This window comes from Lissotriton vulgaris, unplaced genomic scaffold (assembly GCF_964263255.1).
Source record: "Lissotriton vulgaris unplaced genomic scaffold, aLisVul1.2 SCAFFOLD_2254, whole genome shotgun sequence".
In the NCBI taxonomy this organism is placed as follows: Eukaryota; Metazoa; Chordata; class Amphibia; order Caudata; family Salamandridae; genus Lissotriton; species Lissotriton vulgaris.
This window is the reverse complement of record NW_028246081.1, coordinates 113,520-185,608: the sequence shown is the minus strand read 5'-3', so window position 1 is coordinate 185,608 and position 72,089 is coordinate 113,520.

The following is a 72,089-nucleotide window of genomic DNA, read 5'->3' as shown; positions in this document are numbered from 1 at the left end:
GCCGCGCCTAAACCTAGGGCTGGTGTTTGTGTCTTATGTGAAGTTACTGTATACCAAACTAACGGCTTCAGTTAGAGTGGCGGGGCGGTGTCATCAAAATTTGCCATTCAGAGGGGTACCAGACAGGGCTGTCTCCTCTCTCCATACTTATTTGCCCTAGCCATGGAGCCCCTTGCGGCCTGGGTCTGGATCGATGCACAGTTGCGGGGGCTTGAGTGGTCGCGGGAAGTGTCAGACCGCATCGCATTGTACGCGGATGACGTCCTATTTTTCTTGACGGATCTTAACAGATCAGGGCCCTGCATGTTGCGTATATTGCAAATCTTTGGCGAAACCTCGGGCCTCTACATGAATCCCCGCAAATCTACGCTCTGGGTACTTGGGGGTGGCCCGGCACTGGGAGGCTGGGTATCAGAATTGCAGAAAGCAACAGGAGGCCTTAAGTACCTGGGAGTGTTTTTGACAGAACTGCCGGCAGTCGCGTGGGAGCGCAATGTAGCGCCGGTCTGGGAACGGACCCAAGCGGACATTAAAGTATGGTCTCGGATGCCGCTGACCATCTATGGCAGATCAGCCATTTTTAAAATGGTGGCCCAACCCAGACTGCTATATCAGCTACAAAATCACCAGTACCCGATCCAGCCATCTTGGTTTAAACAGGTGGACTCCGCCCTTGGGCAATTCCTCTGGGTGGGAGGACCGATTAGGGTGGTGTTGCGTAAATGTTTTCGTTCAACATATTGTGGAGGGCTGGCTACCTCAGATGTGCTTTCCTACTACCAGGCGTCCCATTTATTAGTGTTGAATGATTGGTGGTATGGGGAGAGGAGCGACCCGGCATATACGCACTAGAGAGGCTACTGATGGCAATGCGTACGCTCCACACATAGCTGTATGAGATGAGGGGGCGCAAGACCCTGCCGCCAGCGACACAAATGGTCTTTGATGTCTGGAAACGGGCATTGCGGAGGATGGGGTGGTGGCAGACCCTAACTGAGGAAACCCCTCTATGGGGCAACGGCCGCTTACCAGGTTTGGCGGCCCTCTCCGGCTTTTCAGGCTGGGACGCAATAGGTATCTCCCGGTTGGGGGATGTTATGTCAGGAACAACGCTTAAGTCATTCCAGGAGCTCAGCACAGCATTTCACATGCCCCGCACGCAGTTCTTCAGATATTTACAGTTGCGCCATGCCCTAGCCCCAGATCTGGAGGGCTTGATGTCCCTTCCCGAGTTTAGCCCACTAGAGGCCCGAGTCTTTATGGGAAACATAGACACAAAGAAAATCTCACGTATTTACCAGTCGCTGATCATACACTGTTCCTCAGATCTGCAGAAGCTTAAGGAAACCTGAGAGGCTGAGGTGGGGCCGCTGGAGGAGGAGGACTGGAATGAGGCGATTGGGGGTCCCAGAGGGGCGGCCATATCGGTCCGTCTTCGTTTAATACAATTCAAATACTTTCACAGGGTGTACTATACCAGACAGAGGCTTTGGAGGGCGGGCCTGATTGGTTCCCCAGACTGTACTAGGTATGGACACGAGGAGGGCAACTTCTTTCATACAGTGTGGAGTTGCGAACGGTTGAGTAGATTCTGGAATGGCGTCTGGAATGTGTTGGACGAGGCGCTGGGTTGGGTGCTCCCGCGCACGCCGCGGTTGGGGTTGCTGCATGTGCTAGAGTGGGTGGGGGGCAACATATACAAGAGACACCTGCTCTTGCTAGGCCTCACTGTGGCCAAGAGAGACATTGCAAGGGCCTGGAAAAACCCGCAGGCCCCATCGCTCGTAGCATGGAAGAGGGGCCTAGATTTCTGTATGGGTATGGAGAAACCCATATTCCTGGCTCGGGGCTGCCCTAGCAAGCATTTCAAGATTTGGAAAAGATGGGCAGACTATAGGGGTATTTGGTTGGAGCCACCAGGGGAACCAGACCCTGATCTTGAGGCTTGAGTCCGCTCTGGTCTGGACTGTGTGTGTATATAGGACAGGACAGGTTGGGGGGAGGGATCCTGGTGGGATGGAGTCTGGGATGGTGGGGGGGGGGGGTGATGGGAGTTGGGAAGGGGAAAGTTGAGTTGTGTACATTGATCCCGATGCTTTGACTATGAACAAAATGATGGATTACGTTATGGTTTATGTATACTGGTGTCCTGCAGATACCTCTGGGGTACAGGGGTCTGCGACCTTTTTATGTGATCTATCAATAAAAATTTGTTTTCAAAAAACTTGACGGTGCCCATACTAGAATATGATTCAGAGGACGAGTCTGGCTGAGGTATTCTGGTTGGTCTGGAGGTTGTGTAGCAGGGTTTTGTTGATTCCGGCATCGAGGGCGTTGCCGTAGTCCAGTCTGCTCGTTATGAGTGCATGGGTGACGGTCTTTCTGCATTCAGTGAGGATCCACTTTAAGGTCTTGCAGAGGATGTGGAGGGAGTTGAAGCAGGTGGAGGCGACGGCGTTGATCTGGCGGGTCAAGGTTTGCTGTTTATGACGATCCTGACATTCTTGGCCTGGGTGGTGAGGGTAGATGTTCGTCCTATCTTTAGTAGCCACCAGGTGGAGTCCCACGCTGACGTGCTTTTCCCGAAGATCACGGTTTAAGTCCGTCAGTGTTTTAGACAGTTGGTCTTCACCCAGTGGGCAATTCCAGTCATACAGGAATAAAACTTCATCCAGGTACTGGGCGTCTTGGCCATGAGAGACAGTTGTGTGTCAGTGTAGGAGAGGACTTTGATGTTATGAGAGTGGATGATTCTAGCTAAAGGGAATCTGTATGCATTGAAGAGGGTCGGGCTCCAGGAAGATCTGCGTGGAACTCAGCAGACATGGTCACCGGCATGCAACGTGTACGGTGACAGGATGACTGACTTGGTTCTTCCAGTCAGGAAGAAGCAGATCCATCGGAGTGCGTCTCGTTGGATTCTGATCTGGAGGCATTGGATAAGGATGGGGTGGGAGACTGTCTCAAACTCTACAGAGAGGACCAGGAGAATGAGATCACCAAGTCTCTTGTGTCCAGAGTCATGCAGATGTCATCCATGGCGAGGATGTGGACAGTTTCCAAGCTGTGGTGGGGGCTCAAAGCAGACTGAGTGGTTTTGTGGAGCTGGTGGTCCTTGAGGTAATCAACAAAGTGTCTGTTGACCATTTTCTCCAGGACGTAAACCGAGAATGGTAGCATGGGGATCGGCCTGTGCTTGGCGAGTGTTAAAGAGTTTGAGGGGGTTTCTTCAGCAGTGGGAGGACAGTGGTGTCTTTCTCTCAATCAGTTCTTCCTCGGGGTCTGTAGTAAGATCGAGATATCCACCCCTAGGCACCACCAACTCTGAATGCTGTATTAGCGCAGAGTATTGGAGTGGCCAGGCAAGGGAAAGGGGTTTAGGAGATAAGAACTGCGAGGAGCGAGATTTCAAAAAGAGAACACACATACTATTCAGATGGAACTTGAGTTTTGAGTTCCCCATAAAACTTCCCCCGCTTTTGAAGGATTAGGTTTTTTACCCTGTTTGGTGAACTTAGAAGAACTCTCTCTCTCTTTCTCTATTCTGCTTTTTTGAGGGTTTCTGCTTCTATACCGGCTCTCTTAAACTTAGGCTGTAAGATAAAGGGGATCAGGTGAAGCCACTTGTTCAACGCTAACCTTTTAACACCTTAGCTACACCCAATTCTAGACACTGCTACAAGGATACATTCCGCAAAGAGTTTCATTAAACATTTCTCTCCCTCTCCTTCGATAGTTCAACGCCCCAGGTTAAGTCATCTGGCTGCGAAAGAAAGTTATATGAACTGAACAATAATATTCATGAATCATGTTCTTTACTCTTCAGTCAAACGGGTTTGTCTCTATGGAGCTGCCTTCCCTGGAATTGTTTCGACTAATAATGGTCTTTAGTGGTAGCACAAGAAATTAGATTACATTTAGTCTCTTACTTCGAGTTAGAACCAAAACTATGACGAGGCTTGAAACGCCAAGGAATCATCTCTCTCTGCCTCTCTCAGCCCTCACTAGGGGGGCATCCACTCTGTCCCAAGTGAAGGCTGGATCACTCACAGCGTGAGCGTACTCACCACCAAAGAGCTCAGCTGAAGAAACGTTGGCCAACAAACTCCGTCAACAAAACTGAGTAATCCAGTTTATCGCGGGAGCTCAGGAAAGAAGGGCTTACTCTGATCATTTCCTGGAGTAGTAATTGTAAGTGAGATCACTGTTCCAGTCCTTGTCAGTGAGGCTGTTCTTGTTTTTGCGGGCTGGTCTGGTGGGGGTGTGTGTGTTGGACCAGGATGCTGAACTTGATGCTGGCCTGGTCTGTCCAGCGACTTTGTTTGGTCCCTGTACTCTTTGGGTTAGACCCATGTTTGCAAAGTCTTATTTTTAGTTGGAGTTGTCGTAGCCTTCCAGATAGAACTTCTCGTCTCCGAGTTGGATGATATTGCTAGTGTCCAGGCCTAGTGGTGTGACGATGTCCGCTATGGAGCCAGTGAAGTTTGTGTGCGGTCCTGGTGGTCTGCAGATGAAAATGCCGCTTAGGGTGAAGTTGGCTGTGATGTTGTGTCTGGAATGGAGTTCTTGTGGATGATGGTGATTCTGCCTCTGAGCTTGTGAAGTCTGTCTTGCCTGGTGATCTTACACCTGGGGGGGGGAGGTGGCTGTGGTGATGTCAGGTGCTGATGCAGGGTTCAGCCAGGTTTCCATGAGGAAAAAAAGGTCAGTGTTTTGATGTGTTTTGTTGTGCAGTAGGTCCCAGATCTCTGTGGCTTGGTGAGTGAGTGAGTGGATGTTGATGAACTTGCATTTGAGTGCGGAGTGTTGTGTGACTAGTTGCAAGACTGTGTGTGCAAGAGAGTGGGGTGTTGGTTGCTGCTGGTGCGGATGCGGTGAGTGTTGGGTGTGGGTAAGTGCATGAAAACTTGCAGGAAGCACAAGACAACGCTCCCTCGATGTTGTGTGGGGCAGTGAGGCACCAGCATGTGGAAGGGTGGCTGGGATTGAGGTTGCGGAGGGTCGCATTAGGTAGTAGCAGGAGTGGAGAGGACCAGGGTTCCTGTCACTGGGCATCGTCCATGCATGGATGGGCGCAGACTGGCTTGCCTTTGGCATGCCTTCAGGGCATATGGCCATGTCTGAACTGGGGTGGCGGAGTGAGCTAAAGAATGATGTTGGATTAAACCCAGATCAGTTGACTGGGGGTGAGTACTTGCAATGTTCAACACTCCGTCCATCATCCCCTTTGGTATCGCTTTGTTGGCCCTAAGTTTGCAGGGTATGCCCAGACGTGGGTCCAGTACCACTGAATTCAAGCTAGCCTGGCTGATGACGACTGATTAACCAGAAACCGGTCCTAGGATGCTTGCTTCCGGTCCAGGGAAGACATGGCTAGGTAGTTCGGGCTGGACTGTTCCCATGAGGCACAGGGTCAGACTGATTTGCATATGGCCATGTCTGCACTGGGGTGGCGGAGTGAGCTAAAGAATGATGATGGACAATGGGCAGATGGATAAGATCCCCTCCCCCTTTAAACTTATATTAAGGAAAGAAACCAGTGGCTGTCGGTGGCATCAGTTGCATGACAGCTACTGCAAGACAGTCCGGCTCAAGACCATCTTTAGTGTTTTTAAAGAATGCAGTGCCATGCGGAGAGCATGTGGCGTTGGTAGATTATCATTCCACACACCCGTAAATAATAATTTTACTCTCCCAGAAGTATTTAGAGACACTTGTATGGGAAAATGCAAGAGAGTGGGAGTAAATAGAATTGTCTGTTCCTTTTCCCCCACTGATCTTCGATCCTTCGAAGAACTGAAAGAAGATTTGACTTTGAATTGGCGGGATTTTTTAAAATTCTTCAAATTAGAGATCTTCTTGAACGGAAAGGAGGGGGACAGGCTAAATTTGGGAATGTTTAAATTATTGAAAGGATAATCTAAAATAAAGTAAGCAGCCATCCCAGATGATATGGACAAACCTCCAAAAAATGAAAGGTGAAGGTAGGAGTGTCCGACGAGACATTTTTTATGCTCATGAGCTATTGCATTCGGTTTTGATATCTGCTAGGTTACAGGCACAGTTTTATAAAACGTGTTTCTTTTTGTATGATACACCTGACAAAATCTCGAAATGGGGTTAAGGGAAGGGAACATGTTGTCCTGCTGTGCAGTCTGTAACGCAGAGAGTGTTCATATTTTTGCATCATGTCAGGTTTTGCAGAAATGTTATAAAGATATCACAAAGTTTTTATCAGAAGTGTTAAAAACTGAAATAACACATAGAGGCTGATTCTGATGCGGTTTGGAAAGCATTCCCACCCAGGGGCTGATTCTGATGCAGGTTGGAAAGCATTCCCACCCAGGGCCTGATTCTGATGCGGGTTGGAAAGCATTCCCACCCAGGGCCTGATTCTGATGCGGTTAGGAAAGCATTCCCACCCAGGGCCTGATTCTGATGCGGGTTGGAAAGCATTCCCACCCAGGGCCTGATTCTGATGCGGGTTGGAAGGCATTCCCACCCAGGGCCTGATTCTGATGCGGGTTGGAAGGCATTCCCACCCAGGGCCTGATTCTGATGCGGGTTGGAAGGCATTCCCACCCAGGGCCTGATTCTGATGCAGTTAGGAACATGTGCTCCCATTGATGTCAATGGGAGTCCAACCAAATCGTATCTGGAGGCATCCGGATGCATTGTACTTGGTCGGTCGGACTCTACAGATCCAAGTGGGTCGGAAATCACCCGCATCAGAATCAGTCCTGCTCGGGACTTTTGAGACTAATCGGCGTAGGGCAGGGCATGAACTGATTTTTATTTATATGGCGGTTTTACGAATGTGTATTGCGGCTACCTGGGTGGATGCTAATGCACCGACTTTTCAACAAAGGCTTGGTAGGTCGTTAGCAATGTCTAGAAGCAGCCATATATGGGCGAAAAGGGAGGAATCAGCGTAATAAAGGTATGAAATCTGGGACCCTCCACGTGTCTGGGTTCAAACTCAAAGTGAAGATTGAAGATGGAGTAAGAATTTGAACTTTATTGAAGCTGCACAAATCACATTAGGATAAATCTTTTTTTCCGGGATTATTTTAGTCTTTTGTAGTAAATTCTATTGTCATTCGAAATTTGAGATGGAAGCAGTTTATTGCCTTACATGAAATAATGTAGAGAACTTTGGGAAGTAGGTGATGTATGAACTCTTACTCCTGTCTGTGTGGTGGAGGGGAGGGGTGAAAAATGCAAAATGATTATAGATTATAGATTCACCTGGTCAAGTGACGCTATTCCATACATTAAAGGGGCTGAAAGATGGAAATGGATCAGGACATTCCCCTCATTCCCTCATTCTGAGGATGAACACGTGCCTCGTGTGTAGCGCCTCGATTCTGGGGAGTGGGATTAAAGCGCCTCGGTCCGAGTCACAGTCCTGCCCCCGGGGGGGCGCCTCTGGGCAGGTCCAGGGGAACAGTGTCTCTCTTCGGGGCCTGTGCACAGCGCCCCAAGGCTCAGGGCGGAGTCAAAGGCGCTGGATGGGGTGGAATGAACTCAGGGCTCCTCTGTCCTTAATGAGAATCCTTCACTGAGAGGCCTGTCCAGAGGAGGGGCAGAGGAGGTGAGGCCTGTCCAGAGGAGGTGAGGCCTGCCCATGGGTGCAGAGGGGGAGAGGCCTGTCCAGGGGAGCAGCGTCTCTCTTCGGGGCCTGTGCATAGCGCCCCGAGGCTCAGGGCGAAGTCAGAGGTGCTGGATGGGGTGGAAGGAACTCTGGGCTCCTCTGTCCTTAATGAGAATCCTTCACCGAGAGGCCTGTCCGGAGGAGGGGCAGAGGAGGAGAGGCCTGTCCAGGGGTGCAGAGGAGGAGAGGCCTGTCCAGGGGAGGTGAGGCCTGTCCAGGGGAGGGGCAGAGGAGGAGAGGCCTGTCCAGGGGGCAGAGGAGGTGAGGCCTGTCCAGAGGAGGGGCAGAGGAGGTGAGGCCTGTCCAGAGGTGCAGAGGAGAGAGGTCTGTCCAGGGGAGCAGAGGAGGAGAGGCTTGTCCAGGGGTGCAGAGGAAGGGATGCCTGTCCAGGGGTGCACAGGAGGAGAGGCCTGTCCAGGAGTGCAGTGTTGGTGAGGCCTGTCCAGGGGTGCAGAGGAGAGAGACCTGTCCAGGGGAGCAGAGGAGGAGAGGCCTGTCCAGAGGAGGGGCAGAGGAGGAGAGACCTGTCCAGGGGGGAGAGGAGGAGAGGCCTGTCCAGGGGGAGAGGAGGTGAGGCCTGGCCAGAGAAGGGACAGAGGAGGAGAGGCCTGTCCATGGGTGCAGAGGAGGTGAGGCCTGTCCGGGGTTGCAGAGGAGGAGAGGCCTGTCCAGGGGTGCAGAGGAGGAGAGTCCTGTCCAGGGGTGCAGAGGAGGTGAGTTCTGTCCAGGGGTGCAGAGGAGGTGAGGCCTGTCCAGGGGAGCAGTGTCTCTCTTCGGGCCTGTGCATAGCGCCAGAGGCCCAGGGCGGAGTCAGAGGCGCTGGATGGGGTGATATGAACTCTGAGCTCCTCTGTCCTTAATGAGAATTCTTCACTGAGAGGCCTGTCCAGAGGAGGGGCAGAGGAGGAGAGGCCTGTCTAGGGGTGCAGAGAAGGTGAGACCTGTCCAGAGGAGGGGCAGAGGAGGAGAGGCCTGTCCAGAGGAGGGGCAGAGGAGGAGAGGCTTGTCCAGGGGTGCCGAAAGGGAAAGGCCTGCCCAGAGGTGGGGCAGAGGAGGAGAGGCCTGTCCAGGGGTGCAGAGATGGGGAGCCCTGTCCAGGGGGGCAGAGGAGGCGAGGCCTGTCCAGGGGGTCAGAGGATGCGAGGCCTGTCCAGGGGAGCAGTGTCTCTCTTCGGGGCCTGTGCATACGCCCGAGGCCCAGTGCAGAGTCAGAGGCGCTGTATGGGGTGGAAAGAACTCTGGGCTCCTCTGTCCTTCATGAGAATCCTTCACCGAGAGGCCTGTCCAGAGGAGGAGAGGCCTGTACAGGGGTGCAGAGGAGGAGAGGCATGTCCAGGGGTGCAGAGGTGGTGAGGCCTGTTCAGAGGAGGAGAGGCCTGTCCAGGGGTGCAGAGGAGGTGAGGCCTACCGAGAGGAGGGGCAGAGGAGGAGAGGCCTGTCCAGAGGAGGAGAGGAGGAAAGGCCTGTCCAGGGGTGCAGAGGAGATGAGGCCTGCCCAGAGGAGGTGTAGAGGCGGTGAGGCCTGTCCAGGGGTGCAGAGGAGGTGAGGCCTGTCCAGAGGAGGAGAGGACTGTCCAGGGGTGCAGAGGAGGTGAGTCCTGTCCAGGGGTGCAGAGGAGGATAGGCCTGTCCAGGAACAGAGGAGGTGAGGTCTGTCGAGGGGTGCAGAAGCGGAAAGGCCTGTCCAGAGGAGTAGAGGAGGAGAGGCCTGTCCAGGGGAGCAGCGGAGGTGAGGCCTGTCCAGGGGTGCAGAGGAGGTGAGGTTTGTCCAGGGGTGCAGAGGAGGTGAGGTTTGTCCAGGGGTGCAGAAGAGGTGAGGCCTGTCCAGGGTTGCAGAGGAGGTGAGGCCTGTCCAGGGGCGCAGAGGAGATGAGGTTTGTCCAGGGGTGCATAGGAGGTGAGGTTTATCCAGGGGTGCAAAGGAGGTGAGGCCTGTCCACGGATGCAGAGGAGGTGATGCCTGTCCAGGGGTGCAGAGGAGGCGAGGCTTGTCCAGGGGTGCAGAGGAGGTTAGGCCTGTCCAGGGGTACAGAAGAGGTGAGGCCTGTCCGGGGGTCAGAGGAGGAGAGGCCTGTCTAGGGGTCAGAGGAGGAGAGGAGGTGAGGCCTGTCCAGGGGTGCAGAGGAGGCGAGGCCTGTACAGGGGTGCAGAGGAGGTGAGGCCTGTCCACTGGGCAGAGAAGGTGAGGACTGTCCAGGGGTGCAGAGGAGGAGAGGCCTGTCCAGAGGAGGAGAGGAGAAGAGGCCTTGCTTTGTCTCTAATCGAATATTTGTAATCACCTAAGTACTCATAAACAACACCAAATTTATAGCACAAATTTGGTTTAATATTGATAGTATTACACATATGTATCTATCTAATATGTGTCTTTTACACTATGGCGCGATACCATCTTTGTAGTACTATCCTAGAACTAATATCGTGAGCCTATAGGTTCATTTAGCCAATATACATGACACCATTATGTGTGGAATCACCACGCGCCCGATGCGCCGCCTCGTCTGTGTAGTTTTAGATTCTGAACTAATAGCGCATGCGTGTTGCCCTATAAATATCTCCCCGTAGCATAGCAACGCGTCTGATATGACTACTCGCCAGTCACCACGTCACCATTCCATCAGATACTATGGTTCTGATAGTAAGGTGCGACATCATTTACGTAGTTCGTCTATAGAACCTACACTCTGTGCCCACCGGCTCATTTAATTATTATACACGATACCATATCATCACCATGCACCCGATGCGCCGCCTCGTTCGTGTAGTTCTACATATTGAACTACCAGCGCATGCGTGTTGCCCCACGAATTCTCCCCGTACCATAGCAACGCGTCTGCTATCTCTACCCGGCTGCCACCACGCCCCGATCCCATTCGACACACCGGCTCATAATTGAAAGTTAAGGGTGAGAGACAGAGATATATATAGCGTTAAACAACTAGGCTTCAGTTCCTTTGGTTCGATCGACGACGCAGGACACCCGGAACCCCATAACATCACGATGCACCATTCTGCTTCGGTATGTAGCGGTTTTTAGCTTAGGAAGCGTATCACTATAAGCGCAATTTAAACTAGCTTTCAACGACACTGACACTCTTTTATCTTCTGGTGTTGTTGTACCAACCCGGGTTCCTTTTTGTTCAATTAGATTTGCGATTGCTCCGAGGCCCCACGCTACTAAAGAAGGATACATGGCATCATAAGAACCCCAATTATACTCGGACGCTCGACATCTAGAAGGTATGCGGCGCTATTTAACCTTAGAACTTCAATAATAGCACTTTATAGAAAGCCACTTGTCAACATATAATTGCATAGGCTTTCCTTTAAATAAACCCCTTTTAATAACCATTCCCCTCTTTATCTGTGCAACATCTTTAGACTACCAGCGAATGGGGCTCCGTTTTCCGCTTACCCTCAAGTAAAGAGTCGACAGATACCAAGGCAACATTGGATTGTCCTCAAATGCTTCTTTTATCTCTTTACTGGGTAACAACCACCTATTAAGAAGGTAAATATCCTATACTGCTACGTAGGATATTATCCTACCATATGCTCTATCTCTCCCCTTTAACGGCAAGCATTACACATATATTCTTCTTTATTACAGTGTTGTATATTCACGGATATATATTCGATACCTCTGATAGCAATCCGAGAACAGTACAAATGCTGGATAATATGGACCACAGCAAGGTACATATATTGGGATCCTCTCTAACATGTTGGCATATATTGACCTAAATAAAAACCTTGCCCTAGAATAGCTATCCTTCCCCTACTTGTGTTTAGCCTAAGAAAAATTAGGTCAACATAGACTCCAATTTGCAATAGAGAGTCGGCTATTAAAACAATTGTTTTATATTAAACTGCCTATCAACCTCTACATATCTGCCTGCATAATGGCTGTATTTTTTTCATTCAGTGATGTGTTGAACATGATTCCATCCAGCTGATATTACTATCATACGACAGGCATCAAAATAGGTGTACTCCTTTCTATCTGTGTAAGTCATTACTATCAATCCATGTGTCAGTATAACATAGCTATAATAATAGGCTTACTTTTATCTGGGGCAATAAGACCACAATCAATATTACATCCAAATTGTATATACCAGTGTAACAACTATCCATGTCTTTCTCTTTCATCCCCTTATGCTTCTAGTTCTTTTCTTCTTTTTCTCTGGCTATAAGTTCTTTCTATATCGCTCTTTCAGGACGTGCCTTTTGTAAATTTCTGGCATTATGAGGACACAGAGATGTTCGATGTAATATGGAATAAAAATCATGGTTGAAACTATGTCAGGCTACAAATGTGCAGGGATATTTGGCATTATATGGAATACAAACTTAGCTTTCAACTACCTCGAGCTTAAAATGTCCAGCAAAATGGTCATCAGTTCTAGATAAAGGATAAAGGAAATAAAATGTTTTTCTGAAAATAAGCAACTGCTCTGTGAAATAACACTAGTAAACACTAAATGACCTTGAGTTGAGGCAATTTCTGTCTAGTATATATGTATATAAATCAGACCTAGGCCCAAGATTCCTTTTATGTATATACAATTATAGTGAGATATCATTTTTGTATTACTTTATGTGACACGCTTCTATATATGTTTTTCAGTGTTATATGTTTTTGTCCTATTGCAAATGACGGACTCCTGAAGAAGGCAAATGCCGAAACGCGCCTAGAGTCTCCATCCACCGCTTTGCTTACTCCACTAGCCCGAATTATCACCATAGTCATTTGTGTTGTTTTTCTATTCCTCCCCCCTCTTCTTCTGTGTTTGATTATGTTTAGATATTTCTCTGGAATCACAAAATGTATGTTATTGATTTTTTAATGGTTAATAGGTATTTTTATAAAAGAAAATCTTAACAAAAATGAAGAAAATATTTAAATACATTACAAATACTATTTTGAATATAAACAGTATCACTGGTTTTTATTAATTTTGCTTACATGCCACAATACTCATTCTATGTATTTATAGTTGTCCTTGGGATTCTTGGCTTAATGACCATGTTCACTACTGTTCGTTCTTTCATAAAAGAGGAGAAGAGGCCTGTCCAGGGGTCAGAGGAGGTGAGGCCTGTACAGGGGTCAGAGGAGGTGAGGTCTGTCCTGAGGAAGTGAAGCCTGTCCAGGGGTGCAGGGGAGGTGAGACCTGTCCAGGGGTGCAGTTCAAGTTCAAGTTCAGAAATTTGTATAGCGCACTACTTACCCAGAGGGTCTGAAGGCGCTTGAGGGAGGGGGGTACTTTACTTATCAAATATCCAAGTTTTTAGTTGTTTTCTGAAGGAGAGGTGGTTCTGTGTAAGGCGGAGATCGATGGGGAGATAATTCCAGGTCTTGGCCGCTAAGTAGGAGAAGGATCTTCCCCCCATGGTGGATCCTTGGATGCGTGGAATAGCGGCGAGGGCTTGATTGGACGATCGTAGTTGGCGGGTGGGGGTGTAAAAGGACAGGCGCGTGTTGAGGCATTCGGGTCCTAGGTTGTAGAGGGCTTTGTGTGCATGGGTGAGGAGACGGAACGTTATTCTTTTGTTGACAGGGAGCCAGTGGAGGTTTTTTAGGTGACCGGAAATGTGAGCATGGCAGGGGATGTCTAGGATGCGTCTGGCTCAGGCGTTCTGCATGCGTTGGAGTTTTTTCTGTAGTTTGGCTGTCGTTCCGGCGTAAAGGGTGTTTCTGTAGTCCAGTCGGCTTGTGACCAGTGCATGGGTGATCGTCTTTCTTGTTTCGGTGGGGATCCAACTGAAGATTTTTTTGAGCATACGTAGAATGTTGAAGCATGATGATGAGAGGGCTTTCACTTGTCTGGTCATCGAGAGGGAGGAGTCCAGGATGAAGCCCAGGTTACGTGCATGGTCCGTTGGATGGGTGCGTTTCCGAGGGCCGGTGGCCACCATGAGTCGTCCCAGGCGGAGGGGGATGATCCTAAGATGAGAACTTCCGTTTTGTCCGAGTTCAGTTTTAAACAGCTGTTCTTCATCCACTCGGCTACTTCTTTCATCCCTTCGTGTAGGTTGGTTTTAGCGGTGTTTGGGTCTTTGGTGAGGGAGAGGATCAGCTGGGTGTCGTCTGCGTAGGAGATGATGTTGAGGTTGTGTTGGCGTGCTGTGGATGCGAGGGGACTCATGTATACGTTGAAGAGGGTTGGACTGAGTGATTATCCTTGTGGTACGCCGCAGATGACTTCGGTGGCCTCTGATCTAAAAGGGTTGAGGCAGACTCTCTGGGTTCTTCCGGCGAGGAACGAGATGATCCAGTCCAATGCTTTTCCTTGTATTCCGACGTTGTTGAGGCGTTGTATAAGGGTGCTATGACAGACTGTGTCGAAGGCTGCGGAGAGGTCAAGTAGGATGAGGGCAGCTGTTTCTCCGTTGTCCAGTAGAGTTTGAATGTCGTCTGTTGCTGCGATGAGGGCGGTCTCTATGCTATGTTTGGCTCAGAAGCTGGACTGTAAAGGGTCGAGGGATTTGTTGGATTCGAGGAAGGTGGCGAGCTGACTGTTGACGGCTTTCTCAATGACTTTGGCAGGGAATGGGAGGAGCAAAATGGGGCGGTAGTTCTTAAGTTCAGTGGGGTCTGCTGTGGGTTTCTTCAGGAGGGCGCTGAGTTCTGCATGTTTCCAGCTTTCCGGGAAGGTAGCGGAGTTGAGGGAGCAGTTGATGACGTCTCGGAGATGGGGAGCGATAATGGAGTCTGCTTTGTTGAAAATGTGGTGGGGACATGGGTCGGTTGGCGATCCTGAGTGGATGGAGTTCATCAGGCGGATGGTGTCTTCAGTGGTGATTGGGCCCCAGGCGCAAAGGTTGTTGGAGGGGGGTTTTAGTTCGGAGGTGGGTGGGGTGGACTGATCTCCAAAGCTGTTATGTATGTCAGCGATTTTGTTGTGGAAGAACGAGGCTAGAGAGTCGCAGAGGTTTTGGGAGGGAGTGATGTCGTTGGTGCCGGCGGTGGGGTTGGTAAACTCTTTGACTATGTTGAATAGTTCCTTGCTGTTGTGGGCGTTGTTGTGGAGTCGATCCTTGAGTGCTGATTTCTTGGTGGATCGGATCAGTTGGTGGTGTTTGCGGGTGGCGTTCTTGAAGTTGGTCAGGTTGTCAGTGGTTGGGTTTTTTCGCCAGGCTTTTTCGAGGGTGCGACAGATCTTCTTGGATTTCTTAAGGTCATCATTGAACCAGGGGGCTTTTTTGCTACCTTGCTTGATTTGATGGTTTTTCAAGGGTGCTAATTCGTTAGCGCTGGGGTGATCCATTGTGTGAGGTTGGTGGCTGCTTGGTTTGGGTCCGATGATTTGGCAGGAGGGTTATGGTGAAGTGATGTGAAGAGCTGGTCGGTGGTAATTTTGTTCCAGTTTCTGCGGGGAATTGGTTGAGGGTGGTTGTGGGTCGTGGTCTTAATGTAGTTGAAGTGAACGCAGCTATGGTCCGTCCAGTGGAGAGCTGTGGTGTGATTGAAGGAGATGTGCTTGCTGGAGGTGAAGATTGGGTCGAGCGTGTGCCCGGCATAGTGGGTGGGGGAGTCAACGAGTTGTTTGAGTCCGAGATTGGCGAGGTTGTCCCGAAGGGTGGTGGTGTTGCTGTCTTTGTTCTTTTCCAGGTGGAAGTTGAGGTCCCCTAGTAGAATGTAGTCCTCGGAGGGGAGGGTGTGTGGGCTGATGATGTCAGTGATGTCTTCGCTGCATTGTGTTCGGGGTCCTGGTGGCCTGTAGATGAGGGTGCCTCTGAGTGTGATCTTGGGGTCGGTGTGGACCTGGAAGTGAAGGTGTTCGGCAGATGCGAGGTTATCGTCGGAACTGGTCGTGATGCGGATGGTGTTCTTATGGACGATGGCGATGCCTCCTCCTATTTGGTTGATGCGGTCCTTTCGGATGATCTTGTAGCCGTCCGGGATGGCTATGGCGATGTCGGGTGCTGATGAGGCGTTCATCCAGGTTTCTGTAAGAAAGGCGACGTCCTGCGATGTGGTGTCGAGTAGGTTCCAGAGTTCAATGGCGTGTCTGTGGACCGAGCGGGTGTTGAGCAGGATGCACTTCAGGTGGTTAGTGTCGGAGCTTTGTGTGGAGTTTGTGGATTTGGTGTGGGTCCTGATGCAGTCGAGCTTGCATGAGTGGCAGGTGAAGGGTCCGTGGGTCGGTCCTGGGACGGCTTGGTTGCAGTCTGGGAGACAGCCGGGGTTAAGTGCTGAGAGGGTGGCGGCGTCGTACGTTATGCGGGTGGATTGGATTTTGCGGGGGCCAGGGCATCTGGCGCTGGGCGCGGTCCAGGCACGTACGGGCGTAGACGGGCTAACCTTTGGCGCACCTTCGGCGCGCATGGGGCGCGCTCGCTGCGCGTGAACGCTGTGCGTCAGCTGTTCTGACATAAGTGGATAGTGGGGGGGGCAGAGCTAGGGAGGGTCAGCTTGGAGGCGGGAGCGGGGTGGAAAGGTGGGCTGGGAGGCACAACAACAAGATGGCAGCAAAACGAAAGCAAACAGGAAGAGATTGGGGTGGGCAGAGGCGCAGGCACAATCAGGCACAGATTAAATGAGTAAACAATGCGAACCTGTAAAAGCGCTACGATGACCAATATGCACGCAATCCAATATACGCGATGTGGTCTATGCAAAATAGCGTTACGCTATAATCAGGCAATGCGGCAAGTTTAAATAATCAAAACGGAGCGCAATCAGTAATGGGAGCAATAGCAAAGCAGAGCACAATAGCGTATGTAATGGGAGCAATTGCGGTGAAGCGTTACGATACCAGCTGGAGCCAGGGAGCGTGGGGAGCGACCCCTTCTGAAGGAGTCAGGACGGTCACAGCGCTGTGGTCTGCGAGACCGTCCTTAACTTTTCTGTGGGAGGGAGGGTCAGCTGTAAGGCGGTAGCGGGGTGGAGAGGCGGGCTGGGAGGCACAACAACAAGATGGCAGCAAAACGAAAGCAAACAGGACGAGACTGGGGTGGGCAGAGGCGCAGGCATAATCAGGCACAGATTAAATGAGTAAACAATGCGAACCTGCAAAAGCGCTACGATGACCAATATGCACACAATCCAATATACGCGATGTCGGCTATGCAAAATAGCGTTACGCTATAATCAGGCAATGCGGCAAGTTTAAATAATCAAAACGGAGTGCAATTTATTTATTTATTTATTTATTTTAGATTCTTATATCGCGCAGGAATCAATCCCGTAAGGGTATCTCCGCGCTTTGCTCTTCCAAGGCTAAGCATACATTTACAGCTACAATGTAGGTGATTATTGTGGTGGGAATGCTTCTCGGAACAGTAGAGTTTTTAAGGATTTCCTGAAAGACAGGTGGTTAGTGGACAGTCTTAAATCAGAGGGAAGTTTGTTCCATAGAGCGGGGCCAATTGAAGAGAATGCTCGATCTCCCTGTCTAGATTTTTTTGTGACAGGTGGTTTCAGGAGGGCTTGGTTGCAAGAGCGAAGTGACCGACAGGGTTTATATAGCTCCAGTGATTGGGAGAGATATTTGGGACTATCTCCATATAGGATTTTGTGAACCGTGCAACATATTTTAAAACTGATTCGCTGCCGTACAGGGAGCCAATGCAGCTCTTCCAACAGAGGCTTGGATGGAGTCCTGGGTGGTGCACTCATGACCAGTCTAGCCGCCGTATTCTGGACTACCTGCAAACGTCCCACCGCATCTGCATTGGCAAGTGTCAACAGGGCGTTGCAGTAGTCTAGGCGGCTAGTAACCAGGGCCTGTACGAGGGTCTTCCTGTAGGTATCAGGAAGGTACGGGAAGACTCGTCTTAAGAGGCCGATGGTGTGAAAGCACAATCCTACGATATGGTTAGTGTGTTCCTTGAGGGTTAGGTTTTGATCAATTTTTACCCCTAGGTTTTTAACATGTGGCTTTGATGTTGGGACTGGACCTAGGTCCAGCGGCCACCAATCAGGAGACCACAGAAGATTTGCTTTGCCGAAGAGCATGATCTCTGTTTTTGTGACGTTGCATTGGAGGTAATTAGCGGCCATCCAATGTGACACTGCCCTCATACCCTCAGCAAAGTTTTCCTTGACTTTATGGTCAAGGGAGCTGAAAGGGTAGAGGAGCTGAGTGTCGTCAGCGTAGGAGACAGGTGTGAACCCATATTTTCGTACAATCTCAGCAAGGGGGGCCACATAAACATTAAACAATGTGGGGCTAAGGCAAGAGCCCTGTGGCACCCCTTTCGTGAGCACCCTCGAGATGGAACTATAGGGGCCAAGGCTGATAGATTGAGATCTCCCGGAAAGGAAACTCTCCAGCCAGGATAGTACTAGGCCTCCTATCCCCACTCCCTGCAGACGGCTGAGAAGGATGTCATGGGACACGGTATCGAAGGCCGCAGACAGGTCCAACAGCACTAGAATCATGGAACCCCCTCTATCCTGCGACATTTTGATCTTATCAGTCACCGAGAGGAGGGCTGATTCAGTGCTGTGGTTGGGCCTGAACCCAGATTGTGATTGGTCCAGGCCCCCTGTCGCCTCGATAAAGCTGGAAATGATGGCATTAGCGTGTTTCTCAGCCAGTTTGCTAATGAAAGGGAGGAGGGAAATGGGGCGAAGGTTGGAGAGCTCTGACCAGGGTAGAGTGGTGTTTTTACGAATAGGGTTCACAACCGCTTCTTTCCAGTGTTGTGGGAGTTTTCCTTCGGCAAAGGAAAGGTTTATTATCTTGTGGATGGATGGGCCTAAAGATTCTGTCAAGGAAGGGATCAATTTAGCAGGGATCAGATCGTTAGGTGAACCAGTCTTCATCTTGTTAATGAGTGTTTCCAGTTGCTGCAAGGTTATTTCTGGGATTACATTGAGAGTATTCCCAGGAGTCGTCATAAGGGGGGTTTCAGAGGCATCATTCTTTAGTGGGCCTGCGACTTGCATGATTTTCTTATATATCCCCTCAATTTTGTCTTCAAAAAACTGGGAGATATTATTGCAGAGGTCTTGGGAGAAGGTGTCAGGGCTCTCACACATTGCTGGACTAGTAAAGGCCTTTATGACCCTAAATAGCTCTCGAGTGGAGTTGCCTGCTTCAGTGATTTGGGAGGTGAGGCTGGTTTTCCTCGCCTTTTTGATATTTTTATAGTAGGAGTTCATAGCTATCAAATATTGTTCCTTATCTTCCTCCTTACGTGTCCGTCTCCAGCACTTCTCTAGTTTCCTACATCTTTGTTTTTCTATTTTGAGGGCCTCGGTGTACCATATTTCTCTTTTAGCCAAAGTTGGCTGTTTAACAGTTTTCTGGGGGGCCAGTGTATTAATGGCTGACGCCAGGGAGAAGTTGAATTTGGAGAGAGATGTTTCTATGTCATCCGAGTTTAAAAGCCCTGGTTCTTTCCAGATTTGAGTAAATCTGGCAGGAGTGACTTTGTGCCATGGTCTCCGTTTAATGGACTGAGTGGTAGGGTAAGTAGTGGGTTCGGTGGGGTGTAAAAAAGAAAAGTCTAGCATTTTATGGTCAGACCAATGGATATACTTAGGAGGATGACAATAAACTTTAGGAAGGGAGGTGAAAATCAGATCCAAGGTGTGTCCACCAGAGTGGGTGGAACCATGGTTGCGGAGATGAAGACCAAGTAAAGCAAGATCAGTTACGAGAGCTATTGTATCAGAGCGGTCTGTAATGTCAATGTGAAAATTAAAATCACCGAGTAAAATAAAATTTTCATTGGCTTTGATGTGCGGGGCTAGGAGTTCAGTCAGGGCTAGGGAGAACCCAGCATTGGGTCCAGGCGGACGGTATACTAATGCGCCTTTCCAGTAAACTGTGGGGCTAATTTTGAGGTGGAAGATGACCACTTCCATAGTGGGTAGCAGTACTTGCTCTATAATTCTGATGTTCAAAGTATCTTTGTAAATAATAGCGATCCCGCCTCCTACCTTTTCAATTCGATCCTGGCGAAGGATTTTATATCCCATGGGTAGCCCTAAGGTAATAGTGGGGATAGTGTGGGGTTTGAGCCATGTTTCGGTAATAAAACAAATCTCGGGATTAGTGCTGTGTAAGGTATCCCAGAGTTGTACATGATGTTTAGGGAGGGACCTTACATTCAAAAGAAAGCTTTTCCAGCCTTTAGGAATGGTAGGATTATCACAGGTAAGTCCAGTTATGATATGACTATGGGTAGCTTGACATCCACAAGAAATGCAAGAAAAAGGTCCTTCGGGACATATGGGTAGTCTGTTAGTACATGTTTCATTGTCTTGGGGCTGTAAGGAGAGTAGGTCATGAGCTGAGTACCTTATGATAGGAGCAGATGGTAGCAAGGCCATTATACCAGAGAAAAAAGGCAGAGTAGAGGGCCCCTAGCCCCGTCCAGTCGCGCGGCGTAGCTTCGGCTCCACTGCGCGCGAACGCTGCGCGCTCAGGGCGAGGCGAGGGCTAAATAGCCCCGCGAGACCCAGCTGCTAGAGCGCTAACCGCCAAGCAGTTGGTAACAGGAAGTGGTGTCCTCCCCCTTGCAGTCAGAGGGGAAGACGGATCAGAGATCTGTAATGCGTCTCCTATATCAGCGTTACACCCAACCAAAGGTAGTGTGTTAGAGTGCGTGTGAGCAATGCGATTTTAGCAAATTTTAAAAATTCTAAAAGTCCGTTTTTCCACAGAGTTTAAAATATCATAAGTAATCACATTCACAATACAAGAGGAGCGCAAGCTTTGTGCTAGAGCCTGTGGCGAGCAGCGGGTCAAAGGTACTGCCACTACCCCTTACCGCATCCCAATCAGTAATGGGAGCAATAGCAAAGCAGAGCACAATAGCGTATGTAATGGGAGCAATTGCGGTGAAGCGCTAGGAGGTGAGGCCTGTCCAGACGAGCAGTGTCTCTCTTCAGGGCCTGTGCATAGCGCCCCTGGGCTCGGGGCAGAGTCAGAGGTGCTGTATGGGGTAGAATGAACTCTGGGCTCCTCTGTCCTTCAAGAGAATCCTTCACCGAGAGGCCTGTCAAGAGGAGGGGCAAAGGAGGTAAGGCCTGTCCAGGGGTGCAGAGGGGGAGAGGCCTGTCCAGGGGTGCAGCAGAAGCGAGGCCTGTCCAGAGGTGCAGAGCAGGTGAGGCCTGTCTAGGAGTGCAGAGGAGGTGAGTCCTGTCCAAGGGGGTGCAGAGGAGATGAGTCCTGTCCAAAGGGGTGCATAGGAGGTGAGGCCTGTCCAGGGGGTGCAGAGGAGGTGAGGCCTGTTGTCAAGGGTTGTGTTTACTGACAGTGCCGACACTCCCAGGAGCAGAATGATGAGATTTTTCAAATTCCACCACTGGTTTTCCCACAGCCACCAACTGAAGAGTTAACTAGTGGCCGTGCGAACCCAGCCGGGGGAAAGGGGAATGTTACAGAGAAGAGACTGCCTGACCTTCTGGCGCTTCCACTCTACTCTTCCTTTCTGCCTTACTCCGTTTTATTCCTTTCTTACTCCCTCTCTATCTTCAAGTATGAGTGGAAATCGCTGTAAAAGAAAAACACACCATTACTAATTTCCTTCAATTCCATCTGCACTTTTTTACTCTCTCTCTCTCTCTCTCTCTCTCTCTCTCTCTCTCTCTCTCTTTCTCTCTATTTTCTTACCCAGAGTGCTTATGGCTTTTGCTCCTCATCTATTCTTCAATATAAGTATTTTATTCTTTGGTAACCTGCATTATAAACAACATTTTAGCACCCTTTAACTCTGTGAGTTCATTTATTCTTTTTCACTCATTCGTTCATTCACTCTCTGCCTTTTTCTTACTCCTCCCTTAGAAACCTTCTGGAGCCTCCGGCGTCAACCAAGCAACGAAGAAATCAGGAACTGAAGTATTCAATGGGTAAGTATTAATTCTTCTCTTTATATTTCTTTTTTCCTATTTACTTTAAATTAGTATTTCTCTCTAGTTCTAAATTACCGAACTAACTAACCGACGCACCGAAGCGCTCTAACCTGCGCCTAAGCCTGGCACAAAATTGCACTATTTCTATCTAACTAGACTACAAAAAGAAAGTGACTAATCTCTGAAAATCGTTGGTGAAGTGACTTGGTTCTAAAATCAACTGGCGCACTTCACAACAGGTCTAGACCTCACGCCCATGTCCAGGAACTCAGGACTAGACCGGCAACTTCCACTGTGGTCCTTCCTGTTGGTAGTACAGGGGAGAATGCCCGGTTCCGAGCTATAATGACCGCAACCTTTTGCGAGCGGGTGATCTTTGCAATGCCGGTTCAATGGCAGATACTGCGAGACAAAGAAGAGCTTGGATTCCTTTTTCCTGCACCCTGACACCTGTCCAGGGATTGCAGAAGAGGTGAGGCCTGTACTGTGCTGAGGAGGTGAGACCTGTTCAGGGGGTGCAGAGGAGTTGAGGCCTATCCTGGGCCGGGGGTGCAGTGGAGGTGCGGCCTATCCAGGAGGTCTATGCCGAGGAATTGAAGGGCAGTGTGTCGCTGGCGCCTATAAGTGATGCCGTCATATCAGTGCCCCCTAAGCCTGGAAGAAACCCTGTAAGTGTACATCTTATTGCCCTCTGCCACTGCGTAACAATGATAATAAATTCCTGCCTGAGGTGATGCGACTCGGCTATCCCTCCTACTAGAGAAAATAGTCTCCCCTGTACAGTTGGGATTTGTCCCACATAAATCCACAGCGGTTCATCTACGGACGGCATTCACAGTATTTGCAGTGCTGCATCAGGTAAACCCAATCATGGGAGATTGAGATCATGTATGAAGCTGCTGGACACACTGCTTATGGCCTGCGTTGACGTAAATGGGCTCAACTCAGACGCTATTCAGATCGCCTGGGGCACTGGGCTTAGTGTTATAATTTCTGATGTCTGCGTCTCAAACTGGAGGGTCGCTAATTTGAATCCTGGTTGGTGCACCAGGGAATAGTGACTTGTATATTTTTACAGTGCTGTGACGTCTGCCCGTGAGAGACAGCACTTTGAATAGGAAAGCCAATAGTTTGAATAAAAAATTCACCAAAATATAAAATAGGCTACACAAATTATAGGATGGGCTGTTCAGAGTATAAGATCAGGCAAGCATAATTTGCAAAAAAGTGAAAACGTGTAAATTCTTACTGTGCTATCAGGTGTTACATTTTTAGTAACCGCAATCATACTGTAGCTAGTGTTAACCTTTTTTTAAGGTTTCCATGAAAATACTGCATTAAAGAAGTACTGATAACACCATCACAGTAATCTTAAAAAGAATTATATCAGCATATGTAAGGATTGGCGTTGCTAGGATATGGAGTAATGAGGCAAAGTCACAAATGACAGGTGCAGGATTACTGGGGTTAAATTGTGTACAAAGAGGTATCAAAGTCTGTAAGTCTGCGTGTAGCTCCTTCTTCTTTCCTAACAGGACTTCCAAGGTAGGTGTCACGTGGGAGGTCTTCACACTCGTAGGGGCGTTTCACGGAAATAGAAAGAGAGAAAGAATACGCCAAATTACTGGACTGAACTACATATCTGATATCCGTGAGGGGCGGGGAAAAGGACGTGAGGGGGATCACCAGGGACCATCCCCGTTTGCCGTGCTTCCCTAAATGTGAGGCATTCTAGGCGCTCCCGTCCCGTGTCCACCCAGCCGCCCCCTACCCGTTCCCTCCCTCTGAATGAAAGAGCCCCTGTATGCGCGCCCGTACCTTGCGGTGCCACACTTCTCCAGGTGAAGTGTGGCTGGGCGAAGCGTGGTCCCGTTGGCCTCCCGGCTGTAGTGCTGGCGATCTATCCTCGGGTCCTGCTCCGGTCTCCCACAGCAATTCGGCTCTGGTTTCCTTCCGTCCAGCGGCGAAGACGTCTGATGCTTCCTGCTCTGCTCCGGCGTTCGTGTCCTTCCGCTCGAGATCTCGCGCTATCAGCGCCGTCGAAAGCGAGGATTGGACATCTGGGGATGACGTCACTGTCAAAGGTCCCGCCTCCGGGAAAACCCAGGCGGCCGTAGAGGGGTTGCGGACATCCTGTGCGTGCCGAGGTGGAAAGGAAGAGGGACAAGCATCAGCGTCAGAGTCGTGGCAGGTAGGGACCCCCTGACAGCATACTATGATTCTTTGCCACCACCAAACAAGCAAACTGACCCAGAAGTTACAAGTTAGCCATGGCCGCTCCGGCCCATTGCTTACATTGATGGCCCCACCCAGGTCTCTGGCCCTCTGGACAGCTATTTAAAAAGAGGACATGCCCTTTTGAGAAGCTGGTAACCCCAGTGCTTCTTCGAACAGTTCATTTACTGTGGAGCTCCATTTTAAGCGACCAACTCTCACCCCAATGGCCTCCTCAACATGGTGCGATGTTTGGGTGACATTCGTTCCGCAAATTTCTGAAGCGTGCATAAAGCACAAGCCCGAAATCCATCAGCCTACATCTTCCGGGATCAACACCTAACGAGAAAAACAAACGCAGAATTCAAATGTTTTGATAGACCAATGTCATAGTCACAGTTTGAGGCGCTGTAGTCGTTCACCGTATGAGCAGGTCTTTTATAATTAGGCGATCCTACCTGGAGACGGTTGTTATGTGGTCTGTATTAATAAGGGTTTATTGTCCGCCATTGCGGATACACTGTCTACCTTGATACTTCTGCTTTTCCTTAACCTATGTGTTCTAAAAGTACCAGTAACCTTTATAAGGCAAGTTGGTAAGCTTTATAATGTTGTCTATCAGTTATCGCGTTATCCCCTTCTTGTAAAATATGCAAACCAAACTTGAAATAAGTGCACTTTGTTGTGAGAATAGCTATTGTTGCCTCTGATTTCTTTTATTGCAGCACAACAATGCCTCTTTTATAAATCGAACATTGATTATTCGAATAGTATTGATTTTATTCCAGAGTGACTTTTGCACCATTAAGGCGATAAATAATACGTTGACCTCATATTTGAGTTGGATCAGTTTATCCTGTTAGAGTCCTGTCCTTCGTCGCCATTTTCTAGTGAGTGGCCTAGTCTCTAGAGAATCATAGGGCTCTCCCCCTCCCTTTGCTTCAACAGTGTTTGCCTTTAGAGATGCTGATATGCAGTGCGGAGACCTGCAGTTAGGCAGCTCTGAACGAGTGAATGAAATCCATGCTGGTGGTTTGAGCTGGGAACGTGCCTTTCATGTTTATTTCTTCCCTCCAGACTCCTTGGAGGTACATACATTGTCAGATAAGGGGACAGAGGCACAGCAAGAGTAGGATTTGCCTAGTATTAAACAGTTTAAGTCTGATGAACACAGGACTACTTTTTCCAAAGGTTAGGTCATGAGAGTGGGCGCTGTGTAACCCTCCCCCCCACCAAAGGCAATGTCTATGTGGTAATCAAACTCTCATGTCATCGGTAGGCTAAGGGTAAGATTTATTCACCACTCATTTATTCAACACTCCTGGCAACGCATCAACAACATTCCAGGAGCCGCTGGAAGGAATCTTTAGTTAAAGGAGCATCACCACAGTCTAGGCCCATTTTTCAAAGCACAGTTTTACTTACAACTTTAGGATGGCTGTAAATACCCCCGATCTTGGACATAAATGGGGGGAGAGGCATAAATTTACTTAGTGATTCCTGAAGCTTACTATTTCACAAATTGTAGGTCAGGGTTAAACACAGAGTCTCCTGGTTGCACAGTTTCCTGTGGTGGAGATTGTGAGGGAGAGGCCGAGGGACTACAATCCCAGAATAATGACCTGTATAGTGGCCCTGTCGACAAATAACATTTGGTGTCTATTTCCAGAATCTTTAGGTATAGTGGTAAATCCGGGATTAGATGTTATGTTTCTCCTTGGCCCCTCCTAGGATGTTTGGTCTGTGTGTAAAGGCGCTTTCTTGATCTGGATTCATGTGAGGTGCAGAGCCCATTTCAGGTGTCTCCCTTGTATCTACGCAGCCTCTAAAGTGTGTGCTGTTCCATAACGTTAGTGATACTCTGCATTCTCTCCTCTCACTGCATGCCCCGCCGCTGCTATTTAGAGTCACTCCTTGTATTGAAATTCTTTGTAAAGCAGATGACCCTTGTAGGGAAGATTATATACTCTCTGACACCCCTTGGTACGTAATATCCCATACCTGGCCCAAAAAAAAATAATTACTCTGCATGATTTACTATATGGCAATACTTCCTTAAAATATTTCTCATTTTGCCCATGCTTCAGTCCATATGAAACTAGTCTTTGCCCTCCCACCCTCTTGTCAACACAGTACACTAGATATCTCCAGGTATTACATGCTCACCTGCATCAGATTCTCCTAGCGCCTGGCCTGTGTTCTTGCATTGTTTGCATCAAATTCTCCTAGTGTCTGGCCTGTGTTATTGCACTGTTTGCATCAGATTCTCATAGTGGTTGGCCATTGTTATTGCATTGTTTGCATCAGATTCTCTTGGTTCCTGGCCCGTGTTATTGCATTGTTTGCATCAGATTCTCTTGGTGCCTGGCCTGTGTTATTGCATTGTTTTTGTCAGATTCTCCTAGTCCCAGGCTCGTGTTATTGCATTGTTTATGTCTGATTCTTCTAGTGCCTGGCCTGTGTTACTGCATTGTTTGTTTCAGATTCTCCTAGCGCCTGGTCCGTGTTATTGCATTGTTTGCGGCAGATTCTTCCAGTGCCTGGACTGTGTTATTGCATTGTTTTCATCAATCCTAGTGCCTGACCTGTGTTATTGCATTGTTTGTGCCAGATTCTCCTAGTGCCTTGCCTGTGTTATTGCATTATTTGCGTCAATCCAAGTGCCTGGCCCGTGTTATTGCATTGTTTGCATCAGATTCTCCTTGTGCCTGGCCTGTGTTATTGCATTGTTTGCATCAGATTCTCATAGTGCCTCGCCTGTGTTATTGCATTATTTGCGTCAATCTAAGTGACTGGTCCGTGTTATTGCATTGTTTGCATCAGATTCTCCTAGTACCTGGCCTGTGTTATTGCATTGTTTGAATCAGATTCTCTTTGAGTCTGGCCTGTGTTATCGCATTGTTTGCATCAGATTCTCATAGTGCCTTGCCCGTGTTATTGCATTATTTGCTTCAATCCAAGTGCCTGGCCCCTGTTATTGCATTGTTTGTGTCAGATTCTCCTACTGATTGGCCCGTGTTATTGCATTATTTGCTTCAACCCTAGTGCCTGGCCTGTGTTATTGCATTGTTTGTGTCAGATTCTCCTACTGCTTGGCCTGTGTTATTGCATTATTTGCGTCAATCCAAGTGCCTGGCCAGTGTTATTGCATTGTTTGCATCATATTCTTCTAGTGCTTGGCCCGTGTTATTGCATTGTTTGCATCAGATTCTCCTCGTGCCTGGCCTGTGTTATTGCATTGTTTGCATCATATTCTTCTAGTTCTTGGCCCGTGTTATTGCATTATTTTCATCAATCCTAGTGCCTGGCCCGTGTTATTGCATTATTTGCTTCAATCCAAGAGCCTGTTCCGTGCTATTGCATTGTTTGTGTCAGATTCTCCTAGTACCTGATCTGTGTTATTGCATTGTTTGCATCAGATTCTCATTGTGCCTGGACTGTGTTATTGCATTGTTTGCATCAGATTCTTCTAGTGCCTGGCTCGTGTTATTGCATTGTTTGCATCAGATTCTCTTGGTGCCTGGCCTGTGTTATTGCATTATTTGCATCAGATTCTTCTGGTGCCTCGCAGGTGTTATTGCATTGTTTACATCAGATTCTCTTGGAGCCTGGCCCGTGTTATTGCATTGTTTGCATCAGATTCTTCTAGTGCCTTGCCAGTGTTATTGCATTGTGTCCACCAGATTCTTCTAGTCCCTTTCCCATGTTATTGCATTGTTTGCGTCAGATTCTCCTAGTGCCTCACCCATGTTATTGCCTTATTTGCTTCAACCCTACTGCCTGGCCCATGTTATTGCATTGTTTGCATCAGATTCCCCTAGTACCTGGTCTGTTTTATTGCACTGTTTGTATCGGATTCTCATAGTGCCTGTTCTGTGTTATTGCATTGTTTGCCCAGTCCGGGCATTACGTGGAAACCTGAATTCGGAATTCCAAATTTATGTTCTGGCTGTGCGAGATCTCGTTACTTTCCGAGTCAGGTGAAAACCGGGAGGAGAAACAGGTTCGTGGATGGGCGGGTGCGCCGTTTAGTCCACATAGGAAGTTCACCTTATCTGTGTAGATCTCCCTCTCTAATTTCCCGGCGCGGTGTATCGAGAACGGACCAATTGGCTATTGAAATGGTACCTTTTATCCCAATCAAGTTCATCTGACTGCAAGGACACTGCCCTCTTCCTGCAGTATCGTGTGGCGTTTTAGGCTCCGAGTGAATTTTCCCGATTCATGCCCTTATATAGGTACGATTCACATTGCCCTTAGATAGGCATAGAAATCAAGTCCTTATTTAGACATATCCCATGCAGACCAAATACAGGCATGGCTACTTCCACCCGTACCAAACATCACAACGATTTCTTGGAAAATCGGCTTAAGCTGTTAGGGAACTTCCCCTTGCTCGAATATTGATTTGTCCAAGAACTCATGTACTCTGCAAAGAACAACTATTCCCTAGGGGTTCTTTCCTGATGTTATTATGCCCAACTTTAGGTCAAACTATGGCATTCCTAGACACCTTCAAGGTATAAATATACCTCCACTTGCTCTAGCAAGACACAGTGGTTGGGAGCAGTTTGACTATCTACTTGCCCGACCGAGCTTGCAACAGCAAGTGCCGACGAAGCCAACCCTCCAGCTGACGCACTGATCAGGAAGCTGCCTCTTCTCCTGCCGAGAATCCAGCTCCAGTGTTTCCAAGCTCCCCTTGCGGGGTTGGGAAATCGAGTCCCGAGACAGAAATACCAGGCCTCGTTCATTCTAACTAAGGTATGGAGCTGATTAGAACCTAGAGAAATCTTGGATAGATTCTTGGCAAAAAAATCTAAACCTAGTTTACACAATACTTACGTCTTCCCTTGTACTAGACTTAGGTTAGGTACATCTGGGTAGGCTTATTTTAGAAGCACCAGTTGAATATTTTAGCCTGTGTAGTTATGTATTTCTTTTTATATGGCTTAGAAACCATACAATGCTCTTACAGTATTATTTTATAATACTATTATTAAAAAAAATTATTATTTAAAATTTTATATAGCGCGCAGTTACCCTAGGGCATCCCAGCGCTGTACGCATTATACTTTGCAGTCTGCTTAACGATTGTAGCAGTTCACTTTTCTTGTATGAGAAAGAAGACTTTTCAATAAACCTTTTTATTGAAACTTTTCAATAAACCTTTTTATTGAAAACGCCTGTATCTCTTTTTCTCCACAAACTCTGTTGAAACGAAGCATTCACGATTGACTGAGTGAAATACTAATCTATTGTTTCCGCGACTCTAAAGATATATTTCTTATTCTTGGGAAACAAAGTTGTCATGTTTATGCGGTTGTCACAAACTAATCCCTTCTTGTGAATTCGAGAAAGTTTCTAGTAACCTCTGAGCTAGCTGGCACTCACTATTACGTTTAGTATATTCAATAGAGACTTAGTCGAACTAGTCCTACGTCTAATCTATAGGATATATTATTCCAAAGCGCAGAGCCTATTGGGAATATAGGAACTACACTACATGGCACCCAACATTTGGTAAGGCACTCATTTAACGCTAGATACTAAAGTAACTCAGTTGTGCTTTTTTTCAGAGACCCCTTTTTTCTGTAAAATACTCCAATAGACGTCTGGAGTGGGTAAAAGGATAAAATATCCGCCACAACTGAGTAGTACGAAAAAATCCTATGTATTAGTTTTTGGTTTGTTCAACATTGAAGGATACAGTATTCCAAAATATTGTGCACTTTATCTTTGTTTCCTTGAAACTTGCTCAGCAAACTTTCAGTCAACAAAAATGTCAGTTAACGGCGACAACACCGCAACTGGTGGAGCTGCAGTAAATCCAGCAGCTTTTGATGTAACAGGCTTTAATGAGCCGACGATGATGGTATAATCATCCCAGAAACTTTAAGGAAAGCCATCACTATAAAACTTATAACAAATGGCCTATCATCAAGAGGTGGTAGGTTCTTTTTTTGTAATTGAGGCACACGAATATCGTCAGACAGAGGTATTCTATTCATGGAATATCCTTCCTGAAGCAAATCCAGTATCACATGTGTTTCACTTCTACAAAGAAGAGGAACCTCCGACGGAATACGTTCCTTTCGAGGATATTGAAATTCAACTAACTTACCAAGAGCATGCACTCTGGTTTAAAGGCGCCCTAAAACATATAAATCACATTACCAGGCTCGGTCCACTAGGTAGACCAGGAGCAATACGGCCGGTATTATCCAGCTATACACCACATTCTGCCATTGAGGAAATGTCAGGTGCACAACTATTAGTTCAACTAAAAGAACTAATCAAAATCCATAGACAATTGGTTCAATATGTCATGCGGACTCTAACAATCCAACCTCTTATAAGGATTCCACAACACACCCCTCACTAGGGTAACAAAAATAAAATTACACCACAGACTATACAACCAGTCATTGGTGAATTACCTGTAAAAAGGGAACACATTCCATTCTGGATAGCTCAAAAGATTACTCAAATAGAGGCAGTATTTCCTGGTAGTACACCTCATGAGAAACACAGAATTCTAACAATCTGTTTACCAATGGGGACCGCACCACACCTGGAGGACTGTGACACTTGGGGTACAGTCTTTGCTGCAATCTGCACTAAAACACATGGTGTTCCGTCTATGGCGGTAATACCAGACGTCCTGAAACAGAATCAAAATGAATACGGGGCAGAGCCTGCTTTAAATTTAGGTATGAAATTACCCAAAGATTTCAAACAGGTCTCAACAATAATATTAGCTAATATTAAAGCTGAAGCAGCATCCGTGGCGATCTGCCAAAAGTTATGGGAATTTGATGTAACAGAGCAACTTAAAGAACTGGCCAGAATAATTGAAAAATCCTATGAAGAACTAGGTAGTGACAGTTTGGGTGGTAAACCAGTGAAACCTCAACTGACTGAAAGTCCTGAAAAGGCCCTTATTAAAAACACTCTTATTATTCCAAAAAAGAAGTAGGAGAACACTAAACATGTAGCGTAGTTCCTATTTTCCCAATAGGCCCTGCGCATTGGAATAACATAAACAGTAGTATCGACGTAGAAGTGCGGATCTTCCAGGCCTCTACTGACTATGCTAAACTTAATTGGGTTTGTTACCAACTAGCTCAGAGGTCACTGGAAACTTTCTTGACTGAAATAGGAAGTGATCAGCTTCCCTGGCACAGACAAGAAGGGATTCAGTTTTCCAACAACCGTGCAACATGACAACATTGCTCCTCAGATCAAGAGTCAATCTCTAGGGTCGTGTGAAACAATAGACAGTTATTTTACTCAGTCAGGTTGGTGCAGATTACTTTCACAATATGTAGAGAATAGAGAGACGGGCGTTTGTCAATAAAGGGTTAACATTTATTGAACAGTCTTTCTTCTCGTACAAGAGAAATGAATTGGCACAATTGCAAGACTTGTTATTATAAAAAGTACGTACAGTAAGATAAGTATTACACAATAATACTGTAAAAGCATTGATATGGTTTCTTAGCCATACAATGGTTTAAAAGGAATAAAACATATATACATTCATATATACATTAGGCTAAAATACTCAACTGGTGCTTCTAACTACGCCTACCCCAGTGTACCTGACCTAAGCCTAATACTTGGGAGGGGAGTAAGTAAGTAGCTTTAAGTTACGTTGGTTTTGCCAAGGTTTGCTTCAAGAATTCTCTCTCAAGGGTTTAGTCAACACCATACCTCTGGAATAGAATGATGGAGGTCTGGTATCTCCATCAGGGCTCGATATCCCAGTCACCCGCAAGGGTAGACTAGAAACGCCGGAGCTGGATTTCTCGGCAGGAGAAAGGCAGCGTCTCTTCTTCAGCGCGTCGAGGAGGAGGAGGAGGGGCAGCGTCTGCGGGCAGCTTGCATCTGCTGGGCTCTTGCAGAGGACGGCTGTTCAGCTCCTAAGTTCACCACACCATCGTTCGCTTGTTAGCAGCGATAGCAGTAGCGATAGCAGCTATGGTATCATCAGCATGACAGCTTCTTCAGCAGCAGCGAAGATAGCAGCGATGGCATTGAGGTAGCTAGCTTCACCAACAGCAACGAGACAGCGTTTGCTTAAAGCAACGTTGGTAATATTTATACCTGAAAGGTGCCTTGTTTGACGTAAGTTTGCTGGACATAAGACGTCAATAAAGATGTCACTAGGAAGTGATCGTCTATCAGTGCTCATTAGAGTTCTATTACTAATCAAAACACAGCAAGCGGGGATTTCCAGGTTTGCTGAGTTTTTATCTTGTTGAAGAACTCGGAGTGTTAATCTAGGAATCTCAGATAGTAACTTCTGCTCTGTCATTGCACTAATTGGTTGCAAAGGAAGTGGCAGAGAAAGCTATTCTGGAATGTGTCTCTGTTCGTGTGAGGCCAGAGATGACTTTCTGAATATTGCACTTGAACGGTTATGCCAATATAGGGAATAAATGGATTTATAGCCGAATAGGGGCATAAGGTCACAGTATCGATCAGGATCCTAGATTAGAACGCCACACCCACTCCACGAATTCATGTCCATCAAATTACTAAAACTAGAGCAATAAGATGCATGTGTAACATTGCCCACCCCAAAATACATATATGCATTTGAAATAGGTGTATATTGTAATACGTGAAAATTTAGGTACTGTACGTTTTTGAAGCATAGAAATCATTCAAAAATTATAGCATATGAAATCAATGAACGATTATGCAAAAAGAATTACACATGAAATATCTCTGAAACAGAAGAAGGGTGAGATAATTTCATCACATATAAATGCGTTGCAATAAAATGTGCTAGAGGCTGGTGTAAAGTTATTATGTCTCTAGATGTATGTAGAAATAGAAGTTGAAGCTTCTGTTCTCTATGAATAGTTTTTACTTTAAGCAAAGAATTTTTCGTGCCAGAGAAAGGGTGAATATTAAAAAGTGTTCAATTCAAAAGAATTATTGCTTGAACGGGGAAAATAGAGTTCCAACGCTTTTAGCAGTTTTTGTTGTTCAAAACTGAAGGCCGAATTCAGAGTTCATGGGAACGCTGTGTGTCGGAATGCTTCTCTAAAGTTATTGTTTCTGTTCGGGTGAGAACATCATATCAGACAGGCTCTCAAAGAATTGGTCTACAAAATCAGGTGACAGTTCGACCAAATTCGATAGTTCTGTAACTTGGCAGGTGTGAGAATGATTGCTGTCATCATAGTCGGGATCAGCAATGCTCACAGAAGGTCGTACCTGGGTGATGCTGCTTTTGTCACTCGCTCCACTGTTACCACCTAGTCGTAGCACAGGAGTCTCAACGAATACCGTCATCAGGATTGGTAGCCGCTGGGGACAACACAATGCGTGAGCCGTTATCGGACTTAGTAAAGTATCGATATCCATTGGTACTGCTGATGGAAGTGAAAGACAGATGTCCAACACGCACTCATCTCCGCATAGCATACATCGAAGTACCGGTAAGATACAGTTCTGCCATATAGGTCTAAATGAAAGGAACCAGGTCATGTTTAGATCTCTCAGCCTGGCCAATCCAAGGACTCTAGTTATTCTGTCCCGGTAGCGAATTGCTAGGATTGTTTCTTCCATTCCCATAAGAGTCATGTCTGAGCTTTGGCTTGCCATAACGAAGCAGGAGGGTCAAAAATAAAATCCCTGCTACAAGTCCCAAAAATAGGGGTATGCCGCCAAAAACAGAGTGGACAAAATTTGGAATGATTCCCAGAATTTCTTGAAATGGTGTTAGCAGTCCCGTAAAAATCGTCTTAAATATGCCTGGGATGCCTGTGGCACTAGACATGTTAAGGAGTTGGCTCAACATTTCTATGAAATGCACGGGGCAATTTGTTGATAAAAGGTCATGAACCTCCGTAGCTGTCCTTGCAACTAGAAGATCATACGTCTCTTTTGATGACGTTATGGGCACTGTTGTCTGTAAAAGCACAGACTTCATTTTGCTTAAAGTATCAATTCGTATAGAATAGAGATTCAGACAAGGCCAGATGGGAGTCTCTGTGTCTACAGGCCCGCTCGGGAACAATGCTTGCATACAGCATTTGACCATGGATGTTACGCTTACAAGATAACTTTTCCCTGGAACAAGGCCACAACATCTGTGATCCGTTCTAAGAATGTAACTCCCATTCGCGAGTTGCATAAAGAAGGGCTCTATCTGAGTTGCAGGTGTGACAAGCTGGTGGCATGAAAGGTTGTTAGAATTACCTTCACAGGCTCCGTGTAAATTAATACCCTGGCACAAAAGTATACCGCTTAGTGAATGTTTACAGTTTTCACCACTAAGAAATACATTTTAGTCGCTGTCACTGTAGCATGAATGTGTGTATGGTAATTTCCATTCTGATTTTACATATCCTTTACCCAATCGTTCATACTAGCCAGTAGGTATGCATTCAAGGCGCTTTTTAAATCGGAAAGTTGTTATCGGAACAGTGATAATTCCGTGTATTATCCATTCAATGACAGGACTCTCTGACATTGTCAATGGTAATCTCTCAAGTTTTTCGATGCTCAGGATTGTATAGTCTGCTCCTTTCTGTGCCAAACTGATTTGGTTATCGGTAAGGTTAAAAATGGAAAATAATGACGTTGTGTTGATAAAACGCCAAGGCACATAGCCTGAACGAAGATTTTGCAGCGTCCAGCCTAATTGTACAATAGAACGTAATTGAGATTGGCCATGCTGTAACATTAGCAAGTCTCTGTCTATTATGTCAAAGGCAGAAGATACAATATTGTCCAACGAATATATTCTGGAGGACTGAGTCATTAACCCATTGTCCACTACAGAAAGTGATTTTTCTAAATTAATACGATCAATTTCTCGTATTTTTTCTGCTGTTTCAATTTGTGTGACTTTCCAAGCCTCGTTGTACGCAGCATAGATGCTGGCCGCTATGAAACGTTTTTTGACGCTGTTTGCGTGGACCAAGAATGAAATCGCGCAAATCAGCACCATCTTTTAGTAAAGATAAGTGTTGCTTAATTTCAGCCAGTGTGGATGATCCTAGCCATTCGAGGCAGAGTTTCCCTACACTGTATGTTGTTACTATCCCTGGATGTTGTCTCTGGGAGTATCTAGGGTCTAGTCTGGTCATTTGTAACCCCTGTGTTTTGTTCAGGAATCTATCTTGACAGTTGTTTGTGTCAGTAGGCCAGATTAACCACTTTTTCCAATCAGGATGTGTTCTGTTAAAATGTAAAATTTTAGATACGTCTATATCAATATCTGTTGTTGTATTTTCAGGTATTGGCTTCGGAATAGACGGTTTGTTTAGGTCTTTGATCCTAGCTAGTCCAAGACAGGATGTTTGGTGAATTTTGTCATTTAAAAACATCATTTGTTCTGGTATCATGCAGGTTCTGAATAGTGCTTCAAGGCCTTGTACCTGCCAATCTTTTGTACCCCAAATGGTTTTTATTTCAATGTTATTTTTCCAATAATCAAAACCAAATGTCATCATTTTGTCATAAAATGCTTCTGAATATATTAATTTAGTGTTTGTCAGCATTGTTTTCATTCCTGTTTTATCTAACAGTTTGTAATAAAACGTTTCTGCATCACTGGTGTTAAACCCTGAGAAGTACTTGAATTTCTCAAAGAATGCTTTAGAACTGCTTTTAGGTGGTGTAGCACAATGTTCCCATTGATTATACCTAAAAACATTTCTAGGCTGTGCAGATTTATGCAAATAATGATCGCCATAATGTGTAAAACAGAATAACTGTTCATAACTAGACGAACCTTGTAAATAATCATGTTCTGTGAATCTAGCTGACATTACTAAATCAGACATCATGTCATTAATACTGTTAAAGTCCCAATCATCAGAGAATGTATTAGGTTTTACAAAGTCACTTAAGGAAACCTTCAGTTGATGAGGATACTTCAGGATCTCGACCGGACCATAGATCTCATAGTCAGTTTTCTCCCATACTACCCCACCAGGTATTGGAATTGCTGTGACATTTACTGTTGGCAGTTCTCTTTTCTTCACGTGTGATGATCTGTGTGGTTTGAGGACTAGGTTGATGTTCTGACTTGCTGTGTCCATTGTACTATATTTTCCCTCAATGAATTTTCCCAAACAAAGTACCATGATGAGCCAAAGCAGGAGGAAAAATACACCTAGACCGAACCAGAACTCTAACCAAGGGGAAATAAGGTAGATTTCCTTCAGTTGATGAAAGAGCTCCGTTGCTTTTTCTTTAAAAGTCTTTTTTGTTTCTGGCATCACTTCAGGGTCGTTTTGATCTTCAGAGAAGTTGTCGAAGTTGATGAAGTAACCAGAGGCAGTTCTGTCAATTGTTGGGATTGTTCTTTCAATCTGTCTCTCGGTAGCATTTTCTGATGCCGCATTATTGTAGACTGGTGTTTCTTGACGAACTGTTTCAATCTGTGTCTCAAGAGGCATGAGTTCCATGGCATTATTGCATAGTCCTTCTCTGTGCACTGCAGGCTGATCGAATGTGATTAGTCTTTCAGTTTGAACCTCTTGGATTGTTGCAAGTTTGGGTATTCTATTGTTTCTTGGGAGTCCACTGGGCCTACTGTTGATTATAGGCCACATGGTTGTGGTTTTATCAGGTCGATAGACACAACTCTGTTCTCCTTTTTACCAGCAAGGGGCGGTAGTACTACTGATCTTGTTCCGGTGACTGCCAAGACAGGTACTGCTTTTCTGTAAGAAGGCCCAAATTCCTTCTTCACCGCGATTTTTTTCTCTGACTAGATCCCCAATCTTTGGAATCCAGACAGGCCTTGCTGGGGCTGTTGCTTATTGTGCCTCGTCAGTGGTATCTGGCTGTTGTTTTAACTTTATGTTGCTTAAGGATTTTCTTGTTTCATTCAGTTCCTATAAAACAGCCAAACGATCTTTGATGTCAAAGTCTGTTTTCTTATCTTGTACCACTGATACCTGACTATCTAAGTCCTGAATTCTCATTCTAATTCCGAACAATAGTTCGTATGGGCTGAAACCTTTTAGAGATTTTCTTGGAAAATTGTTAAGACTGGTCTGGACACTTATTAAATGTTTGACCCACCCAGCGCCTCAACCTAATACCTTCGCTGTTATAGATCGCTTTATGTCTCGGTTTTTTCTTTCTACCACACTATTCCCTTCGGGGTGCGACGGACAAGAATACTGCAACCCAATTCCCATGCTGGCTATGGCCTCCTTATAAGCTCGAGAGCTGAAAGCAGGACCCTTCTCAGAATGGAAAGTGGTAATTGCGTATGTGCCGATAAAGACTCGCAGATCTTTTATAACCGTTCTAGCGTCAGCCGAGCGCTGGGGCCACATCCATATGAACCTCGTACAGGAATCCACTGCTACCATGAAATATCTATAGTTGCCGTCCCTTTGTAGGGGACCACAGTGGTCCAGGTAAACACATGCAAATGGTTTATCCGAGATGAGAAGGGGTGTCTGCGCTGGTCGTTTTACTGTTAATACTTTTATCCTTTGGCATATATCGCATTCTAATACATACTTTTTAGTTTGTATTCTCAAGCGAGGCCACCAATATCTCTGTTTTAATAGTGATATTGTTGCGGAAACGCCAGCGTGTGCAGAAGCAAGCCCTTTGTGTGCAGCTTTGATTAGTCCTAATCTGTGTTCCATGTTTGGAATTACCCTATCCCCCACTCCAGGGATTCGAGCAAAAGGAACATTATTCGTATCTGTTAAGTATAAGTACTTTTCTGGAAAGCCTTTTGGGAGTGTTTTCTTATCATTCTTTACTGACGCACTGACAGCTTGTAGAATATCGCTGTCTATTTTTGTTTGTGACCGAGTTATCGCAGCTACGGAAGCCGTTTGCACAGCTGCCTTCGCGGCTTCATCAGCCAATGAATTCCCTGCAACGTGAACGCCATCACGTTGATGACTCAGAGTGTGTATCACGTGAGTCTTTTGTAGTTCTTTCTGTAAAAGAACTACCTGTTCCCAAAGCATTTTATGCTTTATTGTGCCACCTTTTGCATCTTTGAAACTATTTTCCACCCAATTCAACAAGTATTCATTATAAGATTGTACGCAATAATAAGAATCGCACACTATTAGTGTGGGGAATTCGCGATCGGTATTTTCTAGCGCCATCTTAAATGCAATTAATTCTGCTCGTTGAGCTGAGCAATCTCCTAGAGATTGTGTTTTAGTGACCATAGGTCTAAATTTTCCTTTGTGCCAACGACCTTTGACAATCGCGCACGCAGCACAGTAAGCTTGCTTACCCCCAACTGCGGGTTGTGCTGATCCATCAGTATATATAATACTTCCGTATTCTTCGAGAGGCAGGATTTCAATTGGCAGATGACATTCATATTCATATTGTAAAAATTCTTGTGTCTTTAAATTAGGATCAAATTCGTAAACTACGTCTGTTGCAGCAAGAGAATTAACCCACTGGATCCATCTCGGATGCAAAGCTTTAGCATTAGGAATGCTTGCTTTAGTTACCGCTTCTAAAGCCGGTATAGGTGTTACGATTACTATTCGTTTACCTTGTGCTAGGGGCCTTTCTTTTGCTACAGCAGTCTGAACCGCAGTTAGAATTTTCTCAGTTGAACTGAATTTTATTTCAGCCTTTGTTTACAAATGTGATTTGTATGCTATTGGTACCTTTTCTCCCTCATTAGAGGTTAGGTACGTGAATCCGCATCTTCCTGGGATGACTCGGATTACAAGATCGCGTGTGTTGTCACGTGTATCTAATTTTGTTTTAGCTAACATGTCTGTTTGTAGTGATCTCAAAATTTCTGTGTGTTTTTGAGTCCAATTGATTTGTTTAAAATCAGGTTTAGTTAGTTCGTAGAGAGGTTTAACCCTCTCTGCGTAATTTAGAATGTAAGTTCTTCCGAAATTCAGAAAACCTAGTATGGATTGTAAATTCTTCAGCATTTATGGAGCTTGGAGTACAGCGCACTTCTCTAAGAAGTTGTCCGCTAGGCTTTTTCCTTCACTTGATAACTCGTACCCTAAAAATAGTACTGTCAGATGGGCAATTCGAGACTTTTTAAATTTGAATTTGTAACCCTCTGCTGCGAACCCAAGTATAATGGTGTTCACTCTTTTCAAGTGAGTATCCAAGTCGTCGTCTGTGAGATAAATATCATCTACGTAAGATAATGCCTCATCATCATATATTTGTAGTAACTCTGTTACCCTAGCTGAGAATAGTCCTGGGCTGTTCTTGAACCCCTGTGGGAGTCAACAGAATTTTTTCTGCGACCCAAATGCTGAGAAAGCGGTCAAATATCTGCTTTCTGGTGCAATGTTTTGACAAAAGAAACCATTAGATATGTCTAATGTCATTTTATATTTTTTCCTAACTATGTTATTCATTAGGGCTGCACTATGCGAGTTTTGTACTGCAAATTTTTTGCAACATGCATTAAGATGTCTGTAGTCCAAAACTAGACGATATGAATTGTCTGGCGTGGAGACAGGAAACAAAGGATTGTTGATTTGAGAGGTGCATGTTTCAATCACCCCCTGGTATTCAAGTTGATCTAAGATCTCCCTGACTTGTTTTTTAGCTTCTTGCTTAATTTTTTTTTTTTTTTTTTTTTTTTTTTTTTTGAAGACGTTTATTATTGTGAGAAAAAAAAAGGTGCAGTACATATAGCTGAGCCTACAACCCTGCGGGCCGGCTGCAAGAAATCTGTGTATGGTAGGGACATAGTGTTACAGGGGAGGGCATTATGCATCTTCTCGCTCGTGGTCCGGCGTGCCTCTTCACTGGTGGAATATGTATACTCTTCACATTACGCACACAGTCAGTTCTAAAATTGACGTCTCATTTTTACATTTTTCTATAATTCAACCAGTAACTTTTTCAACATAAAACAGGGATGACCATATCAGTATTTCCCAGCGTGTCTGTGATGCCAGTGCCGCGCCACGTACCATCGGTGCGCACGGCACCAACGTCCCATCGACGTGTTAGGTATGCGCTGGTGGCGCATCAATGAAATGTGGGGTCAGTGGCTCGCTTATGTATGTAGCTGCAGAGCTGGTGCAGAACGGGTTCGGTGAGCGGTGGTGACCCCCCATCTGTCAAGTCAGTGTGCGGCGCGTGTGGCAGACGTATGCGTCGCCCCTGTTGTACCGTCGGTGGGTGTCACCCGCTCCCGTGTTCCCTGCCGAGTGTCCAGGCAGTGGTACTTGACCGCCGCTGTGTGGTGGTGGGTATTCACGCGGCTGGCATGGACAGGAGTGTGAAACTCTTAACTTGGGGTTGCCGGGGGGGGGTCGGACATGGGGGGGGAAGGGGGGGAAAGTGTACTCTAGGGGACTGGGTCAAGGCAGAGTTGCTAAGAGCAGTGTTCGATCTATTATGTGGTGGAGGGCCCTCGTGTGCGCGGCCGGTTGTTGGTCGTGGCATGTGTGTTGGGGGGGGTCAGTGCCGCGCACTCAGTTGGGGTGGCGGGGGTCATCGCGGCGTGTAGCCCCGTCTATGGTGTCGCCGCTCGCGGGGCTCCTGCCCTTCCCAGCTGTCTCTGCGTGAGTCCTCTGGCCTCGCCCTCCCCCCGCAGGGACCCCAGGATATCATCCCAGACGTGTGCGATCGGGAATTGCCTCAACCCCGCAATCTCCTCACCTCGCAGTGCCGTGCCCTCTGCTCTGGCCCAGTTGAGAAAGGATGTGTACCAGTGTGCGGGAGTCGGTGGATCTCTGCTTTTCCAGTGCCTGGTGAGTAGGCGCTTGGCCGTGATGAGGCCTAGGTCCCAGAACCGAGCCAGTGTTCTATTTTGTTTAGTCCTCTTGTATAGCCCAAGAACGCATGCCTCCCACGTGTTAGGTAGCCCCGGGCCTGTGCTGTGCGTCAGGAGCGATGTCACCTCCCCCCAGTATGTGGACAGAGTCGGGCAGCTCCAAAGCATATGCAGTACGTCGGCGTCTAGCAGGTCGCACCTGGGGCAGGCCGCTGTGTCTGCCGTGAAGTACTTATTTATTCTGTCTGGCGACAGGTATGCCTGATGCAGTATATACAGTTGTATAGTGCGGAATCGGGAGTTACGTGGGATGTTCACAGGGCTGGCTAGGACTAGCTTCCATTCTTTGTCTGTCCAATCCCTCCCCCGGTGGGCCGCCCACTTGTCCCTAATTGGTTGTGTGGACCGCTGAGTGTGTATGAGGAGCGCCTGCGCCAGCCAGTGTGTAATGTGTGATCCTCTGCCCATAACGTGTAGGTACTGGATCAAGTGATGGAGCGGTGGCTCCTCCTGGATGTCCCCCCAGGACTCCGTGTAGGCCCTCACCACTGACGCGTGGAGCAGGAATTGGCCTGGCGGCAGGCCAGTGCCCTCCGATAGTTCCGTAAAAGGAAGTAGGCCCCCATCCGTGTAGAGGTCTCCCATAGTCTCCACTCCGGCTGCGACCCAGGGTTCCATGCTGCGTGGCGACACCATCCCATTCCTCCGGGGGGTGCCCAGCAGGGGGAGGGCTGGAGCATACGGTTTGACGTTCCTTGTCAGCTTTAGGCAGCGAAGGAAACATTTGCGGGCTACGGCCATGTGCAGGGGCAGGGGTCGGGGACCTTTGGTCAGTGGGTGAAACAGGGCACACACCTGCGGGTGTGTCCATTGGTAGTCTGCGTTGGCGGTGTCGTCGAGGTGGGAGTCGCTAAGCCAGTATGTGACCCATTGCAGCTGTGCTGCCAGGTAATACAACTCCATATTGGGGACTGCTAGCCCCCCCTCTGCCGTCGGTGAGTACAGCTTCGCCAGGGCTACTCGCGGGCGCCCCGTGTTCCAGATCAGGCCTCGGAGCATCACCTCCAGGTCGCGGAAGATCCTTGTGGGGACATACAGTGGGATGTTTGCAAAGTGGTAGAGTAATCTCGGTAGCGCGATCATTTTGGACAGAGCGATCCGGCTAGGTACATTCAATGGCAAGGTCTTCCAGAAGTTCATCTGGGCCCTCAGCGAGGACACGGCACGCATCAGGTTGCCTTCCAGTATATTCTGCGGGTCTCGGTAAATGTGCAACCCGAGGTACTTGAACGTAGTTGGGTACCAGGTAAGCCGGGCGCCTCCAAGGTGCACCTCGCATTCCTCCAGGTCCGGGCTGAAGGCGTATACTCCGGACTTGGTCCAATTGACTCTGAGGCCTGACACCTCTGCAAAGGTCTGGAATATGTCCGACAGTGTCGCTGGCACCGACGTGAGGTCACGCACATATAGTAATAGGTCATCCGCGTATAGCGAGACCGTGTGCACCCCGTCAGCCAGCGGGATCCCCCATTCCACTCCCTTGTCCCTCAGTAGAGCCGCCAGGGGTTCCATTGCCAGGGAGAAGAGAAGGGGCGACAGAGGACAGCCTTGTCTGGTGCCTCTGCGCACCCGCACCGTCTCCGACAGCAGCCTGCCCGTCCGTACTCGGACGCTAGGTCGTTGGTATAGCAGCCCGACCATGTCCATGAAGGCATCCCCGACTTCTAGTTTGTCTAGCACCGCTCCCAAGTACGGCCACTCCACCGAGTCGAAGGCCTTCTCCAGGTCCAGGACGAGGCAGCCCGACCTCGGCCAGTGTATTGCGGCCGCCTCCTGGACTCGGAAAAGACGTCTCAGGTTACGGGAAGTGCTCCTCGTCGGCATGAACCCGTTCTGGTCTGTATGTACCAGTGCCGGGACCTCCAGGGTCAGGCGGCGGGCCAGCAGGGAGGTGAACACTTTGTAGTCTGTATTCAACATGGCTAGAGGCCTGTAGGACCCCATGCACGTGCCATCCTTATCTGGCTTCAACAGCGAAACCAGGTTCGCCTCGTTTAGGGAGTGCGGGAGCGCCGAGTCCTCAATCGCATGTGTATATAGTTTGAGCATCTCCGGGACCAGTACGTCCGAGCAGGCCTTGAAGAACTCGGCAGGCAGGCCATCCGGGCCGGGAGACTTGCCGTTGGACATTGCGAAGATGGCTTCTCGCAATTCCTCTTGGGTGAATGGACCCCCCAAGTCTTCCTGCTGCGCGTTCGCCAGGGAGGGCAGTTGGATGTCCGCAAGGAAACCTTCAATGGTGGCCGTTGAGACCCTCAGCTGTGACTTGTATAGGGCCTGGTAGTGCCCCACGAATGCCTGGTGTATCTTACTTTGTGTGTATACGATCTCCCCTCCAGTTGTCCGAATAGCGGATACTGGTTCCGTGCGGGATTCCTGTTTGACCAGCCAAGCCAGCAATCTCCCCGGCTTGTCGCCATGTTGGTGGACCCGCGCCGAGTGGGCCGCGAAGTTGACGTGTTTCAGTCTCTCTAGTAGCGCAGTGTGTTCCTCTCGGGCCTCCCTCAGCCGGTCATCCGCGCCGATCACCGCCCCCCTTTCCCAGCGGAGCAGGTCCGCCTCCACCCTGCGTAGGTCCGCCTCTAACTGTTTTTGTATGCTCCCTTGTGTGCCCAGGCAGTGGCCCCTTATCACCACTTTGAATGCGTCCCACTCCACGCTTGGGGAGGACGCCGTGCCCGAGTTGTCGGTGAAGTACTGTGCCACTCGGGCCTGCAGGGCGTCTCTGAAGGGTGCGTCGAGCAGCAGGGCAGGCTGTAGCCGCCACGTGGGTATGGGCGGGTGTGGGCGCTCCCATGCTATTGCCATCGTGTGTGGGTTGTGATCTGAATGTGTCCGGCCGAGGTATTGCGACTCAGTAATGTGCGGCAGCATTTCCGTTGTCACCATGAATCTGTCCAGGCGGACATGTAGCGTGTGTGCCCCCGAGTAATATGAGTATATCCTGGTGTCTGGGTTGTGCGCGCGCCATGCATCCCTGAGGTCCCACTGTGTCGCCCACCTTGTGAACGCCTTTGCAGCCCCTAAAGATGCAGCATCTGGCCTGGGTGGGGTCGAGCGGTCCAGTACAGGGTCTAGCACTGTGTTGTAGTCACCTCCCAGTACCCAGGGGACTCCGTGCCAGGGTGCCAATCTTTCCGAAAGATGTGTCAGGAAGCTTCCCTGGTCTGTGTTTGGAGAGTAAATGGACGCCAGGACTACTGGCTGCCCGTCCATCCGGCCCTTCACCAGTACGTACCTCCCCCCCTGGTCCGTGATCACTTCAGACATTGTGAAGGGAGTGCCCGGCCTGACCCACAGTAGTGCCCCTCGGGCAAACGAGGAGTATTCTGTGGCGTACAGCTGACCCCTCCACCTGCGCCGCAGTGCAGCCACCTCCGCCCCACATAGGTGCGTCTCCTGCAGGAGCGCGATTTGCACCTGCTGTCTTTTCAGATAGGAAAATATCTGGTATCTGCGCGCGGGTGTGTGCATTCCCCTAATATTCCAGGTGCATATCTTAACCGAGGTCATACTAGCGGTGTGTACTCCTCCCCTTCTCTCGCACAAACAGCCGCTCCACCAGGGGCCCTCCCATCTCCACACTCAGCACCTCCATCCCCACTCCCCGTAGTACACTTTGCATTGTTCAGGTAAACATTAGGCGGGGAATAAACAATAACCAACATTAACCAACTGTGGGTGAGACCCACTGAAATACCAAAGGGGCAGTGGCGGAACGAGCCACCGTCCATAATCTCAAGTGAGAGGGACAACAGTTCCAGTCTAAGGGGTAGTGCGCATAAGCACGATCGAGGCTAAGAGGAAGTTAAGTCAGTTAAAGGGGTTCCAGTTCCAACCCCGAGCCTCAGGGTGCAGGCCATTCGCTGGCCACCGGTTGTTCACTGACACGCTACGTAGCTCTGGTCCCATGGGGGCCCGCCTGTGTGGACCCCGTCCTTTTGGGGCGAAGGGTCGCAGTCCTGCTCGAGCTCTCGGCCCCAGTCAGGGAGGGTACCCCCCCCCCAGGCCGCATCTGCAGGTGGTCAAGGATGAGCATGGGTCAAGGGGCAACCCCACCATCACCAGTCCCCTCAGCCTCCAACGCCACTTGGGCAGTACTCACTGTGTCCGTGGTCTGCTGTCCATCCGGCAGGCAGGGGGGGGGGGCGGAGCTCACTCCCGGCTGCACCTGGCGCTGGCCGCGCCTCAGCATCCCGTCGGTCATTGTCGCATCCCCCTCGCCTGGACGGTCACGTTCCAGACCGTTCTGTGGAGTTAGTGGACCAGGTCTGAGGTTTGCGGTGTGACCACCGGCAGTTCCACGGAGATCTGAGAGTTCGGGATCCCGTAGATGGCTTCGTCGTCGTCGCTGGGCGCCGTCTGTTGGCCGTCCTCGGGTTGCGATTCCTGGGAGGGTGGGTTGCTGAGTTGGGAAACTTTCCGCAGCGCGTCGCGTTGTTCCTGGAGCATCTGATCCAACGGGGGAGAGTGTCGCGACCCTCCCTCTGCCCGCTGGGACTGTTGCGTGCCGTGCCTCCGGCGGTGTCGTGGGCCGCGTCGTCTGGGCCTTGTCTCGCCCCCACGATGGTTCTTGGGCGCCGCGTCCGTGCCTCCGTCAAGCCACTCGCTGACTTCCCCGGGGGTCCCGAAGAAGTACGTGTTGTCCCCTGCCACCACTCTCAGCTTCGCGGGGAAGAGCAGGGAGTATTTGAGGCCTGCAGTGCGCAACCTCCTCTTAACTTCCAGGAAGTCATGTCTCTGGCGTTGCACCTGGATGGTGTAGTCGGGGAAAAACATGATCGTCGCATTGTCGATGCGGATTTCACCCATCTTCCTGGCTTCCCGTAGCACTGTGTCGCGGTCCCTGTAATTCAGTATCCTGAAGAGCAGTGGCCTTGGGTTGGCGCCGGTCGTGTAGGGTCTGGTCGGCACCCGGTGTGCTCGTTCCACGACAAAGTGGGGCGAGAGCGTGCCTTCAGGCAACAGGGTCCGCAGCCAGTCTTCCACATGTTGTGCCGGGTGGTTCCCTTCCCATTTTTCCGGGACACCCACTAGCCTGATGTTGTTGCGTCTCGCCCTCCCTTCCGCATCTTCGGCCCTGTCTTCCAGGAACTCTACTCTGTTCAGGAGGTCCTGCACGTGCCTGTCCGTTTGGGTGACTTTGGGCTCTATCTCCTTCACTGCGCCTTCCAGGACCTTGGTTCGGTCGGACAGCTTCCTGTGGTCGTCTCTCAGGAGGGTTAGGTCCACGGCCACGCCGTCTATCTTGGTCTCTAGGGAGGTCCTGGTCTGCTGGAGCGATTGTTCCATCCGTTCGACGGCCGCCAGCACGCTGTCTAGCCTCGTGGCCAGCTGCTCGGCAGCCATTTTGGTGAGCTGTTTGTTCGTTTTCCCCTTCTGCAGGGCCCCACCAGTCCCGGTGCGGGTCCGCACCCCTCCTGACATGTGCCGTGGTGGACGACCAGTAGATTGATTGTCCCCGCTTCTCTGGTGGCACCTCTGGGGTCACCCCGGCCCGAGGTGGTGGTACGTTGGTCTGGGGTCCACTCCCGACTGCGGCAGGTCTTCGCTCCTCCGTGGCCCCGCTCCGCCACGCAGGCCCCGGTGTAGCGGGTGTCTCAAGGGTCCGGGCGTCTCGCGTGAGGCCGGTCCCTCCTTCCTCCCCGCACGTGTGCCTGTGCAGAGGGGGGGGGGGGGGGGGAGTCTGCAAATGTCCCTGCGTGTGCCTCCGCTGCGGGGGGGGGGGGGGTGTCCACTGTGCCGCCCGCCACCGATCCGTGGCGGCGTGATGAGTGTGGCTTCTCCGCCCCAGCCCCTCCGCGTGACTCACAATACGCGCTGCACAGCCCTCTCCGGCGCGTTACCGGGCTCGTGGCTGGGGTGTTGGGTGTTGGGGCTTCGTCTGGGCGGTGGTGGGTTGCTGGCGGCCCCCAGGGTGTACGGGCCGGGTGCGGTGGCAGATTGTGGGCGGCCTCTCCGCCCCGGTCCCTCCGTGGCAGTCCGTGAGCCTGTGTCTCTCCGGGCAGCGCCTGGCGGCGTGCGGCGTCCCGGGGGCCTCCCGACTCCCCCCTCCTCACCGGGTCAAGCTGCTGGGCTGCCGTGGTTTGCCGGCCGGGGCAGTGGTGACGAGGGTAGTCGCTGCCGGTGTGCCGGGGGTCCGCCGGCGGCCCTCGAGGAGTGCAGGCCGGGGCCTTCACGCTGGGCCGAGGCCGGGGTCTCTCCTGGCTGCACTGCTGGCAAGGTGGCCTCCAAGTCCGCTGGAGAGCCGTAGGGCAGGCCGGGGTCCGGCCCGGCGGAGCCTCGGGACAAAAGTCGGCCAGTCCGTCGTGATGATCTCCGCGGGTGTCCGCCTGCAATTTCTGGCGGCCTCGATGCAAATCGGCGGATAATTGGCTCGGGGAAGGGGAGCTTTTCACAGAGCTCTACCCGAGCACGTCCTCCGCCATTGCGTGCTTAGCCACGCCCCTTTAGCTTCTTGCTTAATGGGATACTGCCGTTGGGCAGTTGGTTCACTTTTTAACTGGATTTTGTGAGGAGGTGAGTCCTCATCCCATCCTACATGATTTTTATATAATGCCGGTGCCTGGGCTACTGCCCATTTCCTTGCATAAGTATATTTTTTTGTGAATCGGAATGTGATTCGAGAAGGCAGGCATAATCATTTCTTCGCCACGAAGGCACTCCCTGACAAACCCTGGAGGCCAATCTTTTTCAGCTAACAGAATATCATAGCCTTTTGAGAGTTTATCCCAAAAGAGACCCCTTATTTTCCTAGGCTTATCACCCTCTATACGCAATGTTATTTCGTATATTTTATGGGGCTCGCTAAGTCTGGTGTCGGCAGTTTCAACCTGAATGAATTCATTCGTGTCCACTGTCTCCAGATGACTCATCAAGATCTTGCGGGCTATACTGATTTCTGCTGCACTGTCCAACATTGTCAATGCCCACTCCCCGTTTTTCAACTGTGTCCTCAGTATTCTCGGCATGGTTGATTACTCTAATACTGGCTACCTTCTTTTTTGGAAATTGAGATTTTTTACTCTGAGCAGGTTCCTTGTCTTTGGACTTGGTGTGCTCTCCTGGGTCTGACCGTCCTCTTCTTTCCGATTTCTGTGGAAAAGATCGAGAGGGACGTGTATCAATACTTTGATATCTATCAGGTTTTTTCAGATTATCCCTATTTCTATTATATCTTTTCTCAGAGGGCTCCCTCTGGGGAGACTGGTGTTCTCGAGTCGGAGTTCTTTCCCTCCGTCGAGGAGACCTTCCTCTGGACTGGAAAACTTTTTCTTTGGGAGTGGATTGTTTATTTCCATCCCAGCTCTTTTTAGGAGTGTTTAAATTATTTTTATTAAATAATTTTTCAGGATTTTCGAGCTGTTGGGGCTTTACTGGTTTTCCACCCAAGCTGTCTCTACCTAATTCTTCATAGCATTTTTCTATGATTCTGGCAAGCTCAACTGGCTGATCTGTTATATCTGTTTCCTTCAACTTCTGGCGGATCGCCACAGATGCTGCTTCTCCCTTTATATTGGCTAATAATATAGCCGAGACCTGCTTGAAGTCTTTCAGTAATTTCATACCAAGATTTCAAGCGGGCTCTGGACCGTATTCATTTTGAATCTGTTTTAGCACTTCCGCTATTACCGCCATAGACGGAACACCGTGTGTTTTTGTGTAAATGGAAGCAAAGACTGTACCCCAAGTGTCACAGTCCTCCACGTGTGGTGCGATTCCCATAGGAAGGCAGATGGTCAAGATTCTGTGTTTCTCAATAGGGGTAGTATCCGGAAATACTGCCTCTATTTGAATGATTTTCTGTGCTAACCAGAAAGGAATTTGTTCCCGTTTTACGGGTGTTTTACCAAGACATGACTGTATGTTCTGTGGTGTAATTTTATTAATGTTCTCCTGATGAGGGGTAAGCTGTGGTACATTAACAGCTGGTTGGACTGTTGAAGTCCGCATTACATATTGGACTAATTGCCTATGTATTTTTATTAATGTTTTTAGCTGTACTAACAGCTCTTCCTTTGACATTTTTGCAATGTCCGGATGTGGTGTGTAGCTGGCTAGAACCGGCCACGTTGCTCCTGGTCTACCTAGTGGACCGAGCCTGGTAATATGATCATTATGTTTTAGGGCGCCATTAAACCAGAGCAGGTGCTCTTGGAATTTTAGTGGGATTTCAGTCTCCTCGAAAGGAGCGTACTCATCCGGAGGTTTCTCTATTTTGTAATAGTGAAACTCTTTTGTTCTAGCGTTTGCCGCTGGAAAGTTTATATATGAATAGAATACCTCTGTCTGCCGATATTCGTGTGCCTCTATCACTAAAATTACTGTACCACTTTGTGGTGCCAGTCCGTTTTCTATAAGTTTTAAAGTTATAGACTTTCTTAAATGTACCGGGATGATAACTGCATCTGGGTCAATCTGTAGGAGACTCGTGTCTTCCTCTATTAGTAGGGTCGCTAGTCTAACTGCTTCCCTTTCTTCTTCACTATCTGACATTTTATAAATGCAGGCTTTGCAGAGTAGGTCTCCAAGGAGACAAAGATTAGGTGCACAATATTTTGGAACACTGTATCCTTCAACGTTAAATAAACCAGAGCTTTACATAGGAATCTCTTCCTACTGAGTTCGGGCAGATTTTAACCTTTCACCCACTCCAGACGTCTATTGGAGTATTTACGGGAGAAAGGGGTCTGTGTGAAATATGCACGACTGAGTTACTCTAACGTCTTGCGTTCGTTTATCGCCTTACCAAACGTTGGGCGCCATGTAGCGTAACCCTGCGCATTGGAATAACATAAACAGTAGTATCGACGTAGAAGTGCGGATCTTCCAGGCCTCTACTGACTATGCTAAACTTAATTGGTTTTGTTACCAACTAGCTCAGAGGTCACTGGAAACTTTCTTGACTGAAATAGGAAGTGATCAGCTTCCCTGGCACAGACAAGAAGGGATTCAGTTTTCCAACAACCGTGCAACATGACAATTTTGCTCCTCAGATCAAGAGTCAATCTCTAGGGTTGTGTGAAACAATAGACAGTTATTTTACTCAGTCAGGTTGGTGCAGATTACTTTCACAATATGTAGAGAATAGAGAGACAGGCGTTTGTCAATAAAGGGTTAACATTTATTGAACATTCTTTCTTCTCGTACAAGAGAAATGAATTGCCACAATTGCAAGACTTGTTATTATAAAAAGTATGTACAGTAAGATAAGTATTACGAAATAATACTGTAAAAGCATTGATATGGTTTCTTAGCCATACAATGGTTTAAAAGGAATAAAACATATATACATTCATATATACATTAGGCTTAAATACTCAACTGGTGCTTCTAACTACGCCTACCCCAGTGTACCTGACCTAAGCCTAATACTTGGGAGGGGAGTAAGTAAGTAGCTTTAAGTTAAGTTGGTTTTGCCAAGGTTTGCTTCAAGAATTCTCTCTCAAGGGTTTAGTCAACACCATACCTCTGGAATAGAATGATGGAGGTCTGGTATCTCCCTCATGGCTCGATATCCCAGTCACCCGCAAGGGTAGACTAGAAACGCCGGAGCTGGATTTCTCGGCAGGAGAAAGGCAGCGTCTCTTCTTCAGCGCGTCGAGGAGGAGGAGGGGCAGCGTCCGCGGGCAGCTTGCATCTGCTGGGCTCTTGCAGAGGACGGCTGTTCAGCTCCTAAGTTCACCACACCATCGTTCGCTTGTTAGCAGCGATTGCAGTAGCGATAACAGCTATGGTATCATCAGCATGACAGCTTCTTCAGCAGCAGCGAAGATAGCAGCGATGGCATTGAGGCAGCTAGCTTCACCAACAGCAACGAGACAGCGTTTGCTTAAGGCAACGTTGGTAATATTTATACCTGAAAGGTGCCTTGTTTGACGTAAGTTTGCTGGACATAAGACGTCAATAAAGATGTCACTAGGAAGTGATTGACTATCAGTGCTCATTAGAGTTCTATTACTAATCAAAACACAGCAAGCGGGGATTTCCAGGTTTGCTGAGTTTTTATCTTGTTGAAGAACTCGGAGTGTTAATCTAGGAATCTCAGATAGTAACTTCTGCTCTGTCATTGCACTAATTGGTTGCAAAGGAAGTGGCAGAGAAAGCTATTCTGGAATGTGGCTCTGTTCGTGTGAGGCCAGAGATGAGTTTCTGAATATTGCACTTGAACGGTTATGCCAATATAGGGAATAAATGGATTTATAGCCGAATAGGGGCATAAGGTCACAGTATCGATCAGGATCCTAGATTAGAACGCCACAAACAAACTCCTAAAGAGAAGCGTTCTTGATCCAGAGGTAGGTCTCCTCAAAAGGAGCCCTCTGAAAGGAGGTTCAACCTCAGGAATAGGGATAATTTGAGAAAACCTGATCGATATCAAGATACTGATACACTTTCCTCTCGTACCTTTCAGACTTCATCACAGAAATTCAAAAGAAGAGTTCTGTCAGAACAAAAGGAAGAACACGTGAAGTCCAAAGACGATCAACATGTTCAGAAAAATAAGAAAACTCAATTCACCAAAAAGAAGGTAGCAGGTCTAAAAATCAGACATGCCGAGGATCTTGAGGACACAACTCAAGAACGAGGAATGGACTCAAACGATGTTGGACAGTGGGGCAGAAGTCACCATAGCTCGCAAGATCTTGAAGGATCATCTGGAGATAGTGGACTTGATTGAGTACATCCAAGTTGAAACGGCCGATACCAGGGCTAGTGTCCCACACAAGTTATATGAAGTAACACTCCGGATGGAGGGGGACATAACTAGAAAAATACGAGCACTCTTTTGGGAGAAGCTCTCTCAGGGTTATGACATTCTTCTAGCTGAAGACTGGCCACCTGAATTTGTCAGGGAGTGTCCACATGGCGAAGAAATAATTATGCCAGCCTTCTCCAACCATATTCCAATTCATAAAAAATATATATACGCCATAAAATGGGCAGTGGCCCAGGCTCCAGCATTATAGAAAAATAACGCAGGATGGGATGAGGATTCTCCTCACCATAAAATCCAATTGAAAAATCAACCAACTGCACAAAGGCAGTATCCAGTTAACCCCTTCCATGCTGGGCCGATTCTGCTCCTGTGCTGCAGATTTCAGCGCGGGTGCGGTCATTACGGCCCCCAGCCGTCATCAGCACACGAGCACTGTAGTGCATGACGGCTGGTGGCCATCATCAGCATGGAAGGGGTTAAGCAAGAAGCTAAAAAACAGGTCAGGGAGATCTTAGATCAACTTGAATACCAAGGGGTGATTGAAACATGCACCTCGTCAATGAACAATCTTTTGCTTCCTGTCTCCAAACCAGTCAATACAATTTGTCTAGTTTTGGATTACAGACATTTCAACTCTTGCTGTAAAACTTTTACAGTATAAAATGCACACAGTGGAGCACTAATGAATAACATTGTGCGTAAAAAATATAAAACCACATTAGATATTTTAAACGGTTTCTTCTGTCAAAACATTGCACCAGAAAGTAGGTACTTGACCGCTTTCTCAATTATGGGTACACAGCGTCACTTCTGTCGTCTTCCACAGGGATTCAAGAATAGTCCAGGGTTACTTTCAGTCAGAGTAACAGATTTACTACAAACATATGATGACGAAGCTCTATCATATGTCAATGGCATCTATCTTACAGACGACGACTTGGACAGGCACTTGAACAGGGTGAACACCATAATATTGGGCTTCGCCTCTGAAGGGTACAAATTAAATTTCAAGACATCGAGAATTGCCCCCTTAAACATCCTTTTTCTAGGATATGCGTTATCAAGTGAAGGCAAAAGCCTGACAGAGAAATGTGTGCTGCCCCAACCTCCAAAAACGCTGAAAAACTTACAGTCGATTCTAGGTTTCCTAAATTTCGGAAGAACTTACATTCTAAATAACACAGAAAGGGTTAAACCTCTCTACGAATTAATCAAACCTGATTTTAAAACAATTTATTGGACTCAAAAACACACAGAAATGTTGCATTCAGTCCAAACGGACATGTTGGCAATAACACACGTACAAACTCGCGTAAACGCACGCAACTTTGAAGGAGAAAAAGTACCAATAGCTTATAAATCACATCTGTTCTGCATGCGGTTCAAACTGTAGTAGCAAAAGAGAGAGCCCTCGCACAGGGTAAGCGCATAATGGTCGTTACTCCTGTACCTGTCTTAGAGGCAGTAACAAAGGCGAGCATTCCAAATGCTAAAGCCTTATATCCAAGATGGACACAATGGTTTAATTCTCTTGCTTCAACAGACATTGAATAAGTTTTTGACCCCTATTTAAAAACACAAGAATTTCTACAATATGAACAAGAATGCCCTCTGCCTACTGATATTCTGCCTCTAGAACAGTATGAATGTATCATTTATACTGATGGATCAGCACAGCCCGTTATTGGGGGTAAACAAGCTCATAGTGCTGCATGCACGATCGTTAAAGGTCGCTGGCGAGATGGCAAATTCCGACCTATGGACAATAAAACTCAATCTCTTGGAGATTGTACAGCTCAGCGAGCTGATCTACAAGCATTCAAGATGTTGCTTGAAAATACTGATCGCGAATTCCCCACACTCATAGTGTGCGATTTCTATTACTGCGTCCAATCTTACAATGAATACTTGCAGACTGGGTTCAAAACGGTTTCAAAGATGCAAAAGGTGGCACAATTAAGCATAAGTTAGTTTGGGAACAGGTAGTTCAGTTACCACAAGAACTACAAAAGACTCACATGATACATGCATTGAGTCATCAACGTGATGGTGTTCACGTTGCAGGGAATTCATTAGCTGTTGAAGCTGCGAAGGCAGCTGTGCAAACGGCTTCCGTAGCTGCAATCACTCGTTCAAAAACTAAAATAGACGCAAAATAATGCTAGCTGTCAATGTCACAAGCAAAGGCAACGGTGCATTGTTACCTCAAAACTATCCACTCAAATACTCATACATAATTGATGCAAACTCCGTTCCTTTTGCTTGAATTCCTGGAGTGGGGGATAAAGTAATTCCAAACAGGAAACGTAGAGTAGCTTTTATTTATTTATTTTATTTTTAAGGTTTTATATAGCGCGAACAAGACTCTTGCGAGTATCAGAGTGCTTTACATGACAAGTAAAAAGATATACAGCATATATTACGATATAGTGAACCACGAAATAAGTAAGTAATATATACATCTAGATCAAGAGAAGGCAGTGCAAGGTTAGTGCAAAACAGCAAAGATAAACAGAACGAATATAAGCGAAGAGAAGCAAGTAATATAGTATAGTGAATAGAACATAGAGTTCACGTGGATTGAGCCATGAGGATAGCTTTCACTTCTCTTTTGAAGGAAGCAGAGGAAGGGTTCATTCTATTTTCACTGGGCCGAGCGTTCTATATCCTTGAAGCCATACTGGATAAGGACCGGTTATACGTTTTTTTCTTGGCAAATTGTTGAGGTTGTACGAGAAGAGTCTTGGCACTCCTGTAAGCTCTGCTGCCCGCTGAAAGCACCAGTTTCTGAGCTATTGTGGGGCATTGTGGTTGAGAGCCTTGTGTGTCATACAAGCGATTTTTAAATGAATTCTGTCTTCAAACGGTAGCCAGTTGAGGACTCTCAGGTCCGGGGATATGTGGGCATTTCTCTCTGAACCTGTGATGAGTCTCGCAGCAGAGTTGATCGTGGCTCTTAGCGGGGCTGTCGATGACCTTGGGACTCCTCATAAGGTTACTGCTCCGTATTCCAAGTGGGGGATAACTAAGGCTTGAACTCCTGTTTTGAAATCGAAGGCGGGCAGATAGGGTTTTAGTTTTCACTGGGTGGAAGTTGGCTCCCTTTGTTGAGGCACTGATGTGTTTCAGCATCTTGAGGTTATTGACCAGCGTTACCCCTAGAGATTTTGCTGAGACGAGTATGAGCGGTTGTCCATTGAGAGCTGTTAGGTGCTCCATCCAGTCTGTGATAGTTTGAGTTTTTGGGGGGGAGCGATTACAAGAAATTACGTTTTGAGGGAGTTAAGTTTCAAGTGGTTTTCGGCCAGCCAGAATTGGGTTTTTTGTAGTGTGGAGTTGAGTGATTTGATGTCTTCCAGAGAGGGAATTTTGATGTAAATGTGGGTTTGTCAGCATACATGTGGAAGTGTATTTTGGAGAAGGTTGAGAAGATCAGTGAGGGGGTCCATGAAACGGTTGAATAGGGTGGGAAAGAGGGAGGAGCCTTGAGGAGCTCCCAGAGTGACAGATGAGGGGAAGGACAGGGATTGGTTGACCTTGAATCTTTGGGATCTGTTTTGGAGGAAAGAGGCGAACTAGTTAATACACTTCCAGACAAACCCATTCAAGAGATTCAGCAGGTTGCCGTGTTACACAAACCACATTTGGGAGAGGGTCTGATACATCAGGGGATCTTTGAATCTATACTAGACTTAAAAGAGACGTACTGGTGGCCAGGGATGAATGGTCACATTCACACGTTTGTAATTAACTGCCAAAACTGCAACAGAGATCGCAGCAGAGATCGCCGCCAGATACCAGACTACAGTGTAGACAGCTCAGTACAGACACCATTGTTAGCATTAGACCATCTACATGCAGACTTCCCAATGGACGAATGCGGTCCCACAACTATTAGGACAGATTCATTTGGATGTGGTCTCAGCGCTCGGCTGACGCTCAAACTGTTATGAAAGATTTGCGAGTCTTTATCGGCACATACGCAGTCGGCACGCTACATTCTGACCAGGGTTCTGCGTTTAGCTCAAAAGCTTACAAGGAGGCCATGGCCAATCTGGGCGTTGCATTGCTGTATTCTAGTCCATTCCACCCTGAAGAAATTTCGGTAGTGGAAAGAAAAAAACGGGACATAAAGCAATCTATAACAGCTAGGGTATTAGGCTAGGGTGACGGGTGGTTCAAACATCTAATAGGTGTCCAAAGTAGTCTTAACAATCTGTCAAGAAGTTCTCTAGGGGGAATCACTCCATATGAAATTATTTTTGGAACTAGAATGATTGTTGAGGTCCTCGATTGTCACACTCCAGTGGTAGAACAAAAACCCTTTAATATCAAAGATCGTTTTGCGGTTTTGCAGGACTTCCATGAAATAAGGAAAAGCCAAAGCAACGTGTTACTGAAGCCAACGACCACTGAAGAAAAACCACCCGTCCCAGCAAGGCCTGCCTGGATTCCAAAGATTGAGGATCTAGTCAGAGGAAAGATCACGGACAAGATGGAATTTGGGCTTTCTTACAGACAACCAGTACCTGTCCTAGCAGTCCACGGATCAAAAACAGTTTTACTAACGCCCCTTGCTGTTAAAAAGGAGAACAGGTTTGTGTCCATTGACCTGGTCAAACCACATCATGTGGCCGATCATAAGTAGTAGGCCAAGTGGACTCCAGATGCCCGAATCTGGCTACTATCCAAGAGGTTCAAACTGAAAGACACATCACCTTTGAGAAATCTGCAGAGCGAAAAAAAGGACTATGCAATAAAGCAATGGAACTTGTACCTCTTGAGACCCAAAAAGCAGTTCGTCAAGAAACGCCTGTCTACAATGAAATAGCATCTGACTATACAAATATGACAAGTGATCAAGGGGTTCCAGCGATTTCCACGAATCCTGATGCAATTCCTACAATTGACAGAACTGCCTCTGGCTATTTCATTAACTTTGATACGTTTTCCGAGGATCCCAGTGAACCTGAAACAACGCCAGTAAAGAGAACTTTTAAAGAACTAGCAACAGACCTTTTGCATCAATTGGAAAAGACTTATCTGTTTTCACCATGGATTGAACTTTGGATTGTGTTGGGTGTACTGTTTCTTCTACTTTGTTTGACTCTTGTATTTACCTTGGGAATAGTAATAACTGGAAGATATGTTAAAAAGGACACAGTAAGTAAGAACATCAACTTACTCCTCAAACCACACAAATCATCTCATCGTGAACAAAGAGACTTGTCATTAGTGAACATCACAGCCATTCCTATACCAGGTGGTATACCTGGGACAGAACTGATTATGACATCCTTAGTCCTGCAGAGCTGTTGAAGATTCCACACCAATTCAAGGTTTCCTTGAGTGACTGTGTTTCATCTAGTACCTTTTCTGATGATTGGGACTTTGAGACTGTTAATAATATGATGTCAGACTTTGAAATGTCTGCAAAATGTACGAATCATGAATACTTAGAAGGTTCATCGGATTACAAACAAATGTATTGTTATATTCACTCAGGTCATCATTTCTTGCATAAATCTGCAAAACCTAGAAATGTATTAACTTATAACCAATGGGAACATTGTCCTAAGCCACCAAAGAGTAGCTCAAATACATTTTATAACTAATTTCCGTACTTTTCAGGTTTTAATGTTTCAAACCCAGAAAAATTTTACTTTAAAAATGTTAATAAGACAGGAATGAAAAGTATGCTGACTAATACTCAGCAAATAAAGTGTTTGAATGACACTGTTCAACAGACATCTTGTCTTGGGTTAGCCAAGATAAAAGATTTAAACAATCCGTCCATACCTACACCGACACCTGATAGTAAAAACACTACAGAAGGGGTGGTCGACGTACAAACTATTTTTCTTAAAAACAGAACAGATCCTACTTGGAAAAAAATGGTGAATCTGGCCCACAGACACAAACAACTATCAAGATAGATTCCTGAAAAAGACACAAGGGCTCACATTCACTAGGCCAGATCCAAGATATATCCAGAGATAACATCCAGGGATAGTAACATCATACAGTGTGGGGAAACTGCGCCTTGAGTGGCTACACAAATCTACCCTAAAGGAAGTAAAACAACACTTATCTTTACTTAAAGATGGCATTGATATAAGGGACTTCTTACAAGGACCTACTAAACCGCGTCATAAACATTTCATATACGCCGGTATTTTTATTTTATTTTATTTATTTATTTCGATTTATATAGCGCGTTATAACCCAGGGGTCTCTAAGCGCTTTATCAGGGTCCAAACATCGAGTACTGTGGAGGATAACTGTTCATAAAAAGGTTACAGATTACCCCATGCTTGCTGGAAAAGCACTGTTTTTAGTTTCTTTCGGAAGGCCAACAAATTAGTCTCCTTCCGTAGTTCAATTGGCAGCTTGTTCCAGGCTGTAGGGAGCAGATATGAAAAGGCACGTCCACCTACTGTGGCCAGTCTACACCGTGGTTGAACAAGAAGAGAGGCGTCAGCAGAGCGAAGTGTCCGTGCTGGCCTATATGGGATGAGGCGAGATTTCATGTACATTGGAGCCTTTCCGTACAGGGCCTTGTGAACAATGCACAATCCTTTAAACATCACCCTTTGCTTAACCGGCAACCAGTGCAGTTCTTGCATAAGGGGAGATGCATGCGTATTCCTAGGTTTTTTAAAGATAAGCCTGGCAGCATCGTTCATGACAACCTGCAGCTTACGCAAAAGTTTATGTGGCAGTCCTATATATAGCGAATTGCCATAGTCAAGCCTGGCCAAGATCGTGGCAGAGACCGCTCGCCTCAGAGTGGAAAAGGACAACAAAGGTGAAACTTTCCTCAGTTGTCGAAGGAGGCCGACGCAGGTCCCTACCACCGTCCTCACTTGTTTTTGCATAGACAGCCTGCCGTCCACCTGGATGCCCAAACTCTTGACCACAGTAGCTGGTTCTGGAGGTGACCCTAATTCTCTAGGCCAGAAATCCTCAATCCATGGGTTCCCTGCGATGGTGATTGGCAGTACCTCGGTCTTATCCGGATTGATTTTTAATGAATTCCTGGACATCCAGTTGGCTGTGTGCTTCAGGATGTTCTGCAGTCTTACGAGGCCACCCGGACCCTGATCGAGTTGGATCACTAATTGGGTGTCATCCGCATAGTTGTATACATAGCAGTCCATCTGGTTAAGCAGTCTAATCAGGGGTTGTAAATAGATGTTGAAGAGTAGGGGCGACAGGGCAGACCCTTGTGGCACTCCGCAGGCGATCGATGTATTGGTGGAAAGGAGATCACCGAGCTGTACTCTCTGGAACCTCCCTTCAAGAAACGAAGAGATCCATGCGTGTGCTGTGCCCTCGATGCCGAAATCCATCATCCGCGACAGTAGTTGTTTATGACAGACGGTATCAAATGCTGCGGAGAGGTCTAACAGCACCAGGGCGCTTGGAATTTTCTTATCTGCCCTGTCCCTCAAATCATCCAGAATAGACAGCATAACGAGTTCCGTGCTGTGATTCGCACGGAACCCAGCTTGATTTGGCTCAAATAAGTTGTTATTTTCCAGATGTTCTGACAGGATAGTGAGTACGTGTTGCTCTACCACCTTCGTCAGGAACGGTAGCTGAGATATGGGCCTGAAATCTTTTAGGCATTTCACATCCGCCCCAGCTTTTTTCAGCAGGGGAATCAGCCGGGCTTCCTTAAAAAAAAGACGGGACTTGGCCTGTTTGTAGCGAAGTATTTAGTAAATTCAACATTTCGTCCTCTATACCTGGCAGTGCTAGTTTAAACACCTCTGGTGGACACGGGTCTGCCGAGGAGCCCGATTTAACCCGACTCAGAAGAGCTGGCAGCCTTTCCTTCGTAATCAAGGGAAAGGCTGTTAACAGACTAGTCACCGATGTCCTGTCAGGTATGTCCAGCAAGGGACAGTCAAACTCAGGGGTTGTGCCAATTTCAGCTACTAAGTCAGAGATTTTGTTGACAAAGAAATCTTGAAATTTTTGGCAGTCCTCTTGAATGAACTCCAAAGTTTTTTCTTTGTTTTTCCTGAGTTCTGTGAGGACTTTAAAGATTTCTTTCTGGGGGTTATTTGCAGTAGTTATTCTCTCCTCAAAGAACTCTGCTTTCCTGGCTATAATGGCCTGTTTATATTGAGCGAGTGCCTGTACATACTGGCTCCGTGAATTGGAATCATAATGCTTCCGCCAGGCTCTTTCTAATTTCCGAAGTCCTCGTTTCCTTTCCCTAAGGAGCTCGTTGTACCACGGAGCCCCATGTCCCCTACTCGTTATATTCAGTCTACGAATAGGTGCCACGTGGTCCATGGTCTTTCTAAGTTTATCTAATAATTCATTACAGAGGACCTCAGGGTTTTCTGTCATGGTGTTGGGAGATGGATGAGTTCGTAGATGGTCTAATATTTTAACTTCATTAATATTTTTCCATTTCCTGACAGCCTTCCATCCTTCCCTAGGCTTCATTATTTGTTTGTCCAGCGGGAACTCACCTCTCACCAAGAAGTGATCAGACCAAATACATGGTTGGGCCACCACCGTATCCTGTGCAGGAAGTGTTGTCCATATCAGGTCCAGGGTATGACCCTTGACGTGAGTTGGACCCTGCACTAACTGGACAAATTGTAGAGATGTCAGTGCCTCATGAATCTGAAGAGCCTGCCCTTCCTTTGGTGCTTTCTCCCAGTGATAGTTGAAATCACCCATGATGATCACCTTATCATATCTTGAGCGCATATCTTGAGCCAATCTCAGGAATAAGTCAGGAAAATCCGACGAGGCCCATGGAGGGCGATAAACTAAAAGAATGCCTGTGCAGTCTGGCCCCACCTTGAGTCTAACACTCAGCACCTCTGCGCCACCTATATTTTCGGCTAAAAGCCTTTCACCCTGTAGGTGCGAACTATATAGAAGAGCCACCCCACCCCCTCTCCTGGTATCCGCTCTGTTTAGATAAAACGCCGAAAATTGCGGTGGCAGAGATGCTATAAGATCTGGCATAGAGGAGTCCTCTAACCACGTCTCCGTTACTCCCAGAACATCCAGTTCCCCATCTTCCAGTAGACTGAATACCTCCAAGTTGTGTTTCTGGAGGGAACGAGTGTTAAGGAGTCCATAATGCAGACCACGGGCCTTGTGCACATGTTGTTGGCTCAGCTCTGGCCTAGATACTTTTAACAGTCCTAACTGATCAAGTGTGACAGCACACTCAAGCGTTATAGCGGTTTTACCAAGATTACATTCACATAGCTCACCTCTGTTGTAAATGAGTTGCGGGCCAGGGGTCGTGGCCCCGGGTCCCGTATGGTCACTGATGGGCACAGATGGGCTCGACTCTGGCGTGACTCCGGCGTGCTCACGCTGCACGCGGACGCTGCGCACCTGCATGGCCGTCTTAAATAGCTGCCTCTGAGCAGCTAGTGCGCAAACAAAAATGGCGCCAACAAGCGTCCCGCTTTTCCCCCCAATGTGGCTGCCGCCGGTGCTAACAAATGAGTGAAAGTTAAGAGAAGCAGGGACCCGCTAAAGTGCGGTGTCTGAAACAGTTAATGTGCAGGTATGAGGTACAATTTTTATACAAGAAACAATTCTATTTAGGCAAAGTCAAGTAACACAAATAATTCTAAAAACGAGTGATTTTTAAAAACGAGGTTTCCCTCCAACAGTAAAATGCGTTCTGCAACGAGCGCTGCTCGCGTTTGGAATGTCACCTTAATCAAGATTGTTTTCGGTTTGCCCGCCCTAAATAGCTGCCTCTGAGCAGCTAGTGCGCAAACAAAAATGGCGCCAACAAGCGTCCCGCTTTTCCCCCCAATGTGGCTGCCGCCGGTGCTAACAAATGAGTGAAAGTTAAGAGAAGCAGGGACCCGCTAAAGTGCGGTGTCTGAAACAGTTAATGTGCAGGTATGAGGTACAATTTTTATACAAGAAACAATTCTATTTAGGCAAAGTCAAGTAACACAAATAATTCTAAAAACGAGTGATTTTTAAAAACGAGGTTTCCCTCCAACAGTAAAATGCGTTCTGCAACGAGCGTATCTATGCTGCCTATAATGAAGCATGGAAGATTACGCAAGCAGAGACTGCAGAACTTATACGAGAAATTGATCGTATTATCTCAGAGAAATCTCTCTCTGTAGTTGACAATGGGTTAATGACTCTGTCATCCAGTTTATATTCTTTGGACTGCATACTATCCTCTGCCATTGACATAATGGAACAGGACTTGGTCATGTTGCAACATGGTCAATCACAATTGCGTTCTATCATGCTATTGGGCTGCACATTGCAAAACCTTCGTTCAGGCTATATGCCTTGGAGTCTAATCAACACCACGTCATTGTTTTTTGAATTTGACCTTACAGATAAACAAATCACACTGGCACAGAGGGGAGCAGACTATACGGTACTGAGCATTGAAAAACTGGAAAGATTGCCATTGCCAGTCCCTCTGGCCATCACAGCCCCCAACATACATCAAAGGTACTGTCCTACTCGCGATTACAGCTTCTGAGTATAGGAAACACACTACGCGATAGGAAATGCTCTCACTTTGATTTCGGGTCATTGTATAATTACTCTTATATTGCTTGTCCAAACTGTGCGTTCACAACTACATCACCCCTCTTCAAACACCCTTCTGCTCCTCCTCCTGGAGACGAAAGTGTCAAACATATAAGTTGCGTACTCATAAATGCACGCTCCCTCATAAAACACAGGTACGAAGTCGCGGAATTAATAATTAGCCAAAACATTGACGTTATGTTTATTACCGAGACCTGGGCAGATCTTGCATCTGGCCCAGATTTTAATATCGCCACTCCAGATGGTTATCAGGTAACAAGACTAGACAGATCATCAGGGAAAAGAGGGGGGGGGCTAGCCATTATACATCGAGCTAAGCTAGCCATAAAAACTGAACCTCTTGATTATAATTTCGCGGAAGCCCTTGCCTTTACGATCTTTCTCTCCCCTACACAAACTTTCAAAGGAACCCTCCTTTATCGACCACCTACTTCACGCACACTCTTTTTGAATTCTCTCATTCATTTATTAGAGCCAGTAGCTGCTAATCAGGACTATACTATACTGGGAGATTTTAATTTTCATTTGGAGAATGATAACGATAAGGACTCGCACACTCTTATCTCTGACTTCCTGGCTGCAGGCTTAGAACAACAGGTTAATATGGCCACTGCAGGACACACTTTAGATGGCTTATTCACTAACAACGCCCATATAACATTCTCCACAGTGTTTCCACTCACGTGGACGGATCACTTAGCTGTCAAATTTACAATTTCAGCTAAGTATCTTAAGAACCCCTCTACCGGCACTTGCCCTCCGATCCTATGTCGTGATTGGAAAAATATTGATGTCACTGCTCTACACAATATCTTGGAATCTACGATACCTGAAGATATATCTGATCCTCATGAGGCAGCCCAGAACTACCAACGCTGGTTACATATGGCACTTGACCACGTAGCTCCAAATAAAAAAATGCAGCCAAATCGCACCAAACCTTCTGCGGCTTGGTTTTCGGAGTCACTAAGGCTCGAAAGACAACGCTGCAGAAATTTGGAGCGGCGGTGGCGCAGGAACTATGACAACTACGATAGAGATACTTACAAGAATGCCTTGCTCAGCTACAGAAAGCTGATCACTGCTGAAAAACACACCTTCTATAGCACACAAATAGAACGTGCTCTCAACTCGAACAAACAATTGTATCAGGTGGTAAAAGAGTTAGCCAATCCTCCAGCCCCCTCCCCAATCGAGCCATCCCAAATATTCTGTAACAAGGTAGCGGACTTTTTCCAGGCTAAGGTCTTGGATATTTTTGACAACTTTACCAAAATAACGATCACCGACTCTGCCATCCCGGAGTCTCCCCCTCTGTCTCCAAACCCAAATTTCGAGGTCTTCTCTCCACCCCTGTCCATGGTGGAGCTTATAAATAGCATTAAATCAGGATCACCATTGGACCCATGTCCTCCACGTATCCTTAAATCAGTACCCAACCTAATAGCCCCAGTACTTAGCAATATCTGTTTTTCCATATTTCAGACAGGTGTCTTTCCCCCTGTCTGGAAAAAGTTAATTGTAACACCTCTTTTAAAAAAACCCGCTCTAAATCCTTTAGAGCCAAAAAACTACCGTCCTATTGCCTCTCTCCCTTACCCTTCCAAAATAATTGAAAAGGTAATGAACTAACAGTTGTCGACTTTTATTGATCAGAATGATCTACTTGACAACACGCAGTTCGGTTTTAGGAAGGGCCATGGGACGGAGACTGCTTTGATAAAAGCTGCCGAGGAGGTCAGGATAATCATGGAAAAGGGTGGTGTAGCTACCTTGATACTCCTTGATTTATCTGCGGCCTTCGACACGGTCGATCACACCATCCTGATCGACCGTGTCGCTGCCCTCGGCATTCAGGGCAGGGCCAGAGCAACGCTGGCATCTTTCCTGGCCAACCGAGTACAGTCCGTGAAGATGGGATGCTTCTGCTCTCCTGATTTCACTCTCCCGTGTGGCGTTCCCCAGGGCTCCTCGCTAAGTCCGACACTTTTTAACATCTACGTGTCAGACTTGGCGAGGGTAATAAAGTCGTTCGGTATAGGTCTAACATCATATGCCGACGACACACAGCTGGTCCTGGAGATACACAAAAATGGAGAAGCAGTGGCAGCGAACTTTCAGGAGGGCATGAAGGCCATCAGTTCATGGATGAATCGGAATTGTCTAAAGCTAAATTCAGACAAGACGGAGGTGATGGTTTTTGGCGAACTAACTCCGTCTTGGTCTCCGGTCTGGTGGCCTTCGGAACTGGGAGCTCCTCCACCACCAGTAGCCAAGGTGAAAAACTTGGGCGTGCTTTTCGATGATAAGCTTACGTTCCTTAGCCATGCCACGCCGTGGTGTCAGCCTCCTTCTTTACCCTGAGAATGGTGAAGAAACTGCTCCCTTTTCTTCCCCCAACTGCAGGTAAAACCTTAATGTCCTCCTTGGTGTTATCCAAGGTGGACTACTGCAATGGTCTATTGCTTAACGCACAAGAGCAAGTTTTGAGCAAATTACAGCTTGTCCAAAACGCTGCTGCAAGGATTCTCATGGGTATACCCAAGCACGCTTCTATCTCTCCCACAATTCGCGAGCTCCACTGGTTACCAATAAGAAGCCGGATAAAGTTTAAGACCATGTGTATCATTCACAAGGCCTTGAACAATAATGGACCTGATTTCTTCAAAAGAGCATTCAAAGTGTACAAACCCAGTCGAACACTACGTTCTTCCTCGGCCTTACAGCTCCAAATCCCATGCACAAAAAAAGTATCATGGGGAGATAGACGTTTTGTAGTGGCAGCATCAAAATTATGGAATCAGATCCTTCCTTTGTCAAAGATCATTCTTCACTACTTTCATTTCAAAAACATCTCAAGACTTGGCTCTTTAATCAGTAAGATGTCAGTGGAACCCTCGTAATCTGCAAACTCCAGCGCCGAGACACCGTAAGGTATTTGCGCGCTTTAGAAATTAAAAAAAAAAAATTAACTGTTTCTGATAAACCAGCGACAGAATGGATAATACACGGTACAATCACTCTACTTATGACGATTTTCCATTTTCAGTATTGCTTAAAATATATACCAGCAGGCCAATATGAAAGGTTGAGTAAAGAATACATCAAGACATCCTGGGATTTACCTTACACACACAGATGTTGGAGTGGGGGGAAAGTAGTGTTTCTTAATGGTACAAATTGGGAAAACGCACTAAGCGGTTCACTCATGTGTCGGGATATTAATTTACACAGGGCCTGCGATGGTTCCACAAATAACTTATCCTGCCACCTGCAAGGTTCACCAGCTGCGGTGATTGATCCAATTTTTAAGCAACTTTCTAAAGGAAGTTATATTGTGTTGAATGATCACAGCTGCTGCTGCATGTTGCCAGGAATAGCCTATCTCCTAACTGTGTCAGCCAGGGTCACTTGCTGTATGCAAGTATTGTTTCCTAAAACAAAGACAGACGGGGAGTTGCCATTATGGCCTTCACTGGACATCTCTTCTATACGAACTGATACTTTAGGCAGACTGAAAGCCATTCTTTTACAAAAAAAACTGTGCCACTGACCTCGGCCAAAGAGACGTATAATCTGCAAGTTGCAAGGACTTCTGCAGAGATACATGCCCTTTTAACAACAAACTGCCCTCAACATTTCTCGGAAATGTTAGGTCATATCTTAAACATGTCTGATATGAGTGGTATTGTACATGTATTTAAGACAGTTTTTTCGGGACTGTTAGCACCTTTTCAAGCAGTCTTAGGCATATTTCCAAACTTCGTGCACTCAGTGTTTGGCAGACTGCCTCTCATTTTGGGGCTCGCAGCAGGGATATTATTTTTGCTCCTTCTGCTCCGATATTGCAAGCCAACTCACCAATGACGCCCAGATCACCTTGGAGAACACTCTTCTGGCGATGAGGTGTTGTGAGCGCATAATCCAAATTTTGAGATTAACTTGTTTAAGAGAATTGAATACCACATGGTTTCTAGCATTCAGACCAATATGGCAAGATTGCATCTTACCTGTTCTATGATGCCTGCTATGTGGAGAGAAATGCGTGCTAGACATCTGTTTGACACTCCCATCACTCATGCCAATGGAAGTTGATACTTTGCTTGGACCAGTAACGGCTCATGCACTGTGTTGTCTCCAGCGGCTACCAATCCTGATGACGACATTCATTGAGATCTCACAGACGCAACATGCTAATGGTGAGGTACGAGGAACAACAGGCGCACAGGTACCATCTACTTCGAAAATTGCTAATGTGACTGACGCTGACGTTGATGGTTCACATCTATGTGCGGTTAATCTGCTTAACGAGGTAATCCAGATTTCACCTACAATGGTAGACAAATTCTTTACAGACTTAGAAGACTTGATGTTTTCTCCTAGCCCTAACACTGACTTTTGATTTTGCACGCAGTGTTCTGAGAGACTCTGAATTCGACCTTCATTTTGCAAAACAAAGTTCTAACTTTGGGACTTTATTTTTCCTATGATTAATTTTTGTTTTTCAAAATTCTTATTGTTTCATTTTTTGGCACCAAGTAATCTGCTTAAAGTAGAACTATTCATAGAGAACTAAATTTCTGTGATAGACTTCCAAGAGACAATAATTGACCTTGTCCTCATACAAACAGTTCATATAATCTGCTCGACTTCTTTTCTGTATTGAAGAGCCATTTCATAAACGTATTTTTGTGATTCATTCGGATAGCATTTTCAAATGTCAAAAATATATGCTTTGTATGAAACATTGCTTTGAAATGCATACAGCACAAATGCTCTTTTTCATGTACAGTCAATGCCTTTTTGTGTATTTTGGGTGGGTTTTAAAGCATCATGTTTAGATATGTTTTTATGTGATTAGAACTTAGTAATGTCATACATAATAAAGTGGAGTGGGTGTTGTGTGGCGTTTTAGGCTCCAAGTGAATTTTCCCGATTCATGCCCTTATATAGGTACAATTCACATTGCCCTTATATAGGCATAGAAATCAATCCCCCTATTTAGACATACCCCATGCAGACCAAATACAGGCATGGCTACTTCGACCCATACCAAACATCACAACGATTTCTTGAAAATCGGCTTAAGCAGTTAGGGAACTTTCCCTTGCTCAAATATTGATTTGTTCAAGAACTCATGTACTTTGCAAAGAACAACTATTCCCTAGGGGTTCTTTCCTGACGTTATTATGCCCGACTTTATGTCAAGCTATGGCATTCCTAGACACCTTCAAGGTGTAAATATACCGCCACTTGCTCTAGCGAGACACAGTGGTTCGGAGCAGTTCGACTATCTACTTGCCAGACTGAGCTCGCTACAGCAAGTGCCGACGGAGGCCGACCCTCCAGCTGACGCACTGATCAGGAAGCTATCTCTTCTCCTGCCGAGAATCCAGCTCCAGTGTTTCCAAGCTCCCCTTGCGGGGTGTAGGGAAATTGATTTCCGAGACAGAGATACCAGACCTCCTTCATTCTAACTAAGGTATGAAGCTGATTAGAACCTAGAGAAATCTTAGAAAGATTCTTGGCAAAGAAAACAAAACCTATGCTACACAATACTTACTTCTTCACTCGTACTAGACTTAGGTTAGGTACATCGAAGTAGGCGTATTTGAGAAGCACCAGTTGAGTATTTTAGCCTGTGTCTTTATGTATGTATTTTTAAATGGCTTAGAAACCATGCAATGCTCTTACAGTATTATTTTATAATACTATTCTCACTGTACGCATTATACTTTGCAGTCTGCTTAACAATTGTAGCAGTTCACTTCTCTTGTATGAGAAAGAAGACTGTTCAAAAAACCTTTTTATTGAAAATGCCTGTCTTTCTATTTCTCTACAAACTCTGTTGAAACGAAGCATGCACGATTGACTGAATGAAATATGTATCTGTTGTTTCCGCCACTCTAGAGATATGTTTCTTATTCTTAGAAAACAAAGTTGTCATGTTTATGAGGTTGTCAGAAACTAATCCCTTCTTGTGAATTCGAGAAAGTTTCTAGTGACCTTTGAGCTAGCTGTCACTCAGTATTAAGTTTAGTATATTCGATAGAGGTTTAGTCGACCTCAGTCCTACGTCTATTCTATAGGATATATTATTCCAATGCACAGAGCCTATAGGGAATATAGAAACTACGCTACAGCAGTAGGAATCTACTTCCCATTTATGAAGCAACAGACAGCACAGCATGTCTGCCAGAGATGTTGTAGGGTCAGAAACAGTACATAAGTAAGTAGGTATGATGGAAAACTAACTGATGAGTAAGATTTTAAATGAAGAAGCTGCTGTGATAGACGGCAAAACATCCATGTCAAAACATCAGCAGTAGGACAATGGTTTATGGAATGATAATGGTAGATTTATATACACGTCTGTGCAGTGTGTGTCACTTAATGTTCTTTTCTCCCACTCTCATGAGATGGTTTTACAAGGCAACTCTGAGCTCACTGAGTGTGGAGCTTCCACGAATCCCAGAGACAGGCCGTTCCAAAGACGGTAACAGAGAAGGTTGAAAGATCTGAGTTTTGATCCTGGCAGATTGACTGGTGATCCCTGAGGGGGTGTAGTTGGTCTGTGTGTTGTCACAGCTTTCCAGTGGGTGTAAGAAAATGTCAGCAATTTGTGGAGGGCACTCTTTTGGGTGAGACCCACCCAGCTTCATGCACTATGGGCTAGAGGGTTTGTGTCTGCGCAGGATATGTTACATTCTGATAGCAAAATGGAGGACCTTGTCCATAGCGGATAGATGTTACCAAGGATTAACATCTTCAGTTACGACAGATAGAGAAAGTCCATTTACCTCGAGGTGCTTGAAAAGCTTTCTGCACTCTGCTGGTGCAGGCAGGATGTTTATTCTCTAGTTGGAATTTGCCTGGGGATGTTCAGATAAAGTGGGTGAATCAAACCTTGGAGCAGCACTGGTAGCGTTGACTCTTGGAGTCTTGCAGTGTGTGCTGGATGCGGTAGAACTGTCTCAATGCTCTACGGAGCTCAGAAAATCCAGACTCTCCTTCATCTCAGAGATCGACCTCTGTGGCTTGACCAGTTGAACTGCAATAAAGAAGATGACCTGGACCAGTTCTACCTCTCCCGACCTTTGAACTGATCATTGAGGAACGAAGCCCTGCCTGGAAGGAAGATCTGCACAAGGCACAGCTGTCAGAAGTACCACCTGGAAGGAAGATCTGCACAAGGCACAGCTGACAGAAGTACACCCTGGAAGGAAGATCTGCATATTGCACAGCTGTCAGAAGCCCTGCCTGGAAGGAAGATCTGCACAGGGTGCAGCTGACAGAAGCCCCCGTCTGGAAGGAAAATCTGCAAAAGGTGCAGCTGATAGAAGCCTCCGCCTGGAATGAAGGTCAGCACAGGGCACAGCTGACGGAAGGTCTGCCTGGTGGTGACCTCAAAGCAGTGAGAGACCCACAAACCACAAGATCCTTGAGGCCCAGCTAGCCAGACTGGACGCAATGTACACCAGAGGCCTGATTTAGATTTCAGCGGATTGTTTATTCCATCACAAATGTGACAGGTATCCTGCCCGACCCATTAAAAATGTATTACATCCTGTGGCAATTATAATAAGGCAGGCAGGATATCTGTCACATTTGATAATGCCTTGGTCTAGTTTGCAGAGTTTTACTCAGCGGAACTCCACGAAGTGCCAGGGAAACTCCACCGCATTCTGCAGACTTCTGCTAGTGGCAGAGTTTGTTAAGTTGCGCTGCTCTCACTGATTTTTAGTTCCAGGAGTTTAACCCCCACTGTAAAATCCGCACAATGCTGCTTTCTGCCGCTCTAATTGATATTCTAATCGAATGGCAGCTTCATCAACGAGAATGGCAGATTTTAACACTCGAGTGGTCGCGACCTCCCGTGACCCCCCGCAATGAGAAATCTCGCCAGGAGGAGGTCTATCCTGTTATATTTTCTCACAAGCGCTCGCCACCTTACCGGTGGCGAACCGCTTGAGAAAATAATTCTGTTCTGCATGGAGTTTTTTGGACCAACTCCGCACTCTTGGGCAAAACTTTGCGAGGTCTGCCAGCAGAGCTGAATTCTTCACCCACCCCTAGTCTTGAGGCAATAATCTGTTGGACACACTCCTAACTAGGCCCTTTGTCTGCAATAAGTGCTGTAGACGAAGTGAAATCCATGGCCTTGTGAGTATGAGGCAGTTATCTGAATTCTGATGAACCCCACAGAGTGAGTGTGAAGCCAGAGAGCAGTAGGGGGCCAAAGGACAGGAAATTAGGTAAACTTAAATATGAGAAATATGGAAAGGTATAAATGCAGCATCACCTGTGGATACCTGACACCTCCTCCCACTCTTCAAAATGCCCATCCGGTCACAAATGGCATCCTGGGCCCCAAAAGGACAACATCATGCCAGATGCCATGTAATGTTGGAAAAGGTGGTAAAAAGAGTAATAGGCACACATCTGCTGCAGGGATATGTCAGGTAAATTATTGGTTGTGATGGATTCTCTATAAGTAGTAAATGACTGATATCATTGAATATTAAATTATATGACTCAACATTTGTTTGCCATATCTGCGCCTATAATGTAAAGGACGGGCCTTAAAGTGAACCCCTTGTTCTGTTTTACACAAAAGAAGGAGCTGCATCTTACAGAACTTTATCTAACTTAGGAAGAACTAAAGACTTGCTTTTTAAAGTTATCTTCCATGGCCAGAACCAGGCTCTGTAAGCTACACTAGTTTCAGGGGGACAGACAGATGATATGGCGATATGAAACACCCCTCAACTCACAATAATGTTCCAATCTTCCAGGTTAGTAGAAACCAGAAATGCTTGAACCAAGGGAGCTGTTGAAAGTGTCAAAGGTGACTTATGAACAGCGAGGTAAAGACAGGCGTTGGTATTTGAGATGATCTTAAGTAATTCCGAAAGAATGAGAAAAAGTGTGTAAATGGAGTTACTTTTGTTGTATACTTCGTAAAGAGTTACTGGAAATTTTACAGCCCAGCCTGACCCTTCTCTTTTTCTATACTCTACTGTTGTTTAAATGAAATCTTGACCATATGCGTCTATCTTAAGCTATACCTCAAGCACTTGGGTGCTCCGTGAGTGCCCTTACTTTGCTCAGTTACTCTGTAAACATTGGTAAATCACCTCTTTTCCAGACATTAATAAAATGTCACCTGATCAACAGAACATTTAGTTAAATATCTGTGTATGATGAAATATTCCTTGCTAAGTTTCAAAAGCGATAAAGAAGAAAGGGGAGCTTTCCTAAGATTTTGCACTGTGTTTGCGTCACAAAAGAGGCACAAAATGGCGCAAAATCTTTTTTCCTAATTTACTTTCCAGCGCTTAACTTGTTTAGCACTGGAAATAACGTTAAAGTAATGTAAGACTGCGCATAGCATTGTTTGGCATTACTTTGTGCCATGGGGGCCTGCCAAGGGGGGTGCATGGGTGTTCTCGTGCAACAACAAAACTAGGTGCAAGGAAGGAGAAATGCTTTCATTTCTTCTTCCGTTTCTGACTTTGCATGTGTGCTGCACTGTGCAACACGTATGCAAAATGGGAAAAGCTTTCCCTCGTGTCGAGGTATAGTAATTTGTACAGGAAGGGTGTCCTTCCTGTACAAAACCCATGCTGGACTCTCAGACTCACGCACCCTAGTGCTCTGGTGCTAAGGTGTGTGCATGGCGCAGGCCCTCTGTAATTAGTGCCGGCGCAAGGGAAAGGAAAAGAGAGAGCCATATCTCTGAAAATATGATGCTCTCCTGTTCCCTTCCTGTCGCGCCACGCAACGTAGCCTCGAGGGGGTAGGGCTGCGCTGCATTGTGTGGAGTGTCTTTTACAACCAGTTAAACATTGTGAATTCTCATTCCATTATATTTCCATTTAGTAATTTTAAATATCTTTACATCAACAGAAAACAAGCTTTGAATGTGTGAAATGACCATCAAATAATGAAGCGAAGGCTGTAACTCTTCAATAATAGCAGAAATAATGAGCTCCAGTATTCAGGAAAACATCAGCGCAGTCGGCGACAGAGGAACCTGCACTCAAACTGACAGATTCCGGGTGAAGGATCAAGGGCAGTTCAGAGATTGTAAGAAGCTGAGCTGTGCACCTCCACGCCACAAGACGAAGAAATGACCTTACTAAAATTAAGGCAACAACAATAACAAACCGCCTCCTGTATAAACAAGTGTCCAACACCTGCTTTGATCATCAGATCGGTATGATGTGATTACCGCAGTGCTCTGTTTTCTAAGATGATTATAAGCCATCATTCCGTGCTCTAGGTGAATTCTAAACTCTTTCTCCCC